We start from the raw sequence: 60,948 nt of genomic DNA on the forward strand, positions 1-60,948 counted from the left end.
TGTTTTCAGATAGTGTTACATTTGAATAACAATCAAAAATAACTCACTACTTTCTTCTTTTCCACCAAGAGGCATCAAACCATGGAGATTCTTAAAGTCATGTGTTTCCTTGCAAAAAAATAAACAATCATACCGTTCTTAAAACAAAATTTAAATACGTTTTTAACAAAACAATAATACTGTTTTAGTTTCGTATTTTAGTTAAATTTGTGTTTGTAATTATGTCGAAACACATAATGGAAATTGAGATTTATTTAGTTTTTTAAAGGCACTGCAGAGTTAAAGCCTTTTCCAGGCTACAGGCTGCTTGGACTAAATATGGAAAAATAAATTAAAAAATCTCGACAAAATCAGTCTTGTGAGATTTAGTCACAAATTAACTTTTCTTTATACAGTAGCAGAGACATATACTATTATTATATGTCTCTGGCAGTAGTTTGATAATACTTCAATCTTGAGTGACTTTAATAAACCAATCTTGATTTACTTTTATAAATTGTTATTTGAATGGAGAGTTGTCTTGTTGACACTCACACCACATCTTCCTATATCTACTTAATAGGGATGTTGATAACACGGAATTCAGAACATTTTTACGTTGATTACTGTAAGCCTTCGACTTATAACATAGTACACTGTGACATGTTTTCATGTTAAGTAAAACAAAAACAAAATTGCGAAGTCTGTAACTAGGTAACTTACATGACCACTCTTATCAACAGTCCAACCACTTGGCAACGGTTCTCCTTTTCTGTCTTTTAATTCTGCCTGTGATAAATCATGTACATTTGTCATTATGCGCAAATCTGTCTATAAGTGATTGACTAATGGGGTATGTGTAATAGATATTAAACAAAAGTTTCTACTCCTGTACAAAACATTTATCAAATTTGCTGGGATTCGGTCTATTACGAATTTATTTTATAATTTATGCATAGAAAAAATAAGCCATATTTAGAAGGGCTTTGCATGTTGAACATTATGTACCTTTCCTAATGCTACCGCAGTTGTCGCCATATCCAAGACAAAACTATCACCATTATTGGCCGGTGCTGCAAGACTTAAAGGATTTGTTCCCAACGTTCTCTGTAAAATATATATAAATAGCTGTATGTATCTGCATATCTTACTTGATGGATCAAAGTCAGTTGTTTTGCTTTCAAAATTTAATCAGTTCAGTTACTGAACACACATAATAGAAGTAAAGGCTTTTAAGTATCAACCTGCTTTTTATAGTTTGGAATCATTTGCATGAAGTATGTTAAAAAGAAGATGCAAGTAAATGTCCATTTGATAGAACCCAAATACAAAAACACACAAGACAGTAGTTATTGGTACATCACCTGCAGTTATTTTCAGTAAAGTTAACTTCATTTGAGTTTTGTCGATTTGATCATTGACTGATGTTTTAAAAACTCCATAAGTGCTTGTGTTCAATACTCACCAATAAGTACATCGATTCGTACGTAATACATGATGCCATCAGGTATCAATTCTTAATTGTATTTCGGCCCCTTATCAATTCTTATAAATAACAAAATATGTTGTGTTAACTTCTACTTACTGTTGTCCCTCGTGGAGGAACCATCATAGGAGAAGTATTACAGAATGCCATACCCTAAAATAAGTTAAAAATAATCTATAAAGAAAAGTATGATTAATAACAATTACAAAAGTGAAATAATAACCTGGTTCAAAAAGTTAAATAATTATAAGAAAAAAAAAACCTGAACCGATGTACATGATAATATAGGTTTATTGCATGAATATTGGGGAATATTGTCCCGAGTAGAATTTTATATTGCACGAGCTTGCGAGTGCAATATATGTTCTACGAGGGACAATATTCCCCAATATTCATGCAATAACCCTTTTATTGTATAGCAATATAATATTTGAAAGTAAAAATTGGTTTAAACTAAGATTTTGTCGTTGATGACGTCATGAATTTTTACGATTTATTGCACTAGTGCAATATTAGAATTTATTGCACGCTAACTTTTGGTTACTTTCTGTGGGAAATATTATATTGCTATACAATAAATATAGTTACGTCATTTGTTTAAGATTAGAATAAAACGATAAAGAACCAAATGCAATACTTTATAAGATGATATTACACATGCTTGCCTAAATAATGGCAAATATTTCATGCATATTGAGGACGAGAACACTTAATCTGATAGGCAAGATTTGCTTCGTTTGTCGAAAGGGGTATTCAATTGAAACCTATTGTTTTCCTGCTGTAAGACTAAATGTCGACCCTTTTCTAACATGTCGTAATTTTTCAGTGTTTGAATTGAATACCCCTTTCAACAAACGAAGCAAATTTTGCCTATCAGATTAAGTGTTCTCGTCCTCAATATGCATGAAATATTTGCCATTATCTAAGCAAGACTGAAATATTACGACATGTTAGAAAAAGGGTCGACATTTAGTCTTACAGCAGGAAAACAATAGACCACAAAAAAGTTATTTCAATGATTTTTGGACGTGCAACTTGACATACTAAATACACGATGCAACGGTTAAACGGCTTCATTCTGACCAGTCGTGGCAGCGTATTTATGCATCCAGCAAAACTAAACAGACGCCGCTGTTCTCTTCGACTGCAAGATGGGAGAAATCCGGTCAAATAAATTTATAGGTCCAAGACAATACTCATGGTTAGTCACAAACATAATTGATTTACTGCAGTACGGAGTCGGTGCCACTTACAGAGCAGGAACTGATTACCATACCGTAGCACTTCGGTGTTTTGAAAAGATCAAGTTGCTCAATCTTTCTTTAAAAAAGCGCTTCAACTGCATTCAAGTCTTTTCGAAAAAATGTTGATTGACTGATCGCTGATTTTATTTTTGTTTTTGCGAGTGACAAATACAGCAAACTACAGGACGAAAGTCAAAATATAATGCAGCTTACTGGTAGGAGCTGCAAAGCAGCTTAACCGGGATAATAGGCGATAATTTCGACTGCCACTGGAAATTGAAGGCACATTAAATAGGGCAGACATTTTGCCTTAAAACAAGCCACATACTAACTCCTCAAAGAGTAGTTGCAAGTGTTATTTAAAGTTTACATAGCATAGCTACCTTGTAGATTAACGGATAAATGTTCCTATTCTGAGCGGACGTGACTGAGTATTTATACACCCAATCAGTCGCTTTTCTTTAGCACAGGTTAAACTGTCGGATGTGATATTATTTATTTAATTCAAACATTTCGGTATTGGCAAAAACAAAAAAGACATGTAATAATATAGATACAATTATTTAGAAGTCAGGCGAATGATACCCCAAGGGTATTCCATTTGACAAGCCGAAACAACTGAATCGGGAGTGATCTCTGGTGAGACAACAATCGTGTTGTCGGGAGTGATCTCTGGTGAGACAACAATCGTGTTGTCGGGAGTGATCTCTGGTGAGACAACAATCGTGTTGCTCGGGAGTGATCTCTGGTGAGACAACAATCGTGTTGTCGGGAGTGATCTCTGGTGAGACAACACTCGTGTTGTCGGGAGTGATCTCTGGTGAGACAACAATCGTGTTGTCGGGAGTGATCTCTGGTGAGACAACAATCGTGTTGTCGGGAGTGATCTCTGGTGAGACAACAAACGTGTTGTCGGGAGTGATCTCTGGTGAGACAACAAGCGTGTTGCTCGGGAGTGATCTCTGGTGAGACAACAATCGTGTTGTCGGGAGTGATCTCTGGTGAGACAACAATCGTGTTGCTTATGTAAGTACGTATCCAGTCTACTTTGTTAGGTCACATTCGAAGAAAATAGGACGGGATTGTGGTTAAATTTCAAACATATCCATCGTCATCTGTAAAAGAGGTATTCCACTACGGTCAATCAAGTCGTGATGGCGTCCGTAAATTTACGAATGAATGATTTCAACTTTACCACCACTTCATATAAAGTAGAGCTGATAATTTATTCGCTAAATCATTTGTCCAGTTACTTACCAGAAAACCTTGCTCCATTGCACGCAAGCTATACCACCCTGCTATTCCGAAATGGTTTGACCCTAGAAGAAAAAGTCTGACAGTGTTTACGTTTAGTCATTTTGGTCGTTTTGCGTGAATCGAGTGGGTGAGTGTTGATAAAATATATTCTTTTTTATTGTTCCATATTAAAATGTAAACATATATGTGAACTTAAAGAGAGTTTTCATATATGTTGATCTTTAGTGGGCACAGTCTATATTACTCACCTCTACATGAAACAAAACCTATACCAGCTGTTTTTGCTTTTTGAATAGCAAGGTCCATACAAAATCTGGCAACATATGGACCTAAAATAAAAAGAAATATAAATCAAAACAAAAAACAAAACAACCTAAAAGACGAAAAGTTCTCAAGTAGAGGAAAACACACTGTTTAATTAGTCTGTAATACATGCATAATTAACACAGTTAGAGTACCATTCAGTGGCGGATCCAGAACTTTTTGTAAAAAAGGGGTGGTGGTGGTGCTGACTGACATGGAAAAAGGGGTGGTGTTCCAGTCATGCTTCAGTGAATTCTATATAATCAACTATTTTTTTTCCGCAAAAAGGGGGGAGCTCCAGGGACGCCTGGATCCGCTTATGCCGTTTATGTAATTGCAATGTTCTAAGTTATGTTTATGCGAGACAATGTTCTAAAATATATAATCGAGGTCATATAAAATATTATCACAGACACTATTTTATAATGAAATACTGTCCAGGACAAATATTTCATTATGAAAAAGTGTCCTTGTCCATGAAATTTTGTAACCTCACTACTGAAAGAGTTGAGTATTATTTAATAGTTATCCCATAAGGACGCGGTGTGTCAGTGTAAGATCATCCCGATGGCCGGAGGCCAGAGGGTTATCTTACACTGACACACCAAGTCCGAATGGGATAACTATTTTACATCCCAGCTGATTAAGAATAGACGAAAAACCATTTACAATTCATAAAATCTAGTTTAGAACGCCACACAACCATTATAATATACTTTATATATTACTATATGATGTATACCCTTTATGACCCCCAAACACGATGAGTAGATATCAAATAACGTCAACTCGCCCCACTGGCCAATCGGCCCACACTATATCGCCACTTTATGAAAAAATCGCCCCACTCTTATAACCGACTCGCCCAACTTTAAAAAAGTGTAAAATCAAATTGAACAATCAGTCTTACAACTCATTTATTTAACGAAAAGGGTTTAAAACCCACTGAGTAAAGGTCTGCCAACTCGCCCCAGTTATAAAAATATCTTGCTTCCTTTAAGTATGTTAAATTTCTGATAGTTCGTATCCAGTCGTCCTGGAGTAGTGGTATGTGTCGTGGCTTGATATGCTAAAGGTCTTGAGTTCGAACCCCAGCATATACACTGGATTTTTTCTACGTGGATTTTGATAGATAGTCTTCTCCGTATAATTAATTATAAGTTTTATACTGGATATGTCATTCCCGCCAAAATGTTACAGAACAAAGGAAAGCATGCATAACAAAGAAACTTAAACTGGGGTGATCCGGCTCAGATCACCCCAGTTAGAACAAAGGAGCTGGGATGTAATCAAAATTATCAGTCAAAAGGTGTCTCTACAAGGTTCACCAGTCCTTTGTAGTTGATTGAGGACAGGATCCTGTTATGAGCCAACAATATTCCCTTTCCTTATTATCATAAATCTCTGATTTTTTAATATATATATATCATTTATTTGTAACATATATATACTAATATACCATATTTTTACTCTAAATATGCAAGTTTACTATATATATACCAACGTGAATCTCGACTTTAGAGCGAAGATTCACGTTTGATAGTAAACATGCACATTCAGAGTAAACATATGGTATATGGTAGTATATATATGGTACCAATAAGTGATATATATTAAACAATCTGAGATTTATGATAATAAGGGGGAGGGACTATGGTGGTTTTTTTTTTTGGGGGGGGGGGGGTTAAATCCTGCATTGATCTTTTAATGTCGTCCCTTATGTCACACAGTTAATAACATAGTTATAATTTAACTGTCTAATTCAAGTCTTACCAATTAAATTATTTCCCTCCACTAGTGCTGTTCCAGCAGATTCTTTTACAATATCCGGTTCTTTATTTTCTTTAGATGCTGTTCCAGATTTTATTTCATTCAAGTACATATCTGTAACATTAAAAAAATGTACGTGATCATAACCCGCTTATTATAAAGTCTCAAATGCTTCTTTCGTATATTCTGCCTTGGAAATCTGTACAACTTTCCGACGATTGTATAATTTCATATCCTTTCATGTGTATCAAGTTGCATTTGGTGCGATCGATGTGTTTTTTTTTTATATTGCGGTTAAGACTTATCAGAAAATTTGAAGTGTGCATGATCATAGAGATGAATACACAACATGTAAATACACAAGACATTAACCCCCCCCCCCCCCAAAAAAAAAAAGACAACCAACAACAAAACAACAAAAAACTATATGATTACACAAATGCACAAGCAACAGCCGTAACGATATGATTTCTATCCACGAATGGCTGTCATGCTTCATTTTTTTTCTTTTTTCATTCATATCAATATTCTAGTGCTTATTAGACTAGAACGATAAGTTTGGAAGAATATTAAATATAGCCCTTGTTTTATATATATTAAAACTGTATTTATTTGCAAATGATCATTCTAATCAAATATGAGCTATGATTGAATATATTCATAAACAGTATGTATACCCTGTATTAAATGTGGACAAAAGCTTGATTAGATTATATTTATCTCTGAAATAGTTAAAGGTAAGCTACAATATTAGTACATGTATACTTCCAATTATTGATACAAAATAAATGTGTATCTACCTAGTCGATTCAATCCATGACTGTAATGTCCCCTATAGTCTGCAGATACTAGCAAATCGGCTAGGACTGAACCCCTGTCTGACTGCAGACCAACAGCCTCCATTGCTCGAACCACAAATGTATGTAGCTCTTGCTTTGGCACCACCTTTTCACTTTCATCCGACATGTTGTAAGTATCTGAAATATAACACAACTGTGTAGTTATATGTGTATTAGGCAGCGTGAAATACAAGTTTATCTCAAGTGACCACGCATTTCCTATAGGTATAAATATTCAACAGATATTCTAAATTACCTATTTATTTGATAGCTCTGTAAGTACAAGTTAATATCTAGGACGTTGAGATTACCGAATCGTATCGACAAATCCTGTATAATATTCAATTTGTTATGTACATAGCATAATTTTCTGTATTTTTTCATAATAAATGTTGAAATAATATTAATGAATTTGTTTAGATACTGCACGAAGAACACACTATTGAACAGTGCTATTGAATCTCTTAAATAATCTTAAGAAATTTCTTTAAAAAGCAATTATCAAACCTTGTAGGAGTCGGATGGCCTAGAAAAGTTCAAATCAAATCAAATAATTTTATTGGTGTGAATTCCTATACAGAAATGATACCAGCCGACATTTACAAAATACAAATACAAAAACAAACAAACAAACAAAAACAAAAAAAAAACAACAACAAAAAAACAAAACAAAAAAACAAAACAAAAAACAAAAAACAAAAAACAACCAAACATATTTTCTCAATGATCATGATAAGAGATATATATTTTATATTTACATTGCGTGGAGGTGTTATTCGTACAATATTATTAATCCAAGCTATTGCAATCAGCTTTAATACTGTAAAAGTTCTTAACAACATTATGTTTGCTTTAAATGAATGTTCAAATCATACATATCGCTTATTCCAGCTACACTTACAGTACTAATGTCCGTATCACTACTTTTCAAAATGTGTTCACACATATTAACAAAAGATGGCACTATATCACTTAAATTACAAAAGAGTACATTTCTATTAAGTTCTAACGCTTTACATTGAATGAGGAAATGGAACTCATCTTCAATTCCATCCTTACAAATTGGACAAATTCTCTGTTCTAAAGGTGTTCTAGTATATCTACCAACTTCTATTAGTAATTTACTATTACTAATTCTGATTTTTACCATTTTAGAAATAACACTTTTGTTAAGGTCCAGTAGAAGATATTTTTCTAATTCAAAATTATTTTTAACTTTGCGATATGTTCTTAGTTTATTACCATGACTATTACCATTATTAGAGTCACAGAAAAGAGCTTATTTCCAGTATTTTATGAATTCCTCTTCTAATTTCTTTTGAAATGAAAAAAAGTAATTTTTTCTTTAACATAGTATTTTGATTTTCCCAGACATGCTGAAAATGATGATACTACACAGGCTGTGAGTAAGCATGTACCAAAGAGCCGACAAAAAAAATCAAAAGGTAATACAACACTTAGGATACTCGACGTAATCATAGACTTTGGGAACGGTACATGAAAAAGAAAAAAGAGTGAAGAGAGCTATATGGAATTTTGTAAGGCCAGAAAAAGAGGGAGCCCCAAACAGAGTCAACAAATTAACAAGAAAAGAGAAAAAGACAAGGAAAGAGAAGTGGCAGAAACAGCGAAAACAAATAGTAAAAACTTTTGGAAATATGTCAACGCTAAAAGAAAATCCAAATCTGGCGTATCAGAACTACATAAAACAGAAAATAACACAGTGAAAGTGGCAAACAGCGACTCGGGCAAATCAGAAGTTCTTGCTGATTTTTATCTAACCTGGCCCGAAGGGCCAAGTGAGCTTTTCTCATCACTTGGGTCTGTCGTCCGTCGTCCGTCGTCGTCGGCGTTAACTTTTTACATTTTGAACTTCTTCTAGAGAAACACTGAATGGAATGAAACCAAACATGGCATGAATGTTCCTTATGAGGTACTGACCAAGTGTTGTTACTTTGTAGCCGATCCATCATCCAAGATGAACGCCACCGGGGGACTTAGTTTAACATAGGACCCAATGGGAAATACATACAAATGTCTTCTTTTAGAGAACCACTAAATGGAATGAAACCAAACATAGTATGAATGTTCCTTATGAGGTGATGACCAAGTGTTGTTACTTTGAAGCCTATCCATCATCCAATATGGCCGCCAGCGGGGGACTTAGTTTAACATAGGACCCTATGGGAAATGCACACAAATGAAATCTTTTAGAGAACCACTGAATGGAATGAAACCAAACATAGCATGAATGTTCCTTATGAGGTGCTTACCAAGTTTTGTTACTTTGTAGCCGATCCATCATTCAAGATGGCTGTAAGCAGGGGACTTAGTTTAACATAGGACCCAATGGGATTAACATACAAAATTCTTCTTTTAGAGAACCACTGAATGGAATGAAACCAAACATATCATAAATGTTCCTTATGAGGTGCTGACTAAGTGTTGTTACCTTGTAGCCGATCCATTATCCAAGATGGCCGCCAGCGGGGGACTTAGTTTAACATAGGACCCAATGTGATTAACATACAAAAGTCTTCTTTTATAGAACCACTGAATGGAATGAAACCAAACATAGCATAAATGTTCCTTATGAGGTGCTGACCAAGTGTTGTTACTTTTTGCCCGATCCAACGTCCAAGATGGCCGCCAGTGGGGTGACTTAGTTTAACATAAGACCCTATGGGAAATGCATACAAAAGTCTTCTTCTAGAGAACCACTGAATTGAATAAAACCAATCATAGCATAAATGTTCCTTTCCTAATGAGGTGCTGGCCAAGTTTTGTTACTTTGTAGCCAAATTATATCTCTTTTATATGATTTCAAAAACCCAAATAGAGTCAGGTGAGCGATACAGGCTCTTGAGAGCCTCTAGTTTTAGTAGTGTGTTCACTCATGAAAAGGATAAAAATATGCCAGTAATTGAACAGGTAGATTATAGCCAACAGTCAAATGATGATTTATTTACTAAAAAAAGAAGTCAGAAAATTGTTGCTAAATTTGAACATAACCAAATCATCAGGTCCAGATAGAGTCCATTCAAAACGACTTTTTGAATTAGCCTATGTTGTAAATAAACCTTTGTGCATGATTTTCAACAGTGATTTGAAAAGGTGAGGTACCCCGGGATTGGAAGATTGCTATAATAACTGATTTATTTAAGAGAGCGATAAGAAATCAACTTCAAACTACCGTCTAGTTAGTCTCACAAGCATACTGTGTAAAATTATGGAGAAACTTATCCAAAAGCAAATTATTGACACATGGATAGACATAATTTGTTCAGCAATCAACAGTTTGGCTGTATGGGTGGTAGATCAAGTTCACTTCAGTTGCTGAAAGTCCTTAACAAGTGGACAAATGTACTTGGTAATGAGGTATATTACACTCGATTCAAATGGACTTCATGAAAACATTTGACAATGTTCCACATATGAGATTGATTCACAAGATTCAACACTATGGCATCAGTGAGCAAACAACAAACTAGATCAGAAGTTTCCTTAGTAGTAGAAAACTATACGTACAGGTCAATGGGTCACAATCAAGTTGGAGGAATGTAACTAGTGGAATTCCACAAGGCTCTGTATTGGGACCAATTTTATTCGTTCTTTTCATCAACGACTTACCAAACAATGTTATATCAGATGTGTTCGTGTTCGCCTACGAAACTAAATTATTCAGAGAAATAGTCAACCAGAGCGATAAGAAACTTATTCAGGAAGACCTTGATATCCTATTTGATTGGAGCAAAACCTGGCTTTTGAAATTTCACCCAGACAAGTGTAAAGTTTTACCTATTAGCGGAAGGAATACTACACGCCAACCTCCAAACTATACGATGGAAAAATATGAAGGCGATCGCACTAACTTTGAAAATGTTGAATCAGAAACATATATTGGAGTAACTATGAACATGAATCTGTCATTTGCAAATCATATTCAAAATCAAGTTAATAAAGCCAGTCAGATCGTAGGCCTCACTCGCCGTTCCTTTGCCCACATAGATAATCGCATACTTGTATTTTCGTTATTGTTTAAGGCACTTGTAAGAACGAATTTGCAGTATTCAAACAGTATATGGTCACCCTACAGGAAGGCTGACATTTCAAGTATTGAGAATGTGCAAAAGAGAGCGACCAAAATGTTGCCTACAATGAGAGACTTGCCATACGAAGACCGCCTACGAAAACTGAAGCTTCCAACCCTCTATTTTCGCCGTTTACGAGGTTACCTGATAGATGTCGATGATTGCGGGAATGTAATGCGTTCCTATATGTGCCGTCGCCACTAACGATATGACATCGCGTTTCTATGTTATATTGTAACTATGATTATATGCTTATGTTTGAATGAATATTGAACTATACACATGTATTTTAAAAATAGATTAGATAAATTTTGGGCTAACGTTCCATTGATGTATAATTTTGAAGCAGAATATGAAATTTTATCATGAAGTGAGAAACGTACAATTAAATACAACGATGATAAAGTAGAGCAGAATATAATGGCAAAACAGTGCCAGAGTTTTGAAGATCAATAGGTATCCATAGGTGAGAAAAAACTTTTTGGGCAGTTCAGGTTTTTCGAAAGGGGAGCGTAATTCCCGACCACGGAAGATATATTTTTGGCGTTCAAAAAGGGGGCGCTGTGGGGTGTTGGTATGCTCTTAAAAACCTTGTGAACGTCATACGCGCGTTTCGTCTACATTAGACGCATCAGGAATGCTGAAATAAAAAGGCCATACAAAAAAACGGAATTGAATTCCCATATGGACGCACAAATTTTAGTCAACATAGCAAATGACTACAGTAAAAGAGAAGCATACATATTAAAACCTACAAAAAGTGTTGTACTGCCTAATCAAACCAATAGCAATACCCACAATGATGTGACACTTCAGAAGGGTGGGAGCGAACAGTTTTATAAAACCACCCATATTGGCACCAACAACACACAATTAATTACTGCAGAAGAAAATGTTAAGAAAGCTAGAGAAGCTCTGTATGAATTAATGGCAAGTGACCTACATGGGGAAAATTAGCAAGTTCACACTGCTGCTTTATCTTTATTTAAAATTATCAATATGCCTATAAATCTTACAATAAGATCGATATAAATAATGACCAGTAGCAGTCTCTGAAAAATGCAATCGTTTTAGAAGAAACGATTCAGCAAATCTTTCATGTTCAATTATAACTGCCAACTCAGCCAAATACATATCATATGGATTGCTACCTTTAAATGCTGATATTGAATTCAGAATAAATTAGATTACTTTGAAATATCGTATGAACTGATAAAACTTCCGTTGAATTGGAAATAGCTAAAAAAAAAAAGAGGGGCGGAAGATACCAGAGGGACAATCAAACTCAAAGATAGAAAATGAACTGACAACACCATGGCTAAAAATGAAAAAGACAAACAGACAAATAATAGTGCACATGACACAACTTAGAAAACTAAAGACTAAGCAACACGAACCCCACAAAAAACTTGGGGTGATCTCAGGTGATCCGGAAGGGTAAGCAGATCTTGCTCCACATGTGGTACCTGTCGTGTTGCTCTAGGTATATAGTCAAATTCGGTAGGTCACATTCATGAAAAGGGAAGGGGATTGTTGTTACGACGTAAGGAACATATCCGATATCATCTGTGAAACGGGTATTCCATAACGGTCCACCAACTAGTGATGGCGTACGTAAAACTTACGAAGGGATGATTTCAACTTCACCATTTGGAATTCTTGGTTTGATAGCTTCCTTGTGAGCAGCAACCGTCTATCAAGGAAATCATTATAGGAAATACAAGCACGGTAATATCGTGTCAATTGGAGACATATACTCCGTATGCAGGCGCTGCTTGAATGTCGTTACTTAGAAATGGAAATTCCCAATTGGGAAGCTGAAATCATCTCTTTTGCTGTAAGTTTTGTTTTTAACCGACCCTCGTTATCAATTTCTAGATGTAAGTCAAGATATGAGGCCGACTTAACTGTATCTATTGTATCCTTTATCTCTAGTTCAATGGGATAGATGCGTTCAACATAGTCACCAATCTATATAGCGGAAAGGAAAGTTAAAGGATATTGCTAACTTCTTATCGTTCTTCCTAAGAAGTTCATGTATGAAGTCATCCTCTTAATATTAAAGAAACAAGTCGACAAGATAAGGCACACTTGGTTCCCATTGGAATGCCGATAATCTGTTGAAAAACACGTCCTCAGAACGTAACAAATATGTTTTCAATCAAGAAATGAAGCATGTTGATAATGTCAGTTTCAGGGAATTTTTTGTTTGAATCAGAGTGATCGTTTACAAATTACAAGACAAGATACTTGTATCTAGGTTGACCATTCTTTAGTTAAATTGTTTTATTGTCTTTATCTCCAAAAGTTCACATAAAAGTGCGGCTGCCATTTTTGAATTATTTTTGAAATCAATGAATGAAAAAAGACATATCTAAGAAATTTGAAAAGACCAAAATGATATGGGATGTACATGATTCTTGTAAAATCATTTTTTGTATCCCTCACCCATTTGTTCAAAATTTTGGCTAAAAATACTGACTTGATTGGTCGTAAAATTTGAAAACTGGATTACGCAAAAACCATTCATTGTAAATACACAATTTTTTCACAGATTTATGTTTGCTTATAATATTTTTAAAATTCATTGATATTTTCCACTTCTATCACATGTTTTGGAAATAATTCAAGAACGAGATTTCAACGAGACTGAAAAGTCAGAAGAATACATCCTTAATATATAATAGATCAAGAATTTTGTATTTTTTAAAATTATTTTTTCTTGTTATATGAAAAATAATTTCGAAAATAAATTGTGACTTTTTGTCCTGTGAATTTTTGTCCGTGACTTTTTTTTGGCTGTGACTTTTTGTCCTGTGACTTTCTGTCCTACATTATTTATGACCTGTCTTTTTGTATTATTAAATGTAATTCAATTACCTGTTAAACGGAAACATTTTTAAGAAATATCTCTTTATTTTTGGTGAAATTAATTATTGATATATTCAGAGACATATAATACAATATTATTGTATTATATGTCTCTGATATATTATATCGGCATTGCTTGAAAGATCGTCAATGTCGGATGACGAATTTATATCTTCTACTTGATCATTTTCAACAAGTAACGGCTCAAACTGATACGGTTGAATATCTAAAGTTTGAGAATTGCCTTGAAAACTGCTGTCAACACCGTCCATTGTTTAATTCTACAGGAATATGATCGACTTCGTCCTTTTTGAGACATTTTCTCAGAGTGTATCCACTGACGTCATCACGATCACGTGACCGGTATCTCATTAAAAATCAAAGATTACGACAAGCGCTGGATTCTTTGACCATTAAAAGGCCGTTAAATGAGGTTTTGACAAGAAAAAATTATTACAATATGTTATTTGACCAATATTTATTAATTAATTAAAAAAAAAAAAAAAAATTGTGTCACGTCTCCTTTAATGACTGGTGATGATAGTAGAACACTTTTTGACTTATACTTTTGGGTATTTAAAAAAACTGCTCCAAATTTTAAAAAGAGGGTTCATTTTACCTATTTGTCAGATCGGAAATACCTGTTTTGGTACATCCGAAGTTCCGGGAACTAGTTCTTTCTTATATGCCATTAATATTAGTATGTTGATTTTTTTTCAGTAAAATACACCATAAGTGTAGCTTTGACATCCAATAAATGTCATTTTATTTGAACTTAAAATGAAAGAGCTGTGCCTGCTTGAAATTGGGGAAATCAACATAGAAAGCAATTGAGCCATGAATAAGTGGTGTACTTCCTTATTGTTACATATTTGTTTGATTTTATAGTGATTATTACACAATGTTGACTGCTGTACCCCTATTTGTGACATTTGTACCTGTTATGTCTGTTTGGGTTGTTCATACATCGTTATCAATATAATGTAATTTGATGCAACTTTCATACAAGTGAGAGGTTTAGCTAGATGTAAATTGTGTGTTCCACCATTTTCTACATTAGAAAATGCCTGTACCAAATCATGAATATGACAGTTGTTATTCATTTATTTGATGTGTTTGAGTTTTAGATTTTTGCCATTTGATTAGGGACTCTCCGTTTTCAATTTTCTTCGGTGTTCAGTATTATTGTGATTTTACTTTTTGCCAAATTTGTTAAATAATCAAGACATTATGTCGTGGCAAGGAATTTTCCAAGTTTTACCGACCAGAACAACACATTCTGTTGCTTACAAAACCACTTATTTTTCTAACGTGGACAGTAGACTTGCTTAAAATCACATGTTATTCTTTTTAACTTTTTAGATGTCAAATTTATTTGTGCCTAGTTAAGGATATGTCTGAATTGACGATTAATTATATGAAATTTACCGCGGTGTCCTACCACATTGGTCTGTATTGACAATCTGTTTTGCGGTTTAAGTTTGTCCTCAGAATTGATCTTAACCTCCTTGTTTTAAATTTTTAAAAAGGAGGGTAATCTTACCGTTCTAGTCTTCACCAAATTATTTATTACATACATTGTTGACCTAATTTGTATTATTTCTAGTTTATGGTTGTCATTTTGTAGGTTAGGTTCCTATACTAAACTTGAATATTCAATTGCCAGTATACTAATGGTGGTTGTCTTTTCCGTGATCTCACTGTTTGTAATATTCAAATTTCTTTTCTAAAGGAATCGTTTTGTCCTATTAGCTTTATGACATATGTTGTTCATATGAGCACCAACTTTGTTATGATGACTCTAAAGAATTTTGGCTCCTGATTTATGTTCTTCGTTGTGACCGTGAAGAATGTACTTTTTTTGTGTATTTGTTCCTTTTTTGTTATTGTAAGAACTACACATTTTCGGGATGAAGCTGCATCATCTGTTTTCTTCCACGTGGCTAGCTTGTTGAGACCGTCTTGAAGATATGCGTTCAGATGGGACAGTGATGTATGTAATGGTTTTATCTGCAAATAGCCTCACTTTTGATGAATGTTGTCTGGCATGTCATTAATGTAGAAAATGAAGAGGCTATTAATTTTTCAACACAGTCTATAACCTATTTTGAGTTCTATGTAATGCAATAGAAGAATGTTAATAGACAAAACATGCCGTAATTGTAAGAATATTATAAGACCACAACTTTGAAGTATAAACAAAGAGGTATATACACTTAGGTGTATACATCTAAGATCTAATTTATGAAACCTATTTGGATAATTTAAAAACTGAAAGATAATATGTCATGATTCAGAACCATTTGAAGACTTTAGAAATGCATGTGATGTGATAGCTTAAATGATTTTTTTCGGAACCAGTTCAATAAATAATACATTTTCCTTTCATGTGCATAGAATGTTACTTGTTAATCAGTCAAATAAATGACTCATCTGAAATAGTACAGAATCAAGATTGGACCATGGCATTGTTCAAATAAATATTATCAGTGCAACATTGAAATTGAACGTTTACCTACTTAAAGGATCAGTTTAATTTTACCGAGTCAATATGTATAATTTAGGTTAATGGAAGTGTAAAAGTTTATTATACTTTGTATTATTGTTTGCAAATTGATATGATAAAACATTTATAAAGCTAATTAGCTGAATACGTTACAAGCATAAGACATACGTTATTAGTCAGTCAGTAACTGACATGCAAAATAATTGCTGTAATTGTTGACGATGCTTTAAAACAGCATTTTTGATTTATTCAAAATTCATTATTAATTATAGAACTGCCCTAGAGTCGTACAGTCGGAAACCCGGTTGAAATAGAACAAAAGAATCGAAGCTCTTTGTTAGAGAAGGCGATAAATGCTTACTGTAATGTTTACTATAGTGACAAAAAATTTAAAAGTTAATAGAAACAAACAAAATTATAATTTTCTTCTCAATTACGAAGTGTTTTATTTTCAAAACACCATTTGCATAAGTTTTCATTTTATTTAATACATAGTTAAGCAGAACAATTAGATATCAAGTCGACGACATGGGTATCTTTCAATTGGATGTAGAAAATGCATAACCTCCGATTTTTTAAAAAAAATTACCACGGACGGAAAACATATCAATCTATTAGTTCAGTAATTTTCGTGTCTGCCCTTCCATTATGTGACCCAAGAAAAAATCCCCAAAAATGGGTAACAATTGTATCGAAAAGAGAAAATCGAGTGCACCTTTTTATGTTAGGGCGTGTTTGAGTTGAATATTTTGTCTTGATATCGTACAAAGCAAATATAATTCGTACATCATCTCGCTTCAGATTCTATCATTTTTATATATCAAAGCTACAGGTTGACTTTATAACATAAAATAATCACAGTACTAAAAGATGAAATATATGGGTCAAGTGAAATACCTATCTAATGAATCACAAAAACAGAGTAGGTGTATTCGAAAAGCTATTTTTTTTACTGAAAGTACTTGACGACAGTCTTTCAAGTTGGATGATGAAAATGCATATCTTCGAAAAATTATATTTTTTGTGTGTGTGAAAAATAGGGTTTGTAGTCTTCAACCACTAAAAAAAAAATTATATATAAAAAAGTTTTTTTTAGCATGATCATAAAAGATGCATATTTATCATTCATACGTTTTTCACAAGAGTGCATATTAGTGGTTATTACTTGTACATGAAGATTTATTCATAAAACAAGTGATTAAATGATTATTTCAAGAACTTCTCTGACGTAATTATAATTACTGTAAATTCGGTTGCATAAATATTCCGCTATATTTCGATATAATCTGAGAAAACTAACGATATGAGCTATTAATAATTAAAGAAAATCACATCTTAAATAATTCAAATCCTAAATTTTGACTTTAATAAAGTCACCATAGATTTAAATTTGGTATATGTATTGTAATTATAGATATTCAAACCAGTTGTATTTAAAAAAGATGAAGTAAATAGTTAATAGTACTATTCCACAAAGTAAAGTTAAAATTTATTAAGACTTTGAAAACGTCAAATCTTTTCTATGCATTAATTATGATTGATTTAATTTCTACACTAAGCTTGCGTTACAGTCTAGAACTGATACCAGGACCGATACGGAAAAGGTTATGTTGAATTTATAATCAACATACCTCCACCTTTATACCGGCGTCACACACCAGCGTATAGCTCCGACGTACGCCGGGCGTGTTAGAAAATCATTTACGATGCCAATACGCTAGTAATTTTGGATGCATTCAACCTGTCAATCATATCTGTAACGTGTGTACACGAGCATTAAACGTGTATTTGGCCTACGAGAAGCGTTTATCGGGCGTTCAAGAAACGTATGGTTGCGTATGTCTGGCGTTTGTCTAACGTAGATGGAATGCACGCTACGAAGGAAAAACGTTTCTGGAAAGTATTTGAGACGCGTTCCGGTCGTATCTTGGACGTTCTATTATGGGGTGTGTGTTAACAAACACACCCGCATACGTTTTATTTAAAGTCGAACGATCTCGAAACGTATACAACGTGGCCTAAAAGTGTCTCAGACTTATCTGTAGCGCGTTGAACGCGCTTGTAGTGTATGTATAACGTGCGTGTAGCGTACAGGTATACGATAGACACACGCTTAAGCTAGATGATAATTTTTATGCTGCATAAACATTTCCTCAAGTTGTAGCGTTCACCAAGCGTATACCTTTTTATCATATGTTTAGTAGTAAATACAGTAGTTTTGCATATTTGATAAATAGCCTGCTGTTTAATCCATATCGCTTAACTTTGATGCGCACCCTTTATCGTATAACCTTTATCACACCCCCCTTTTTTTATTTAGGGAATGACTGTAATATTTTTTCTGTCTATGAAGAAATAACATAAAAAATTTGGTGCACACTGCATAACGCGCGTAGCGGGTTATTTAACAACGTGCACCACATTTTTTATGTTATTTCGAATAGACAGAACAAATATTACACTCATTACTTATAATTTAATTCTAAATTCCATTTTAAACCGTAGAAAACCATGGAAAAACGTTGATGACGTGACGGTCACATGACTAAATTATGTCTATGGGCTCATAACAAAATAACGTCAGCCAATCAGAAGATGCGTTACATCCAAAATTAAATTATTAAGGAATGACTGTAATATTTTTTCTGTCTATGAAGAAATATTATAAAAAATTTGGTGCACACTGAATAACGCGCGTAGCAGGTTATTTAACAGTGTGCACCACATTTTTTATGTTATTTCGAATAGACAGAAAAAATATTACAGTCATTTCTTATAATTTAATTCTAAATTCCATTTTAAACCGTAGAAAACCATGAAAAAACGTTGATGACGTCACGGTCACATGACTAAATTATGTCTATGGGCTCATAACAAAATAACGTCAGCCAATCAGAAGACGCGTTACATCCAAAATTAAATTATTTTTACATAGTCAGTTTTTTTTTTTTGCTTTAAAAAATTTCCTCAAAATAGGTCAGTTTTTTGAATGACGTTATTGTTTGGTATGTGACGTCACGAACGTCCAGTTTTCATATTGTATGTGACGTCACGTACGTCAAGTTTTCATATTTTTTGGCACACTAAATGCAACTATAAAAAATACAAAACACACAAATAAATACAATAATAAACAAAAATATTTTTAAAACAACAGCACGCAAATTGTAAGGTAACCCAGGTGCTTCGGATGAGTAATTGAGCAGTTCTTTTAAGGCCTTTTAAACAAGACAAAAGTAGAACTGAAGGTAACCCAGTGCTATGGATCAGAAAACAGTTCATATAATATAATACTCTTCTGTTGAAATATATGATAAAGCGTATAATACATGGCAAAATCCGTATCACATGCCGTATCACCCTCGACCAATATCATCCCTTGGGCTGATATGATGTCTCGGGATGATACGACATATGATACGGATTTTGCCATGTATTATTCTCTATATATTTCGACATACTTCAAACTTATGCAACGCGCGTTTAACGATTGCTTAGCATTCATCTGGCGTGCAACTAACGTATACCGATTTAGTTAATTTTCTCTGTACGTTTGGGGCACGTCGGTCTATACACCAATGTGTGACGCCGGCATAAGTTTTATACGGGAGATTCAGGGCTGACATTGGTATTGACCCTTTTCAATTCTTGAAGACCTTAATTTGACATCTTTAAAAAAAATCCTTTGTAGATTTGTTTCGTGTTTTGTTTAGTTGCTATGTTGCAAATACATAAATACATATCACAGACATCAAACATCATTCTTTTCGCAGAAACATGCGTTATAGGATCTTATAGGATTGACTATAGCTATTATGGCCAGTGAAATAAGAAATATATTAAGATGAAACGTGAGCGGTACATGCTCGATGAAGCTTTTAATCTTCAGTAATTTCTATTTCCATAACACTTATTGTGCAAGAAATCATAAAAAATCAGATTATGTACCTTGTCTTGTATCTAAAAATGATAAAACATACTTTCCCTTAAATTGTGTTAATATTAAATTTTACTCGGATCGAACTAAAAACCATTTATTAAGCAAGAAGACAAAACATGTTTGTTTAATTATTCCAGGTAATCAATCAGTATTTGCTTTTACGTAATAAACATGAAAGGAAATAATCTAGACTCAAGGGTTCAAAATTTTTACTTAGCACGACATACGGTTATTTGTAATATGAAATCATTAAGCAATAGCTTCAAATACATTTAAGATATTGCAGATGAAAATTAAAACCTGCATGCTCATTGTCAGATACGTCAATAATATGCATAGAACACACGCAAGAAGGTCTTATCGAAAAAAAGGACGCGATGATTTCATGTATCGTCGTGAATATACAACAGACATTTCGGTGACCAACATTCTATGAAATATGAAAACAATACGTTATAAATAGCATGCGTCCATAAACCATTTATTCCTCTCCGTATACTTTTACTTAAACAGATAGGCGAAACTCAAAGACAGATATATTTTCCAACTAGAAAATGTTTTATACTGCAATAACGTCCGCTATGAACATTTATAATTAGATAACTGATGTACTTTTATGGGAACAAAGAAATAATTTTCGAATTGTAATTGTTTATAAATCAATTTTCTCAATTATAAAGTAAATAAACTATTATATTATACGTCCACTGACGGTTTGCTTTTTAGGCATGCGTTCGTCGCTTTTCTCAGAATATGAATTGACGATGTTACAAAGGAATTTAAAACAATATCCAACTACTACAACCTATTATTGTCCTTTTAGTTTTCCCCAATGCATTATATCAATATATAGTTTCTGTTCATTTATGATCAATTCATAAAACACGAATGACCTAATGTAGACTGTATGATGGAACACTTTGTAGCAATGTCTTCCTATTTCCAAAAACAATCTTGATAGCAAAATCCAGGTAGAATGTATTCGTTTACTTGCATTTAATCAATTTCACAACTGCATTTGTGAACTAAACGGCCTTGACTACTTTTTGTCAAAATCAACTATGAATGCTACTTGTTTTTGATCTGAGCGTTACTGATGAGTCTTGTGTAGAAGAAACGCCCGTCTGGCGTAATAAATTATAATCCTGGTACATTTGATAACTATTCATCACTCAAAGCTGCAACTTAAAAATAAATTAAGCTGATTTTTCCCCACATATACAATTCTGCTGCTGTATGTCCTCTTACGTCTTACTATAATTGTCTTTGGCTTAGTTGTACATGATCTTTTAATCATGTTTATATTACTTCATACCAGCATTAGTCTTATTATCCATTTTTGTTTTACTCGGTTAATTTTATGCTTTTAATTCATTTACGGGTGCAATTGGTAGAATATGACTTTGTTGAGCTTTCCTAGATACCTGAAACAAAGACTGGTTTTATATGCGGTTAATGTTGCCCAAATATCTGGTGTTTTGCTTAGCATAATTTGAACATTTGTTTGTCTTATTTACTTTTGATCATTGTGTTGTTCATCTTTATGATTTATTCAGTAAATTTTGTCTATTTAAGAAATTGTATAGCTTTACCAATAACACAAGTTTTTCAACTGTAAAATTTGAACATGTGTGTTTAGTTAATTGCACAAGGCAGAAATTCAGGTAAATATAAACTTTTATTGGTTTTCAACATATTATGTTTTTGCTGCAAAATGGTTTTGTTTAATAATTGTTTAAAATTATCTTACCGCTTAACATTTTCAAAATTTGTTTAAAAGCAAACAAAAAAGGAAGAATGTTAGGTTATTCAGGTAATTCATTATCTGCATATAATTGAGAAAACCAGAGATAATTTGACATTTATCTAGTTTTTCAGCATTAATTTCACGAGCTCAGGTTAAAACTGATCTTTTTTTTTTTAAATAAAGGCAAACGGAATTTCATCAACTGCAAACTTAGTACAACCAGGTGAACATTTGTAAAATATATAAAATGCAAGGGGCCTATGCTTAACGATTTAATCCTTGATAAAAGAATTCGAGCGAGCAGTCTTTATCATGATTGGTCAAATCAAACATACACATATTGGTGCAGATCCCATAAAGTGGTATTGATATCTTCTGCGTTGTGCACGATTTCAAAGTGAACCCAAATGAAATATGCTAGCTCAGAACTGACTAAAATGTTTTAAAATTAAAATATCAGATTGACATTACTGAAATATTTATGATGTAAAAATACCTAAAGAAATTTCGAGAAAAGTATAAAAAGAAGGTAATCAGAAGCGCTCAAATAAAATCGTAATTTCAGTCGTTCGTTTTCATAACCCTGATAGAGCGTGATGAAAAAGCCTCTCTTATTGAAATTGCAATAAAGAAAAGAAGCTGTAGAAGATCTAGTAAAGAAAAGAACATGCTCTCTGTAAGAGCAGATGTATCTTTCTTACTGTCTCTCAAACATCAAGGGCTACAAGGTTCTATACTTAAACGGTTCTTTTTTTCCTATGGTTCTTTACTTTAATACTTACTGTCCTCTGCTAAATACAGCCATTGTCAAATAAATCTTGTGAAGAGACTTTATGAAACCTGTATGGTTACTAAATCTAATTTTGTCTTTTTGCAGGATGTTATTTTGGCTTTGGCTACCTTAGTATCTTCCTGGAGTATAAAGGATATGTTGATCCTACTTTCGAAATAATGCGCTCTCTTCTATTTCCTTATTTAAGTGAAAGGTGATCGTTTTGCTATACTACTTGAGCTAAACTGTGAAGGCTTTTTTGGTGAGATATATTTTAATGACACATTAGCTAGTACACAGGAAGTGTTTTGATTGCATCTGAAAGTGATTTATTGATAACACAAGTTAGAGGGAGGGTCGTCTGATACGGCATATATTTTGTACTGTGTTTTCGAGCGTCACTGATGAGTCTTTTGTAGACGAAACGCGCGTCTGGCGTAAATACAAAATTGAATCCTGGTGTCTATGAAGAGTTTATTACGACTACCGGGTCGATGCCAGTGCTGATGGAGTTTTAAATCCCCGGGGGTATCACCAGTCCATTATTCATCACTTCTGTGCTGATATGAGTTATCATTGATATTGTCATATTTATAAATTAACTGTTTACAAAACTTTTGAATTTTTGAAATACTAAGGCGTTTCTACCTCAGGAATAGATTACCTTAGCCGTATTTGGCAAAACTTTTAGGAAATTTGGTCCTCAATGCTCTTCAACTTCGTGCTTTATTTGGCCTTTTTAATTTTTAGGATTCGAGCACACCGATGAGTCCTTTGTAGACGAAATGCGCGTCTGGCGTGAATACAAAATTGAATCCTGGTATCTATTATGAGTTTATTTATATTTGGTATGTTGTTCTGTTTTTATTTATCCTTTTTATGTTTTAATATTCAAAAATTGGAAGTTAAAAAAAGAAAAAAAGCGAAATCAACGAGTTTGTCACAAATTATTGTTTTCAGTTCCCTATCCGTATTACTTTTCAAGAATTGTTGTAGATATGAACTAAACCTTCTTGTCTTTATGGTATTCTGTAGGTCAAAGAGACATATATACAGGAGAAAAAAGTACTTGTGAAAAGATGATTGAGTGACAGGAATCAATCAAAAAGCGAACAAGTTACAGGCTTCAGAGAAGACGAAATAGTAGGTTAGCAGGTATACACAGCTAATACTCATTTAAATACCGACTCTCACGACTGTTACCGACTACACGGAGAGTGATTACCAACAGACATGTTCAATCAGTAACCTCGACTTAATGATAGCAAAACAAATCATGATACCAACGCACCACATGCGTATTTAGGAAATTAATTTATAGTCACTGTTACTTGTAACTAAAAATTATAAATTAGTAAGGAATACGAAAAGGGCAATATTGAACAGCGGTATACTACTATTTCCTTTATCTAACGTTCTTTGTCAAGCAATTAATGCATATTCAGGACGAGATGAATAAAAAAAAAACCATAATACTATTGATGGGCTTTGCAAGATTAATTGTCCGATGTGGAAGGCAGGATATACATGGAATTTAATTAATAAAATCAAAAGGCGGAAGATATCTCGGGGACATTCAAAACTCGCCAGTCGAAGTAAACTGACAACGCTATCATTTGACAAAATTCGAAAGACGACAAACATTCAGTCCATAAACACTACAAGAAAACTGAAAACTAAGCTAAATGAACCCCACCAAAACAGATGATATACATGTACATATGGGGATGTTTGATATGGATAGAATTTTCGCCTGACAACATACCACCTGCCATCTGTTGCATGTTCTTTTTTTCACATGCAAAAAGCTTGACACTTTACTCTCAAATGACAGCGATTTCAACTTCCCTACTCTTAACAACAGTGGCTTAGTATTAACACACCAATAACGCCGAAACAGACACCCCTCTTTAGCATTGATATTGCTACCCAATTTGGGGATGTCCAAGTGGCCATATATCTATATCCTTTTAAATCAACATACAAAAAGACAATCAGGTTTTTGAAAGTTCAACAATTTCTATCTTTCGCAAACGTTCAATAAAGCTTAATCTATAATGCAGTGTTTAACTTTTGAAACTTCATTTTTAATCAATTATATTTAAATTGAATATGAAAAGAAGAAATTTAAGATGAAATGTTTTAGCTAGCTATAAAATCATTTGCTTCTGGAAATGCCGATACCAAATCAGAAATATGAGTTGGTTCCACTCGTTCTGTTGATTGATAACGTTTGATTCTGTCCGTTAATATACATTTTTCCATTTTGAAATAACCTCAGAGTTCGTTTTTTTTTATCATATTGTTTCCCTAACAGTTGAAAAATATGTATCTGAGAGACGAAAGATAACAAAGGGACTTTCAAACTCATAAGTCATAAAAAATGACAACACTATGGCTAAAAATGATACAGACCAACAGACAACAAGGCAAACACACAAACACAAGTACACAAACCACAACATAAAAACACTAAATACTGAATGGTCAATATCCATGTAATTATTTTGATAGTATTGTAAAACGAAGTCGTATGTACTTTTATGATTTGAATACAGTATCCACTACATCTAGAATAGTTAATAACTTTGAAGCCCGGCTTTGATTGCTGATAACATTGATGTTAATGATTTATAAAGGTTTTGTTGAGCACGTAGAGGACCCAGCAATGAATGTTTTTATCACGTTGATATACATGGTAACTAATTGTTTTAAACAATAGAATGAGATCTATATAATGGTTGGTCTACACATTGTTACACGAAACCTGTTTTTAATTAATTAACACTTGGTATAAGCAATGATATTTGCAACCTTGCTTCGGTAATACTGTAAAAAAAAAAATGAAAACAACATTTTATAAATTTCAGGCGTTTGGAGCTCTTTTCTGGGTTAAACTCCAGCTGGAGACACAAAGTCGAATATTTGAAATCCAAGGACGTATTAGAACCGAGAAAAAATGTAGTTTAAAATTTGGTTAGTCGTATGTTCATTCTTATCAATCTGCTAGATAACGTACACTCAACATCGCTTGCCTCAAGCATTGTAAAATGACAGATTTAAAGAGAAATATCTCTGTGGTCAGAATATGGACATTACATCTAATGGTGGGAGTATATACGGTCTCTGTAACTTAACCTTTTGGTATACATATAGGAAACTCTTTTGCTATAGAAATCTAGACTGTCCAAACTCCACCCTGGTCATAACACTTTACTGAATCAATCAATCTAAATAATACTTAATCTGATGTCTTACAGACTAAAATCTTGTAAACCTCTAAAAAACATAATTGTACATAAATACCTTCATATTTTATTCTTTATTCAAAGGTCAAAATATTGATTTCATGAGATACATTATGGTAACAATGAATTTACATAATAATAAAATCTTGTAAGATTCTCATTTAGATTTTTTTTGGGCATAATATTAACATACAGTTTGCTATAAACTTTTTATGTTTATTACAGGAATTCGTTGATTCTGACAAATAGATTTGATTTTTCGATTTACTTTATGCCAAAATTTTTACTTAGGTAAAATGTTATTGTGACATTTACTCTTTTCTTGCCACTATTTTAAAAGCTTTCAGTGATATGAAACAGTACAAAGGAGATTAAAACGTCGTATCAGCATGTGTTCTACATGCTAGATGTGTTTCAATCATAATATACAGTTTCCGAATTTCTCTTTCATTTTATCAAATGATTTTACGAAAAAAACACTCATTTGGATTAAATCAGTAGTAGCTGACTCCCTTTTCGTCATACCTTTTAAGAAATCTATCAAAGAGGAACAAAAGATATCAGAGGGACAGTCAAACTCATAAATCGAAAATAAACTGTCAACGCCATGGCTAAACATGATAAAAGTGAAACAGACAAACAATAGTACACATGACACAACATAAAAAACTAAAGAACATGCAACACGAACCCCACCAAAAACTGATTGAGATCTCAGGTGCTCTAGAAGGGTAGGCAGATCCTGCTCCACATGTGTCCCGTCGTGTAACTCATGTTATAACAAATACGGTAAATAATCTAATTCGGAAGGTCACATATCCGATACCATCTGTGAAACGGCTATTCCATAACGGTCAACCAACTCGTAATGGCGTCCGTAAAATTTACGAAGGGATGATTTCAACTGCACTATTTAAAACTCTTGGTTTAATAGCTTCCTTGTGAGCAGTAACCCTCTATCAAGAAAAGCACGGGAATATCGTAGCAATTGGGAGATATATACCACGTATGCAGGTGGTGCTGGAATGTTACTACTTAGAAATTGAAAGTTCACAATTGGAAAGCCGAAACCATCTATTTTGTCATAAAGTTTTGTTTTCAACCGACCCTCATTGTCAATTTCTAGATGTAAGTCAAGATATGAGACCGACTTAACTGTATCTGTTGTATCCTTTATATCTAGTTCGATTTGATAGATGCGTTCAACATAGTCACCAAATTTTGAATTATTTAGTGAGAGAACATCATCTATATAGCGGAAAGTAAGGTTAGAGGATATTGCTAACTTTTTATCTTTCTTCCTTAAAAGTTCCTGTATGAAGTCAGCTTCATTATAATAGAGAAACAAGTCGACAAGAAGAGGATCACACTTGGTTTCACATTGGAATACCGACAGTCTATTGAAAAACACGTCCTCCGAACGTTACAAATATGTCGTCAATCAAGAAATAAGCATCTTGATAATGTCAGATTCAGAGAATTTTTTGTTTGAAGCAGAGTGATCCTTTACAGAGTAGGATTTATCCAATCCTAAGACAAGATACTTGTATCAACGTTGGCCATTCTTTTTTTTTATGAAACAGAGCAATACCAACTCTTTCAATATTTCTTTTAGTTTGGAATTTGGAATACTTGTGTAAAGTGTAGAAAAGTCAAATGTTCTAATACTATTGCAAGATGAAAGAGAGTTAGATTGTATGTACTCTAAAAGACCTGTGGAATTTTTTAGTATCCACATCTGATTCATGCCACCTTTAAAATAGGCAGTTTTACAATAACTTTGAAGCCCGGCTTTGATTGCTGATAAAACAGATATAGGAAGATGTGGTGTGAGTGCCAATGAGACAACTCATCATCCAAATAACAAATTTATAAAAGTAAACCATTATAGGTCAATGTACGGTCTTCAACACGGAGCCTTGGCTCACACCGAACAAAAAGCTATAAAGGGCTCCAAAATTACTAGTGTAAAACCATTCAAACTGGAAAACCAACGGTCTAATCTATATATAAAAAAAAATTGTAATTGTTCCGCGGAACCCAGTGTCTAGCCTACTTTTGCTGTAAATTGCAGGATCAACAAAAATGAGGGTAAAAATCAATAAAAATATTCCGCTTTATACCATGTTTGGATTGTAGGAAGCTTCTGTCCAAGTTTGGTAAAAAATCCTGGATAGTTTATGAATCTAATAAATGTTTTAAAATCTTTAACTGCAGACTGGATGTAATGTTAACTGGAAGAAAAACTAAGTCCATTTATAAGTAAAATACAGATACACAGGTACAAAATATTAAAAAAATTTCCTTCTAGATACTAGCTTTTGATCATAAACAAGCTTCTGTCTTAGTTTGGTACAAATAAAAAATAGTATAAGAAAGTTATCAAATTTTTTAAAAATTTAACCACAGAGTGAATGTGTTGTTTCCTGGCAGAGTGATGTAATGTATTCCCGCAGAAAAACTAAGTGCATTTATAAGTAAAATATGGAAAAAATGGAATTTTATTTTCACAAAATTTACTTCTGGATACTATCTTATGATCATAAATAAGCTTCTGTCCAAGTTTGGTAGAAATCCAGGATAGTTTAAGAAAGTTATTTAAATTTTAAAAACTTTAACCACAGAGTGTATGTAACCTTTTCCCGCAGAAAAACTAAGTCCATTTATAAGTAAAATACGGAAAAAATGGAATTTTATTTTCACAAAATTTACTTCTGGATACTATCTTATGATCATAAACAAGCTTCTGTCCAAGTTTGGTAGAAATCCAGTATGGTTTAAGAAAGTTATTAAAATTTCAAAAACTTTAACCACAGAGTGAATATTTGTGGACGCCGCCGCCGACGACGACGACACCGACGACGACGGAATGTAGGATTGCTTAGTCTCGCTTTTTCGACTAAAGTCGAAGGCTCGACAACGAGAAACGAGAAACACGTATAAATTACATAAACAAACGACAACTACTGTAAATCAGATTCCTGACTTGGGACAGGTGCAAATTAAATGTTTTAAATGATTTAGAAAGAAGTTTCGTGGAGCACTTGGAAGACCCATCAATATACCGTTGTCTGTAAGGATATTTATGTAGTTTAGGTAGCCAATACAGTGATAGAAGATCCAGTTCTTCACCTTTGGTTGAAATTCCAAAGAAACTATAAAACTATATAAAAAAATAAGACCAGCTAAATGAAAAAACCTATAATTATTATATTAAATGACATTTATGTATAATATAAAAACGTTAAATATCCATTTTTTCTTTGTTTGTTTAAAATTAAAGTAAGAAATGTCGTAAGACTGCAAATGAAACAGCAAAGACAAAAAGGCAAGGGTATGAAAACGTCCTTATTTATTCTAAAAACAATAAACGAAAACAAATGTTGTAGACAGTTACTAACAATAACAATCGAGTTACAGCATTCTGACAGGCAATTGAAGAGTGTTACTGGGTTTTATTATTTTTTTTGTGAGCATTCAACCAATCCCTAAACTATGATAGTCGGGTAACAGTACATTTCCTAGTAAAATAAATGGATATGAGACAACATTCCTAATGCGCCTCGAAATGAGGGGAACTCAAAAGTCACGTGTAAATAAAAAAAATCTCTCTGTGTAGTGATATTGGACATGTTTCTATGTTTTACAAATGACTGAGGTTAACGATTTGCGGTGATTTGGAAAGTAGAGGAACATAGAATAAATGTGTAAAAACTATGGAGCTATTAAACGTGTTCAAAGTATTAAATTTTCAAAGAACTTATTGTGTTAAAAGGGGAATATTTTACCACAAGGAGCCGCATCACGAAAGAATGTTCGGGGTATGCTGATTGAAGAAGTAATCTCACTTCGTACCCCGAAAATTTAACAACACATGTGAAAATGTCACAGCATCGAAACGATCTATCATACATATCCAAGTTTACGATATGGACTGAGCTACAGGAAAAAACGTTACCATTACCGCCTATGTAAAAACAATTAAAGATATTGACCCATATGGCAGAATCATAAAATTTTAATGAAGAAAAAAAAGAAAAGAAAAGACAAATGTGCTGATCTTAAGAGTACTGTTAGTTCAAAACCAATTTCAGCTTATAAATAAACAATGCATGCATGTTTTCCTATATTAAAATAACAATTAGTACAATTCCAATATATTACGTGTAGAGATCCAATCAACGTTGTAAGAAAAGCTCGACTTTGTGCAAAATAAACGTACCAAATAGAAAGTACTGTTGTAATTTGGTGTTGCAAAATGATGGTCTCGCGCACAGTACACCTATAACTTATAGGTACATTTGATAGATAACACCGTTTGCATAATATAGTGATACATATATCGTTTACAAATCTCATACGGACTTATTTAACAGGGATGTGATGCCTAAAGCAAAACTTCTCCATCTGACTTATGAGGACGGACGACTGAAATCAACACTATGTATACTTAATTTCTGTGTCATTTGGTCTCTTATGGAGAGTTGTCTCATTGGCAATCACACCACATCTTCTTTTGTTTTTAAATAAGCCAGATTTACTTCAACTTTGTATTTGTTTGGCTTTTTAACTGTTTTGATCTGAGCGTCACTGATGAGTCTTATGTAGACGAAACGCGCGTCTGGCGTATTAAATTATAAACCTGGTACCTTTGATAACTATTTACAGTCACCGTTCAGAATGTGTTGATTGATACGATTTGCTTGTGTCTTTACTCACTATTTAATATGTTTTCGGTCCAACACATTTTGATACCCTACTATTCTTCTCATCTGTAATTTAATTGATTGTGTTTGTCTTCTTCATGGATTTATCATATTTGAATATCGGTTAACTACTGCTGCCTTAATTTGTTAAATAGTCAACGCTCACTTACAATTTAATGTTTTGTTACACAGCTTTACAATACCGGTGATGCAATACAGCTTTACATCAAAACGATAATTAAGTTTTAATGTGTCTATGGGTAGCATACTGAGAGTTCCACAAGGATCTAAATGCCATCAACAAAATAATAAAGAAAGTGATGTACTTTCCGTAACATAAGCTTCGTTTTTAAACTGAGTTGACGAATGTCAGTCAGATAGAGGTACTGTAATGAATACTTTTAAGGGTCATTATATTGATAATAAATAAATGAGGTTTAGAGTACATTTAACAATGCCTGTGCCAAGTCAGGAATATGACAGTTCTTGTCCTTTCATCTTTGATGTGTTTTGTCATTTGATTTTGCCATGTGATTATGGACTTTCCTATTGGATTTTCCTCTGAGTTCAGTATTTTTGTGATTTTATTTTTTGCAAATCGATGAAAATTATCCTTGAGGATACTTGTTATTGCCGAGTACATCAATCGTCTTAACCCGATAAGGAACAGACGGACGGACCGAAACGAAAATATAATACTGCGTAGCTTCTGTCGTAACCATGATAACGTGGCCTTGCAGTATTTATGTGAAAGATGATCTAGTTTTATTTCTTACACTAATGTAAAACTTTGCAATACCTGAGTTATTCTATCTTAGTAATTTAAACCTATGAAATCATATCGCTCTCTGTATGTTTATTCCTAATTAAATACACTGCATTTTATTTAATTCTGTGTTTTTGTTTTGATAATCTAGCCAAAAGATAACACTTCATTTTTAAATCATCTTCATAATAGATTCATGTTACCTCATCCATATCGATTGAAATAGAGGACAATTTTTAGCATATAAACAATAACTCTATGCCAGTGGTAAATCACTCCTCACATATTGGTATACAAAAGTGTCAGAAAAACTCGGCAAAATTAATTGTTGATGAAAACATAAAGAAGGCAAGAGGATCATTATACAGCCTAATGGGCGCAGGCTTACATGGGAAGAATGGATTAGATTCTGAAATAGCTATAACTCTTTTGAATACATATGTTATGCCTATAATAACTTATGGTTTGGAAATACTTCTTCCGACAGGCAGCATTTTTGACATAATCCACCAATTCCACAAGAACATTATTAAACAAATACTCTCTTTATCTCAACAAAAAGCTGCCCTTGCTATATACATACTAAGTGGAATGATACCAATTGAAGCTGAAATCCACCTTAAAGCTTGAACACTTTTTGGAAATATCACCAGATCTAACAAAACATCAGTTGAAAGGAGATTAGAAGAAAGACAGCTGCAATTAAAAACACATACAAGTAAAAGCTGGTTCATATAAATAAAGAAAATATGCCTTAAATATGATCTGCCAGACTGTCAGAACTTCCTAACTTACCCTCTTGGAAAATTCCAATGGAAAAAATTGATTATAAGGAAAATTTATACTTACTGGAGAGAAAAGATAAACGAAAATTCAGAGGGTTATTCAAGCTTGCAACACCTGGCATGTGCCTATAAGATCAAAACAATCCATCAAATCCATACAACAAACACTTCAAACTGCAGGGACATCAACCTATTAGAACAAAAGTGGCAACAGGAAATTACATATTGCAATCAAATAGAGCCAAATTCAACAAATGTGAGGTATCAGCCACCAGCAAAATTCGAAATAAAGAGTACTAAACGATTGAACATTTTCCTATATCTTGTATTCATCTTGAACCGGACAGAGAAAAGCTTTTAAAAGTGATACGTGAGCGATGTCTTAGATTGGTAGCACTATTTAACATTAGTTTGGATACAAACTTAATCCATGTGATAATTAACCCATACTATCTTGTGAAATTCTGTGCTTGCACCAAAACTAGTGATTTATGTAGCTTTATTAGCTTGCACGTTGAACCTGCTTGTAGGACACTTATATATAACCTGCATATGCAAATACAAGCTCCTTAACACTGGACAGAAAAAGAAAGTCAAATTTAGCTAAGTAGTAGTTGTGTGTGGACTGTAAATTATTATTAATTCAAAGTAAATATTTTCTAAATTCCGTGAATAAGACTTGATATGTGATATTGGTGAAGGAATATATTGACATACTTTTATTGTGTACAGACAGTATTATAATTCTATTGGTGATTGGATTTATATTGGATTTATTACTTCGTACTGAAGGTGTGCCTATATTGGCAGAATATATGAAGATACAGAATACAGAATACAGAATACAGTTACCATTTATAAATACAGCTATTTATATCGTGTGACATTAAATACTTGAGTGTCGCCTTAATTGATATACAACTCAACTTTCTCTAACACTTTTCAATTGTTTCTAAAACAGGGTCGTATTACAAATGTTTAAATGAATATATATAAAAATCTTAACTTTGAGGAAGTGAAAATTTATTTCGCAATTCAATCTACATTTCCGATCGTACAAAATTCTTTGCATACAGTTTTAAATGCATTAAATTAGAACAAAGTACAATAATTATAGTTCCAATGTTTAGCATTGCTGAATGGATGATAGTTTATTGACCAAAATCGCTGAACACGGTGACCACGTGGGATCGAAAGGATGTACCGAAGATCACGTGTAGTTTTGGAATCACATATTCTATAAAACTGATTAACTTTTCCATCTTCTCATTATATTGTACATTTTGAAGAATAACATTAGATAGGAATACATGGTGTTGAAAAAACAGTATTGTACAATGCATTTCTTCAATGTTACGTGAATACATTTATTAGAAAAAAAAAACTATCTTTATATGTACGGACCATGGTTAATATTCTGAACATGTCTAAACTAAGTGTTTTCCTTTCTATAATTCTATTAGAGAAATCTGCTGCTAGTTGGTGCTCGGCAGACAGTAAGGTGAGTGTTTAAACTTTATATTGTGTCAAATAAAAAAATAGTTTTAAAATATTTTACTTGTTTTAAATATTAACAAACAAAATTTTTTAGAATCACATATTTATAAATCTGAATTACCATTCCCTCTTCTGTACCAGTTTGAATAGTAACAGTGTTGACCAGTTTAGAAACAATAGGTCGTATTTCAATTAACTTGTAAAATGCATTTCATGTTCATATTTTAACCCAAGTTATTTCATGTTCCATTAACCTCGTATTATTTTTTTATGTGCTTAGTTGAAAGTTAGTTCTTCATTTGTTTATATCAGTGGCGGATCCAGAAATTTTCATAAGAGGGGACCCACTGACTGACCTAAAGGGGGGGGGGGGCGCTCCAGTTACGCATCAGTGATTCCCTATATAAGCAACCAATTTTTTTCCAAAAAAGGGGAGCCCGGGCCCCCTGCCCCCCCCCTTAATCCGCCTCTGTATATTTAGTTTGTTTTTTTGGACTTTTAAAAGTATCATTGTATATTGTTATATACACATACTCATCACTTTTGCCATTTTTTTAGATAACAAGTACAGTCATGATTATGTTCGCTTGGTTGTGCTTAATCGTGTAAACAAGGCCTAATGACTACGAAACCTTAAAGCAAGCTGTGTTTGATTTACCGTACCATTACACGAGCTCACTTTTTTTTATTCACCGGTGAAATTAAAACGTCTTTTGCATATTTTAGGATCATTCACTCTATTTATGATACACTGGCTTTAAATAGTCGTGAGTGCCAACTTGAGATTTAAGGTTAGGATATCTTGAACTAAATCAGTTGATTTTATAACCTTTAGAGTTCGAAACAGGAAGTACTCAAAGCTTACTTGTAGTAGAAATACACCGTTAAATGTTCGCGATTAAGACACATTACGATTAGTTGCACTTTTTACAAGTTATATAGCTACAGAACAATGATTAATTAAACGATCGAGCTTCGTCATTTAAAGTAAAAATTTATAGAAAAAAACCCGAATTTGTTTTTATTACCTACCCTCAATCAAAATCCAAACTACTGTAATATCAGTGAAATACGAAATTCCCAGGTGTTAAGAAACCGAAAAGAAATATTAATATGCTTATCTAAATTCCCTAGGACTGCTTTTTTTGTTCCAAATTTGTACCGCGTTAGACATAGATCAATGAGAGAGTAACTTATAAAATACAAAATAGCCATTTAGACATAGAGGCCACCAAATGCTCCTGAACAACAGACAAATATGCTACGATACCTTTACCTTGGATATTTCTGTTGTTTTTATTTATGTCAGTACTGCAATATTGAAAACTTTTTTTGGATTCGAGCGTCACTGCTGAGTTTTTTGTAGACGAAAAGCGCGTCTGGTGTATATACAAAATTTAGTCCTGGTATCTATGATGAGTTTATTTACTCTCTAATTCTAGCAACTGCTCCGTCGCTAGCCGTTATTAGTTGTGATGGCATGCTGGTTGAAAACTTGGCAAGTCAAACAGTATATCAAAACAATGCTCTCGCTAAAAAGGAAACGTATAACATAACGAAGGACCTTATTGTAGATTAATAGTTTGACAATAAATCAACTGAAGGTCCATAATTATTAATTGCTAGGCAAATACCCAATATAATCCAAATACTAGAAACAGCTGTATTAATTGCCCCGTAAAATATGGAAAGAGCTTGTCAATCAAGGTAATTACCTGAAATATTCATTTTAAATATTTACATTATCCTAATATTTGTTATTTTAGATGTGATACTTCTCTTTTCGAAATATGTAGAACATCTCAGTCAAGTACATCTAACATGGTTACAACACATATTTTGTAGTTAAATTTGTGGAATGTTGTTAAAAATTATTTGTATTTTTTATTTACTCCTGTCTGAATCGATTTCCTTTATATACAAACGAGTGTCATCTTGAAGGAATGTTAGAACCCCGATCAAATATTGTAAAATAACGAGTTTTATTAACAAAAATTGTTTGAAGAACATCAGTACTAACTTGTTACATTTAAAAACAATGGAAAGACAAAAATGTCTTATTAACTGTTTATGTATTATATGCAGTACCTTCATTCAACAATGCACATGTTCGAAACGCGTATTCCGTTTTAAAAATATATATACTATCCAAAACATCCTGATTTACACAATTAAAATCATGACGTTTTTCATAAAAAAAACTTCTATTTAACCGCCCATTTTATCAATTAAAAGGCCTAAGTTCTGGTACTATGTATGTTGCAGCAGCCCTTGTTTTTTATCGTGTTTTTTTTCTATATCAATTGAATAGATGATAAAATGATTATCTTGGAATTTGTAATTACTAATGTTTTGAGAATTAAAAACTACAACTAATCATTGACGTAAAATAATTCTCACCTAATTACAGCAGTTATAGCGTAGACGTTAATACAATATGACTTTAGTTAAAAATTATTTGCGAAGTTTATATAAAATGCGATTAATGTGAGAAATATGAACTCCCATTATTCTGATATCTTTAACGAAAACCGAAATAATTATATTCGCTTTACTGTTAATTATTCCAAAATCGCAATGAATGCATGCAATAATACCTGTTTAACAGTATTGTAAAATAGAGGCGGCGAAAACAAACTGACAGTGCTTTGGCACATAAAAATAGAAAAAGACAAAAAAGACAAACAACTATATACAAAACACAGCATAAACAGCTTAACCCCATTTCTGCACATGAACAGAAGAAGCACCATGCTAAACATAGCGAAATGCCGTTGTTTGAAAAGAAAAGTATGTCATGTTGTACGAAGAGATGTTTGGCCGATCTTATGTAAAGTCATTACTGGAAATGAGGCACTTTCAGTCACTATAAAGTGTTACAGTTTTAATTTAGACGCAACACATAAATAGTAATTGGAAAGGTACTGCCTTTGCATGTATTTATATGCAGAAAAAAATTGAATATATTTAAAAATATATACGGATCCAGTTATTTTTAAAAAGGGGGAGGGGGGTTCCAACTATATGTCCCCATTCAAATGCATTGATCGGCCAAAAAAGGGGGGGTTCCAACCCTGGATTCGCCAATGATGCAGGAGTTGATATTGATACCACTATCCATAAGCCAAATTACCAAAGAACAGAGATTTTCATAATTACAGAATGCCTGGTTCAGGATTAGAAATAAATGACAGTTTACAAAAAAAAAAAAAATAGAGCGAAAGTAAACAGGTCCGAGGTCGTCAAGAAATGAACTTTGTGATAATCTACTCGTTTCCCAAACATGAAATAGTTCTATCGTCTGCTTTCAAAATACTTTTTTAAATGAATGTGATCTTCAGTCTGAAATGTATGCCATACTGACATTTTCAGCATGTTTAAGATGACTAAATGACAACTGCGTCTTCAAAACAACTGTTTACTTTCAGTTTCTGTTTCTTTTATGACTTTCGATGTAAAAACTAGAGACGTTCCGAAATTCTGCACTTGTGTCAACTCGGCCAATATAGAAAAACTCGGCCAATACAGAAAAAAATCTGTATTGGGCGAGTTATTCTGTATTGGCCGAGTTTACACAATATATTGCATAGGTAGTTTTCATCATATTAAGTCCAATAACAGTGTAGTTAATTAATAATATTCAATATAATTATTGATCAAACAAGAAAGCTTATTAAGAGTCTAGTCATATAAATGTAATATTAGCTAAATATTAAGGTTAGTCTAGTTTACAGTAGAATGTACTATAAATAAATAAAGACAACAGCATACCCGTGTTCAAAGTCATAAATCGATAAGGAGAAAACAAAATCAGGGTTAAAAACTAAAATCGAGGGAAACACATCAACTATAAGAGGGAAAAAAAGGAACAACAGTTACACTGAAATGCAGCAAAATAAACTAATCCTAGATATTAACTTTTTTGGATTCGAGCGTCATTGATGAATCTTTTGTAGACGAAACGCGCGTCTGGCGTATATATAAAATTTAGTCACGGTATCTATGATGAAGTTATTTACTGGTAACATTTTGTATGTCAAACGTGCGGTGCGTCTACCAAAGACTCATTAGTGACGCTCTTATAAATAATGTAAAACAGGTCTATTACAGAACGAAGTTGAAAATCATTGAGGTCACAAAATTTTGAAAGGTTTTGCCAAATTACAGCAGAATTACACCTTCGATAGACAATCCTTAGTAATTCGAAAATTACGTTTTGTGATCTGTTAATTTATAATTATGACCATATCAATGATAATGAAAGCCAACATAGACGTGTACGCCTTAGAATTTTAAATAGACATACGATATGAGGTTCGTAACTTATATATTGTATTTAGCCAAAAAACGATTTATGAAAACAGTTGCCGAATCAATTTTTGTGATTAAATTAAGTATTCAACAGATTTACAGTACAATTTTAGTTTTTTCTTGAAAAGAATACTAAAATAATTGTTTGTAGCAATCTTACGAGGTATTACTTTATTCATATGAGGTAGACTTCATACAGGCATTTCGAAGAATGAAAAGATACAAGCCTAAATCTTTCACTTCAATTTCAGCTATAATTCAAAGTTTGGTGACTTTGTTCACCGTGACTATCAAATCGAACTTGAAATAAAGGATTCAATATCAAGATAGTGTTAGGTCTGCTTAATATTTGGAATAACTTCTTGTAAGAGTTGACAATAAGGGTCGGGTTGAGAACAAACAAAACATATACGACACATGCGATGATCTCAGGTTCCAAATTGTGAACTTTCTATTTCTATATAGCAACATTCTTGCAGGTCCTGATTATGGAGTATATTTCTCCCAGTTGATATGATGGGGCCAGGTGCTTGCATTTCCTACCAAGGTTTCCTAAAACAAAGTTTTAATGGTGACAAGGATGCTATTAAACCAAGAGTTCCAAGTGGTGAATTTGTAATCATCACATCGAAAATATTACTAACTCCATAACGAGTTGGTTGACCGTTATTGAATATCTGTCTCACAATTGACGAAGAATATGTTCCAGTGGTCGTCACCACAATCCTGTACTCTTGTCCCCGAATATAACCTACATAATTGGATTTCATTGGTCATCACTGGGTTTGTACTTATATGAGCAAAAGGAAGGGTGCAAATGTGAAGTTAGGTCTGTTTACCCTTCTGGAGCACAAGCGATCGTTCTTAGGTTTTTGTTGGGTTTATGTTGCTCAGTCTTTGGTTTTTCTATGTTTTGTATTGTATACTGTTGTTTGTATCTTGGTGTTTCGTATTTTGCCATGACGTTGTAATTTTGTATGTAACTTTGATATATTTTGCTCTCTTCTTCAATGTTGAATTTTATTTCGTTTCTTTATTACTCACTCTGTTCCTAGTTATAATTTGGTTTATTTACGTTATTGTTTCAGCTCATTTTTATGTCAAAACAATTAATTCATTATATAATTAGGTACATGTCAAATTAAGACCTTTTTTTCACTAATTCTTATCGGAATGGTGACTAAAGGACCAAGTTTAAAGTCTTTTTTCTGTAATGGATAAAAATACAATCAATAATTTAACCTCTTAAAAACGGCTACAAGAGCTAAGTTACTTTCATTCTGATTGACTCTGTAAAAAGTTAATTAATATTTAGAAAAAAATAGTGATATCTTTCTTCCATTGTCTTGAATGTTAGATATATTGTTCTAGCAGTTGTCTACTTTGTCAAGAAAAAAAATACGTTAGATACGTTTTTTTTTATTCAGGACGGAAATGAGGAGAACAGCTCTTCAAAAAAATTGTATACTAATTTAAAATAAATATTAGTGTAAATAGTTTCACCTTCACCTGTTCTGTCAGAAATTATAAATATAAAAAAGTATGACACATATAAATATATATTTGATAACTTATCATAATCGTATCAACGGATGGGCGTAATAGATTTTCACTTAATTTTGATATTTATGAATACAGTTTGAGATATTTTAACTGATATGTGCACTTTGTGAGTTAACAAGGTTACCAACTGTGCAAGCTATCTTGTTAGCGTACTATTGTTTATGTATATCATACATAGTTAAAATTGCAAACCCATTTAAAATGTTCATGTGCCCCTTGTTGCATTTATTTAAGTGATCTATTGTGAAATGTTACGATTTCTCATATCACAGATACTAACAATGGTATGTACAAGAGATACGCCTGTCGTTCTTTTGTACTTATTTCAGGTTTTAAAAAACTTATCATTTCTATCAACCTCAAAAGGAAGATAGCAAAAATTTGTTAAATCGCATAATTATGCGCCTTCTAGCAGCCTATATATTATCGAGGTTAATGTTACAATCGAAGATTAGCCTGAAATCGGCGGAACATACTAATGAAAATTATTCGAGTTAAAGGTTTGTTTAACGTCAGGTGAACTAAAAAGGAAAAAGAATGTGTTTGCGATAAGCTAACAATTCAAGTCCCTAGTAAATATTGTGTGCTTGCGCTAAGTTATACAGTCCAGCCCTTCGTAAAATGTATGTGTTTTTGCCAAGCTATACATCGCAACTCCTAGTTAATTTTGCGCTAATCTATAAATCCCAAATATATTAAAATGACTGCTCTTCCTAGTGTACTTATAGTTTTACATTTCATTACAATTTGGTTTCGGAGAGATCTTCCAAGTAACAATTTTATCTCTGGCATGTTTAACCTGAAGGTACCAAGGTAGGATAAAGGCACTTCATTAAACAAACAAGTATTCCATATTTTCCTTTGATTTGAGCGCAAATGATATTGTTTTTTTTTAAAGGCAAGGCTGAAAAGAAAGTATGGTTAAAGGATTTTTATTTACTTTTTTAAAACCTTTCTATTCTTTTATCAATCCCCATAATTTGATTTCCCTTTTTACATTTCTGAAGTATTAAGTATCTTAATATACATCCTTTAAACAATTCATATTATGAAAGCGCATCTATTCGATTGTACAATAAACAAGGAATTAGTTGCTGCATGGTGATATGCTAAATGTAGTAGCAAAAACCAATTTAATAGATAAGGTAAATAAGATATCAGCAGTCAGTATGATTTTTAGATTTCAGTTTTGTTGATACAAAACTTATGTCTTTGTCCAAATTACAAAATCGGTAACTAAAAATGACAATCCTTTGACCTGCACACAATTATCGCATGAGCTTGCGTTTTTAATAGGTTTATACAATATATTGTTGGACATATTGTTATAAGGTATATTGTCTAATTTGGTCTAATTTTCTTACAAAGTGGACCATGTATAGATGACGTTCTGTGTAATTTTCTTTCACGACTGGTGGATTGCCGATGCAATGGTTTATTACCTAAAGATTATAGCCCAAATAGAAAAGAAATTGCTTAATGTAAATTGACTGTCCCTCTGGTATCATTCGTCCCTCTTTTAGATTAAAGCAATAAAGTTATAGTAATCATCGTATTATACGCACGAATTGTCAATTAAATGCAAATATAAGATGGAAAAAGTATATTTGAAATTTGAAATACCAAATATTGGAACTTAAAGGTAAACTCAAGAAAGACGAGTCCATAACATTTTAGATAAGACATGTATATGGCTTCCGTAAAATCTATTCGATCTTAATGCGACCATTCATTTAAATTTTACCTAAACATACTTATTGCTAACTTCAAACGAATGTCTATAGTCCATTTGTATATGACACTACTTGTTTTTATTAACACATTTATATAACAAATCAGTGTTTGTTTGTATTGTTTTTTGTTTTGGTAACTATCTTGAAGAGACTTTAAACATACAAATAATCATAATCTATTTTATTATTATCATGATATCAGGATGGGCGTGACTGATTTTCACCTAATTCTGTATGCATGAAATACATTGAGAAATACTTGGGCGATACTTTCAATTTTCATGATAATGCAGATATACTTACGGAGAAAGTAATCTTTTATATTTGAACTATTTACGTTTGCCAATCATGCAAAAATGTCATTTTGTACTCTGAGCGTTTATTTAGATACGAAAATTTATATCTGTAGGGTAAAAGTGAAATTAATGAATTTTCTAGGATACTTTTCCGGTTTTCAGAAGGTTTTGTATGAATTTTGTTTCAAATGAGTACAAAACAATTCAGTCAGAAAGGATTCACATTAAGTACCAATTTAAAAACCAAATATTCGACTACATATCAATCGTTCAAATACAATAGATATGTTGCTTCTAAAAAAAAATTCAGTATTTTAATGTTATTGTTTCCAATGTAGTTCGCTAGTAAACGACTTCTGAAACCATCAGAGGGATCTTAAATAAAGGCAACAGTAGTATACCGCTGTTCGAAATTCATAAACCGATAGAGAAAAAACAATTCCGAGTTACAAACAAAAACTGAGGGAAACGTATCAAATATAAGGGAACTACGACACAACAGAAACACAACATTAAAATGTAACACACACAGAAAAGAACTATAATATAACAATGACCATTTGTCTGACTTGGTACAGGGCATGTTAAGAAAAAAAATAGTGAACCTGGTTTTGTAGCATGCAAAACCTCCCGCTTTAACGGTAATGTTAATCATAACATTCAAATGACAACATTACATGACAGGACTACAATACAAATAAATGGGAGAAAATATAGGACAGAGAAACAACAAATAATAGCCAACAAAAGGTACCAGGATAAAAAGTTCGCCGCGTCGCTAGGTAAACTCAATTTGCGACAGTAAAATATACGTTTTACGAAAGCCAAGCTTAAAATACAATACCGTTATCTCCTAGTTTGACGTCGTGAAAATAGCATTGTAACGTATGTCCTTAAGACTTTGTACTGCTGTAAATTCAGTACTGTTTATACAATGTGTTGCAACCAATTCATTGTGTTGTAAATACGACCTACACCGTCTGATCATGTATTGATCAGATCTATATTGAATGTAATGCGAGTGGTAAGAACTGTACTGAATTTACTGCAGTGAGTCAGTCTGAAAAATAAACATATAAAATTACTTGGTAATGTATTGTTTATAGTCTTTTAAGAACAGTTCTGATAAAATCACCATTTCAGAATATATTTCGTTTTCTATTTTTTATTGTTAGCTTCAATGTGATTCTTCACAAATTATAACATTTTCTTTTTATGAACAAAAAAAAGGATTTTTATCTATAATTCCTATTTTTATAGACCAAATCTTGAAATGTAGATGTTCGTCTTTGAATTCAGAATACGGAATAATAGTGATGGTAGTAGAAAGGACAAGTTTGTTACTATTGTAAAACTGTAATAATTGTGATTGGAGAATTAAAAGTAGTTCTTTAGATATTTAAAATATCGACATCTAATTGACACTGTAGGTTGAAGATACATAATGACAATACATTTTAAACCGTCTTTAACGGTAGAAATGACGACAGTAAGATCTTGAGAAACACATCGACATACCCGTTATATACCGTTCTGTACAATGATTTTGGTTAAGTTTTGACATTCATTAGGTAGAAGGAACCCTTTTTTACGTTTCTTATTTGCATCAAAGGAGAGAAAGACGAGTTTTATTATTTTCTAAAATCACATCTGTGTGCGTGATATTAGTGTTTACTAAGATTTGCCATTTTTCCAAGTACTTTTGCCAGCTATCCAAATAATACTTTTTGGGTATACACTGTATAGTTACAGGCCTTGTCTTCTGAATAACACAATATCCTCTGTTCTGAATAACACAATATCCTTTGTTAGGAGAGGAAAAATCATCCACAACATTTAGAATAAAGTGTCCTGTAAGCTTTATCTGGCACGCCTATTACTAATATTCTTGCATAATCATCAACTGCATCCTACAATATATTTTCTTCTTTCTTGCAGGTGATTAACTTAAGAGTTCGGTATTTCGGGCCTTTGCCTAATAAAGTTTATAGTTGTTTGTTGTTTACGATACCAGGATGTCTTGTAATAACATGAATGTGCGGATTATGTTTGTATGGAGACGATTGGTAGACAAGTTAAAGTTTTGAAATTTACATCAATGACGGTATAGGTCTCTTATACTCTCCTGTGAATTGAAATTTTGGAATCAATGGAATTGAAATTACATACATGTCGAGTTTCTTTGACGTATTCAAAAAATGCTGTATGTACAGATTTTCATTAAAAATAATGTTGATATTGACCGCAAACCGTTATAAGGGAATTCAACTCAAAATAAAATGTCCGTTTTAACAGTTTTAGAAGAAATGTTTATGGGTTTGGAAAGCCTGTAAATATCAATATCAATTAATAATGTAAAATGTGTTTATACGTTTTAGCTGAATTTGTTTTATCAAGTAAATTGAGCCTTGAAAACTGTAAGTGAAATTGTTATGTACGAATGTCAAGAATTTCGAATTGGTATGATGAGAGGATAACTGGTCGTGTAAAGAAATGATATGACGCTCTGCTTCCTGAATATTATGTTTTCTAGATTTTAAAGCAGTGTTCGCTTTTGCTGCCGTAAATTATTACTAATTTTCGATTAATCGGTTTTAAGGGGGCTCCTGGGTATAAATTAAATTTTTTTTTTATATAGGATTTCGCTATATTTTTTTATAAATGAACTTTATCATATACTTAAAAGAAAAATGAAATAAAAAAATGGGGTCACCATTCATTTAAGCTCACAATCTGCCTCCGGAAGAAGCATACTTTTTGTTAATGTCCTTTTTTCTGTTGAACTAATAGGAGAAATAGAGGTAATATCGAAATAAAAAAATAACCTAATTACAGAAATCGCTTAAATTTTACAATTATTTAGTTTATGTACAGTTTATATGAAAACAATATAAAAAAAATTGGTCACCGATGAGTTAAAAAAGATATTTCAAATTTAATGCCAAAAAATAGCATTTTTTGCACCAAAGGGAGATAATTTGGAGCTTTTTCAATGATATAAACATTTTGAAAGTCATCTGGGGCCAAACCGAATCGATTTTTTGAGTTGATTTTTTTACCATATCATAAAGTAATAACTAATAGTGTAATAAATAAAATTTGTAATGAAAAAACAAAAGTTCAATTTTTTGCTGAAATTTTTGTACCCACGAGCCACCTTAATGCTATTCCCACATTGTTGTTCTCTTTCTTTTTTTTTGAGAGTGTTATCGATTTGTATGCAAATATGTTTACTTACATAAAAACAGTTCATTCATGCATATGATGGATTACACTTAAAAATAAAGTATCATACCACTTCTTATATTTGCTAGTTCTACACTCATTGTATGAAATTGGTGTATCAAGAATCTTTTTTGTTAAGTTGAAACGTTTATTAATCGTCAATGATTTTATATTCTGCTTGGATTGAAAGTGCATGCTCCATAAATACGTTGCATAATAACCACAGTGTTATCTCTTACGAGAGAGAAACACCTACTGATTTGCACCTAATTTAAAGCGCTATTTTTATTTACGTTTTGACATGCAACTGCAGCAGTTACTGTTTCATACATTCCTGATTAGATTGTACAATTATTGGTATAAAACAGATTTATGTGACATTATGAATTAGAAAAAAATACCAAAGATAATGGGTGATATCTGGATTATTTACACGTGTAACTGGATAAAAAGATTAAAGCTTAAACATATGGAAGGTTGCATCTATTCTACTGTTGGAATAATTTCAAATGTTTGCTGATCATTCGTGATAATTTTTTTCAAAGATTTTGAAGCTTATAAAACAGATTTTCCACCTTTTTTTTTTTTTTTTTATATAAAACTAGTTATTTAGATGGACGATAAGGATTTAAAAATTGCGATTGATTAAATCCATATCATAACATTAAAACACAAACACACATTCGCAAAGTTTTTTTTATAGTTAAATATTTTCGAAAGTTTTGTATAAATTGTCATCTGAAAAATTATAACGTCTACTTTTCTGTTGCAAATATTTACGATCGTAGGGCCTAAAACAGTTCATCCAGTTTTAAACCTTTGTGCAATCTTTAATGTCAGTGTAACTTGGTCTTTTCGTCATTTTGGTTTATCGTGGTGCAGGTCCAATTGATTGTCTGTTTTCATCGACTAACGTTTTTATTGCCCTTTGATATACTCTCCCGTTTTTAGACTTGAATAAGGAATAACTTTTTCAAAAATTTTCAATGAAATAGTACAAAACAACAACAATATGTTATTTCATTCATTCTTTCACAGAATTTTTCAAAGAATTTAGCATGTTTTTTTAGAATTGTTTCTAAATTTAACATTTAAGTATAGAAAAATGAGGAAAGTCAAACTGTAAATAAAATATCAGCAATATCATATATTGGTTTTAGAGAATACATTTCTCCTTATGTCTACTCTTTGAACAGGAAAATTGCAAAGTTATATTAGACATATTTTACTAAAACTTTTTTTCCTGTACCAAATACGTTCGATTTAAAATGGGAGAAATGTTTCAAAAATGTTAATGTGTCACCTTAAAAATTTAATCTTGTATAAATTCTGAAAGCACAATTTACTGTTTTCCATATATATTTGTTCTATGAAGAAATGAATCTACCAGCAACACTCAATGTCGACGCTTTTAGACGGCGTGTATTTCTTATATCAGTAGCAATCGATACTTGAAGTTTAAATTGACGTTAATTGGGTAACAATAAGTTCCGAATGTTAAGTGCTTCTTGACTTGTGTTTCTATTTACAAGTTCTATCATAGTCGTTTGTCTGTGGGAATATTTAAAGAAAACTTTACATTGGAATGTATATCTCGGTTAAGTGATAATGGTCGGTATGGTCATTTGGGACTCTTAAAGTTTCATTCAACAAATATCACTTAGGTTAAATAGGTCAAGATTAAATTGATCATAATCTTACAGCTAACAAGTATTTTGTTTCAAACGCAAGCAATTTCTTGGCTGATTATTCACGATATTAAAATAATTGTTGACGACATTATACACGACAAATAAATCATTACTTCCGATAGTCTTCATGTGACGAATTCAATAAGTGCTGTCTACAGTCGAGGAAAAGGTGAAATCAAAAATAAAATGTCTGTCTTTTATTATTGAATAACATGAGATATCGGTTTATGTCAATAGGAAACTTTGAGATTAACATACGCCACGGTCTTCAGCAACAAGCAGGATGAAGTTTTATGATAAGACAGTTATTGTTTAGTCTTTAAAACAAACTATTCACAAAAATTTACTCGCCAAATCAAAGAAATAAACCCTCAAATTAATACAAGATGCAATGTTTTCTTTCATGTATCCTCGGGTCGAGGGGGCGTTAAAAATATGCTCACACATTGCAATAAAATATAGACACTAGTAATCATACTTATACTATTGAGATATTTATTTTTTTGGGGGGGTGGTTTGTTATGTGTTTTACATGTGCGGTTATTGTAAGTGAATGATTTCTGAGTGCATGCATATCAAGGTTATGGTTTGGTTCATGATGCTATTTTTTTATTTATTTTGTGTGATGTAATTGACCTATTTGTTTTCCGACATTTTTCGTTAGTCCATCGTCGGATTGTTCTCTTTCTAGGACTTATACTTTTAAATTGCCTTTTGGTATTTCTTTGGTGTATTATTTCAAAAAACTATAATGTTTAACGTATTACAGGAAGTTACTCAGCTTGACCAACTTAAAGCACTCAACAAAGCTCTGGCCGATTGTAACGCAAGTCTCTCGGAACCTTTAAACAATGACACAGGTAAATCATCGTCGTCATCATCATTAATATCATCAATATGTCATGTGTTTGCCGTGAGACAAATTCATATTCTATCTTCATTCAAGAAGTAGGTGCTACGTCACCCTTTCCATATCTCTGTTCTTACTTTAAAAACATTGTTATCGGGTCTACTGAACAGAATGACTTTTTATCTTTTGCAACTAAGTAAACAGTAACAAGTATTACCATGTGGGCATTTAAGGATCTGGCAGACACATTATGATGTTTGCTGATACTTTGAATATTTTGAATGGACTATATGTTTTTTTTCGTCACAGTTTTGTCTATGAAGGATAAATTATGACTTTATATTTGGTCAGCAACTTAACAGTGACAGTTTTTTTTTATACACGAGGACGTTTCGAATATGTCAGTCAAATATTTTCTGTGTTACGTAATATTCTAATTTTTCAATAAGTACCAATGTTAAATGTTCCATCCCACTATTTTTAAGTACTTCTGAACAGAATGACTTCATATTTTGTCAGCAACTTAACAAAGAATAATTTGAATCTATAGATATGTTTCGGTTCTATGAGATTCCTAGCATTTTGTTTGCCGATATCTTAATTGGTCAATGTGTTGAAAACATCTTAAAATTTTGAGTCACACATTTCTACTTTTAAAATGTACATGTATCTATAATTCATTAAACTTTTACAGAATGCAGTGGACACTTTGACGGAATTATGTGTTGGCCTTCCACAAAAGCTGGAGAGATTTCAAAACGTTTATGCCCGGATTATATACATGGTTTCAATACTTCAGGTATAAATTTTTTAAGAAAACTTTTTCATACAAGTGTTCGATAATTCTTTTACACTGGAACGAGTTTTGATTTTGATTTGTTTCAATAATAAGCACACAATCGATGATATTAGATTATGGGTTGCAACGATAGTCACTGTACTGTTTTGAAATCACTACAAGCAAAAGGTCTATGAATGCAAATAAACATCTCAAATATAGCGTCAAACCTTTAAAAAGGTGTTTGTATCTTTATGTTAGTTACAGAACATGGGTAATGTGTATTTTGTGTACGATTTCGCATACAATTTTGCAAATCTTTATTTGTGATTGATTAAATATTATAAAGTCTATCATGCTGCCATTTGTTGACTTTGAATGAATTCATTTAATTTTATATGCAAGCATATTTACATTGTTTAAAACATAGAAAAGGGAACACTTTGATTAGATTTCCATGAATGTTCTACATTGTTGCATTTCTATTATTCAATTATGTATATATAGGTATATAAGTAAACTAGCGGCAGAGTAAAAGAACGTTTGTTTACCTAAATTCAAACTGCCAAGTCTACCATCGACAGAACTGAGTATTCATTAAAATTCAGCAACTTAGGATTAGTTCATGTATGCTATAACCGTCATGGAAATCTAGACCCGTTAAAACATGTCACGAAAGGGAAGAAAACATAATTAATATGTATTAAACTTTCTATTTACGTAAACATCTTTTATTCTAGTTCGGATTAAGTACCATGCATTGCTGGTTTAAGAATCTTATCATACATTACAGGTTATGCTACCAAGGAATGTCTTCCGACAGGAACATGGTACTTCCATCCAATATTCAATAAATCATTTGCAGATTTTGCAGGATGTATTCCAAATGTTCCTTTTCCATCTGCACCTAAACCAACTAGAATAGAATTAATAAAGGTATAATTTTCTTTTTTTATTTATACTTCGAACAAAAAGTGTACAACGTAAAGATTGTGTTATGACTAATTAATTTTTAATTATGACTGATTAATAAAGCTGTGAAGATAAATGTGCAATATATTTGTTATGAATAAAACCATTTTTAATGACTTTATTCATATGAAAAAGTTAGATAGGCACTTGTATTCGTTAGTTCTTACGTTTTCCAAAAGGCAGTTAACTTCACCGCGTAGAAAACGTACAAGTGATCTGTAGGATAGCATCCGTTTGAACTTTAAGGAACAATAAATTAATCGTGTTAGTGTAAACATTCCATACAGTTTTAATCATTCGGCTCGAAATAGTAAGAGGAATAGATTTTACAAAATAGTATCATAATTCGAGATACAGAAGCCAAACGCATATAGCTGTCCAGCTTCTTTAAATCTAAAGGCCGCTGAGTAAAACATTTTGGTATATATAAAAAATGAATATTAGTAATTTTGTTATTTGTAGTTTCAACTTTTTCATTCGGTCATGGTGTCTACAGTCCCTCTTCGACTTATGGTTTTTGATTGCCCTATTGGTGTTTTCTTATGTTTTATTATAGGTGTTTTCAACCTACATATTTAGGCTTATTGTGTTGGAAATAAGTTCGATATCTCATGTGATTCAAACGTGTGACCTTCATAGAAATGACTTTATTTTAACACAAAGACATAAGAACAGGTTGTGAGAAATTTCTATATAAATAAAAAAGAATATGACATTTACCAAAATTTACATGGATTCTATACGTTCAAAGATCCATTTATATCCCATCGTGTCGAACAAAGTATAACTATAAAGTATTTTCATTTTCGAAATTTAGATGCAGTTCACAGAATCCTAAATACAATAGTTTGCTTTTATTTTACATGTACTTCACCTGAAACGCCGTTTTACTTTTTAGCCATAGTGTTGCATATTATCATTAAATTAACTCACCAGAGAAACAATGATTAGAGACATGGGCTTCGTTTACAAAAGACTCATCAGTGACGCTTGAATCAAGTTAAAAAAGCCAAATAAAGTACAAAGTTAAAGAGCATTAAAGAACAAAAATCTGAAATCGGTTACGATTGATTTATATTTTTCCTTGGTATCGTCATCTTCTTATCAGTTTATTTTCCAACATAGCGATGATCGAGATATTATACACAACATTTTTGTCTGTTAGAAATGCAAAACAACCATAATCATGCAATTAAACCTATCATGGGAAATATCTAAGACGAAACACAAGGAACCAATGCACAATATAATAAAATTTAGGGATATTTTTAGATTACGATCAATTTAGTTACGGACATGTAAATTATCGAATCAGTGTATATTGTCTGTCTGAAATTCGCATGTTGTCTAAAACATTGATTCTGTTTACTAGTTGCTGATGAAAGCGTCAGCGCTCCTGCAGGCATAGGCTAAAGTAAATATATGATTATTACTCTATCGGTTTTACTTTTCCCCATTACATGGTCTGCCAAAATTTCTACCACACAAAGACTTAAGAAAAACAAAAAAAATACTGCAAGGATTTGTATAATAGTGTAACTATTGAAATCCGTGGTAACTGTGAGTGCTCTTCGATCGGTGCTTTGTGTCGTTTTTTGTTTTAAGTTGTTTTTGTTTTTTACTGCTCCAGTAAGTTAAGTCATACACAACTGGTTTTTAGAGTTTGTTTTTATGTTGTGATGTAACACCACATTCCCAGGTTAGGGGAGCATGAAACGCCAGCAATTTGTTTAATCCCGTGTGTGTCTGTCCTAAGTCAGGAGCCTATAATACAGTGTTTGTAGTTGGTTCATTCGGGTATTTTGGTTTTCATAAATTGTATTGGTTTAAATTAGTCCTTAAGTTTTTCTTGTCTGAATTGTTTCTCATTTCTCGGGCTTTAAAAAACTGACGATATGGTTTGTATCTTTCTCAATTTTGAAGGCCGCGCAGAGACAAATCATTGATTATAACTTCGTTATTTAAACATAATTTTATCTTATGGCCAATATCATTCCACATCTTTTTATGTTGATATACACCAATAAGCAAGATCAAATAAAAGGTCTGATTTAATCTTAAATGCATCGTTTACATGATTCACTATTTTTTGTTCAGTTATGTTGAGTAAAGATACCATTTTTTATTTCTTTTGATTTTGTTTTCTTAACATATCAATTATGTAACATATCTTATCTATTTTAAGTCTCACATGGCATCCATACAGATCATCTACAGAACTGGATACGCTGTGTCTTTGATATTCCTCGTCATAGCTGTTGTGGTCATGACAATATTTAGGTATAAAGCTAATGTTTTACAGTTGCATGACAATTGCATTTTCAAAATCTACTTAAATATAGTGTGAATCTTAGCCTACAAAAAGAGGATGTGGTATGATTGCCAATGAGACAACTGTCCACAAGAGACCAAAATAACACAGACATTAACAACTTTAGGTCACCGTACGGCCTTCAACAATGAGCAAAGCCCATACCACATAGTCAGCTATAAAAGGCTGACAATTTCTAATTTAGAAAAATCCACGTATAAACCGTAGATGTAATACATGTATGGTGGAGTGATAAAGTATTTCTGATTCTTCTTTAAATATAGTGCTGGACCCATTAGTAATCATTTTTTTTTTGTTATGCCGAAAAAAAAACCAGAGTGTACAACGAATTAATGGTCGTAGGAAGGCAAATATTATATCACTTTCAAAGATATCTCCATTGGATCTGCATATCCTTCAAGAGCACCTGCGATCACCCCCTGTTTTAGTGGGGTTCGTGTTGCTACGCACTTTTTTCTTGGGCAAGGCACTGTCAGTTTTTTTTTCGACTTATGAGTTTTAATGTTTCTATGGTATATTTCGCCTTTTTTTAATAGAATGACATAGTCGGGTCATTTTATTGCATAATATCATTTGTAATGACTATGTGTTAAGATTTTTCCACAAAATTAATATCAAGTGTTCAGCGTGATAAAAGTTAAAAAGAAAGAAACCCCTTACAAAAATGGCTATATATCTCTCACCGTATACACCTATCAAACGAATTCCTGCTGCAATGTAACATTATGTTAGTGTTTATTTAAAAGTTTTCGGAGAAATATTTCAAAGTCGGATAACTTTCCAATTAGTTGGCTCTTCCTGAAGTTTTAAATGTTTTTAGACAATGCCAATACGTTACATAACACTGAGACATGTTTCTCAATATAACAGATAGTTAAATGTATATTGTGAGACACTTGAAATCAATATTTGACAGTTTTCACATATCTTTCTATTACTGATTGTCTCTGAAAACTTTTTTCTCATTTTATTCTAGTAAACTACATTGTCAGAGGAATACAATCCACATGAATTTGTTTCTATCATTTATCTTTCGAAGTATAATTTGCTTCATCAAAGACGAACATGGAATTCCTGAAGAAGAAACGAATATCATGGATGAAGTCCTTAGACAACTAAACTCATCAGACGCTGTAAGCTCTTTATTAGTAAACAACAGAGTTTTAGTAATTCACTGGTATATTCATCGACAAACAATTTGCCAAAAAAGTAAAATCACATAAAATACTGATCTCCCGAGTAGAATTCCATCGGAAAATCCCTAATCACATGGCAAAATCAAATGAAAAAACACATCAAACGACTGGACAACAACTGCCATATTCCTGACTTGGTACAGGCATTTTCAAATGTAGAAAATGGTGGATTGAACCTGATTTTGTAGCGCGAAACCTCTCACTTGTACAACAGTCTCATCAAATGCCGTGAGAGCAAGTGAGATCTTATTGTGATGAGAATGCTTAACACTCAATTGATTTAAAATCGGGGGACAGGTGGAGGAAAAAACAATTGTTGAATCTGCACTTCAGAGAGAACAATCAATTTATCGAATAACTACTTATCCTTGTTTCTAAATTCCTTTCAATTTTTTAATTAAGGTTGATTCTTAACTATAAAGATGAACGAATTAAAGCAAAAGTTAATACATCCGCTAAAGAATGTTTTTTATGAAATATTTCGTAAATAAAAATACTTCACCTATTACTTTTCAGTCTTGGTGGTGTAAACTTGTCCATGCCTTGTTCTTCTATATTTTGGTAGCAAACTACATGTGGATCTTTGTCGAGGGAATATATCTGCATACACTGATATTTGTTACAACTTTTCACAATATATCCCATAAAATGTTCAGAGTACTAATTGTTTTGGGATGGGGTAAGTAATTATAAACAAACTGTTGAACATTTGACTAAAAAGAACACAAAAAATATCGAATGCATAGATTGAAGTGTGTATTCAGTCGTTTCTATAGACCATATTAACATATATTCTCTAATAACAATGAATTACAATAAAGCCTTGTTTCCTCTCCCCAAATCTATGTTATTGAATTCTATCAGCTCCAAAGCAATGACTGCTTGGCCTTTATTTTTTTATTATTTTAATCCAGAGGTTGTACATTCCAGTGGTAGTTAAACATATTAATTAAACAGTAAAAAAAAGAGAGGCAGACGATACAAAAAGGGAAATTCAAACGTGTACGAAGAAATACAGCCTACAAAACACTACATTAAATTGATGACTGAGCAAAATGAACTAACCTTGATTGAAATCAAGTGCCCCAAAAGTATACTCTGTCCTATTGCACGTGGTAAATGAAAATGGACCACAGCTAACCTCGATTGAAATCAAGTGCCCCTAAAAGTGTAATCTGCCCTATTGCACGTGGTAAATGAAAATGAACCACAACTAACCTCGATTGAAATCAAGTGCCCCAAATGTGTACGTATATGCACGTGGTAAATGAAAATGAACCACAACTAACCTCGATTAAAATCAAGTGCCCAAAAGTGTACGTATACTCTGCCCTATTGCATGTGGTAAATGCATAAATTTGGTGTAATATCATATGAAAGGATCTTCTTGTGATATTTACGTGTGATCACAGGTTTTCCTCGCGCTTATGCTATGTAGTTGTCATTTACTTACTAGTGTGGTCATCGCTAAGGTTATTGCATACGAAAATGCTGTCGGATAATGAGATAACGGGAGGACTGTTCAATAGCAGTAATTTTTTTATTTCTATTTCTTACAGAATATAAAGGATTTTCGTTTAAAAAAGTCCATGAAATGTTTTATTGTAAAACTTAGCCATTGAACATGAAACGTATTATAACCCTTTTTAATTCAAAGTTTCGTATGACTTTAATAAAAGCATCAGTTGCATGCCGCTTGTAAATAGCTATAACTCAATTAAGCGAACACAAATCCGGGGAACAAACTAAAACAGAGAGAAACACGTTAACTATAAGAGGGAAACAACGAAACAACAGGAACACTGAACTACAACAAAAGCAAACGATAACATACATAGAAATAGATTCTAGATAACAACTGCCATATTCCTCACTTGATGGTCATACGATCGTTTCGCTCTCTCAAGAAGAAAAAGCTAACATTTTGAACAAATAATTCATTACAGTCAATTTACTCATAGAATTAAAGTTCCGAAGGAATGACTTTTACTTTACCACTGGGAATGTTTTGGCTCAAATGCACCCTTGGAAGCAAGAACAAGACAAACAATCATAATTTAGTATTTGGGTTAATAGTGATAGTGTCTATGACTTTCATTATATCTTTACAATATATTTCAGTATCTCCTATTATCTGTGTTATGCCATGGGTAATTGTAAGAGTTATACATGAGGACACATTGTAAGTTATACTAATTGTTATTCAAATGAATTCTAAAAAAATGCGCATAAGTTAATTAATTATAATATTTTTAAATTCATTCTTTTTAATGTACTTCGACAAAAAGTAAAACAGAATATAGAAATTAATTTAAAACATTATTTTCAATCTGGTTGTTTGTTCGTTGAAGATTTTTTTAGCTGGTACACAGTATTTTGCAATAATCTCAATGATGAGTAATTCATTACAAAAACCTTTGCCAATCACATTTTCTTCTTAGAAAAATAGTTTGTTGTGATCTGAAAAATGCAATGAAACAATTACAGGATGCACGTCAATGAAGTAAAATGTATGACTGTGATAAATTACTTGTTGAATCGGTTAATTAAATAACTGAAACAACAACTATTGTTTTGTTAATAGATGTTGGAATTTGCATAATCAAGATAATGGTTTCCATTGGATTTTACAGGGACCGATCATAGCAACTTTATCCGTGAGTGTCTAATAAATCATTTATTGTCATAATATACCATATGCACATGTTTCAAGATTCTTTCCATCAGCTCAGTGCTGTAGTTAAATACATTTAGTATTTTTGAAGACCTTCATGCATTCGTTATTATAAAAAATGGAACATTGAATGATTGATTGATGGATGATTGGTGTCCTGTGGCAAAAATAGCATTCATTACGAAGGATGATTATATCTGTACGAAACATGAATATTTCTTGTCTTGTACTAAACCGACATGCCAAGTAATTTATATCGTGCTATCTCACAGGCAAAACAAAAGTTAGACACATATATTACATAAGAATGATTCAGTTCTTTATAAAAGAGGGACGAAAGATACCAGAGGGACAGTCACGCTCATAAATCGAAAATTAACTGATAATGCCATGGTTAAAAATGAATAGGACAAACAGACAAACAGACAAACAATAGCACACATGACACAACATAGAAAACTAAAGAATAGACAACACCAACCCTACCAAAAACTAGGGGTGATCTCAGGTGCTCCGGAAGGGTAAGCAGATCCTGTTCCAAATGTGGCATACGTCGTGTTGCTGATAAGATAACAAATCCGGTAAATAGTCTAATTCGGTAGGTCACATTTATGAAAGGGAAGAGGGTTGTAGTTACGATGAAAGGAACATATCCGATATCATTTCTGAAACGGTTATTCCATAAGTTGGCCTTCAAAACAAGATACATTGTATATATGTTCCCAGTAAAGGTAAATTCAGATGCTTCGGGCGCACTGCAATTGTAAAAAAGGGACGAAAGATACCAGAGGGACAGTCAAACTCATAAATCGAAAATAAACTGACAATGCCATGGCTAAAAATGAAAAAGACAAACAGACAAACAATAGTACACATGACACTACACAGAAGACTAAAGAATAAGCAACACGAACCCCACCAAAAACTAGGTGTGTAAAGTAATACTCGGATACACACATTTCTTTAGTAGCAACATATCGTTTATCTTATTCCTAATTGTCACCTGCTTGGAAGGGAATCAGCATATACTTATTTAATGCCAACTCTGTAACTCAGCCAGTTAATCGAACATTGAAAATGTTTATTTGAGTCTATTTATAATTAATGCTTCAATGAATCAAAGCTTATTTTTTTCAGGTCAATTTTTTCTTCTTCTTAAATATCATTCGGGTGTTATTTACCAAACTATCGGCGACTAATTCAAGAGACCCAAAATGTTACAGGTATAAGACAGTTCTTTTTATCTATAATGTTTTCTAGATATTTATTATTTCAAATATGTCATCTGCGTTTTTTTGGTAATTTTATATATATAAGAAGATTTATTACTGTTTAATTATTATTTTTTATCTATAAAACAAAACATGTTATGTTTGGAACATTAACAACTTTAAAAAGAATTTCATCTAATAAAAATTTCGCCAATTAATATGGATAAGCCAAACTCCATATTATATAAAAAAAAAATTTAAAAAAATTGTTTTAATAAAAAAAAAAAATCATACGCATATTGAAGATACTGTGAAATTCAGTCAGTAGTACATATATAATTTCTTAGAGTTAATGCAATGTCCATTTTTGCAATCGGATATCCAATAATATCTGATCCAACATTTAGAATAAGAGGTGCATTTTACCCTCTGTAAATAAAAACAACTGTAACTACTGATGTTCAAATCGCAGTAAACAATTACGAAGAGACAAATCATGTTAACAAGTAAATGTTGAGAGAATCCCAAGAATAAACTATAACAAAAGATTGCAAATTATTTTTACAGGAAATTAGCAAAATCCACTCTTGTACTTATACCTCTATTTGGAGTACACTACATAATGTTCATGGCAATACCAATATGTCTTGATCCTGAGATGGAAGTTGCATGGCTGTATATAGAACTATTTTTCAGCTCATTTCAGGTAAATAAACTTTAATTATATTTCTTAAAAGTATTACTTCATAGAAGTTCTGTTAGTATATTGTTTTACAAATTCAGTTTTAGAGGTTATATTAATACATGAAACAGTTAAAACTTGTTTGATGAATTAAAGGCAATGTGACGTACGGAACAATGAGATAGTAATTATCATTACATCAAGATATGAACATAAGGTCTTCAAAAGTATCTTATGTTTTAATTACAAAAACTGTATCTATGCCAGCAGTCATGTTTACATATAAAATCGTGCAAATCTTACTTTTTGTTACAGGGTTTTGCTGTGTCTATGTTATTCTGCTTTACACTAGATGAGGTGAGTGAATAAAATAACCATTATATTCAAGGCGATTTGCGTCAGTCTTTTTTAAAGTGAGACCAAATCGATTTTAGTAACTGTAATCATTCATTATTTCATCTCTAGAATGTATGTCTGATTTTGCGATCTGACTTAGATGATGTTTTATAGGTGGTAGGATATCGAGTTAGTTATCAAAGGTACCAGGCTGATAGTTTGATACGACAGACTCGCGTTTCGTCTACATAAGACTCATCGGTGACGCCCATATCGAAATAGTTAGAAAGCCAAAAAAGTACAAAGTTGAAGAGCATTGATGGCCCAAAATTCCAAAAAGGTTTTGCCAAATACGGCCAAGGTTATCTATGCCTGGGATAAGAAAATCCTTAGTTTTTCGAATAATTTATATTTTGCAAACTGTAAATTTATAAAAATGACCATGTAATTGATATTCATGTTCGAAGTGTTGACAACTGGGCTGGTGATACCCTCGGGTTTGAAACGTCCACCAGCAGTGAGATGATAACTATGTATATATGTTGCCACACTGACATGACCCTGATTATAACTACATGCAAACGATTGTCAGTTTTCCTACCGACAAACTAGACTGGCCTCTGAGCATCGCCAATAAAAAACTAATCGCCACGTAATTTTATTTGTTATGTTTTACTTTCAATGTTTTACGTTTATTTCCAAATTAAACGTTGAAACATGTCGCAATCAGTATCTTTACACAGTTTATTGAAATCACCAGCCATAACATACTAGTAGTCCATTTCGAAATAACCGACCATACGGTGACTTATAATTGTTAATTACTGTGTCATTTTGGTCTCTTGTGGAGAGTTGTCTCATTGGCAATTATACCACATATTCTTTTTTATATTCGTAGCAATTTGTTTTATAAAGAGGGACGATTTCTAAGTAGGACATGCTGTATATCTTGCTAAACATACTCCATGTGTACTATATAATGGCATTGTGCATATTAATTGATTTTGCAATTTCTGATTGTGCCGTAGAGGTGTTATGATAATTAAAAGTAAAAGTAGTTGTCAGATACCATACAATGTAGGCTTTTCTACAACATGAATAAAGTTGTTTTCTTTTGCAAACAAAAAGAAAGAATCAAATTAAAAACTAAATAATTGGTCTACTGGTTTAAAAACTATAGTTAAAATCATTCTTGCCTTCTAGGTAAAATCTGAAATAAAGAAACACTGGCAAAGACACATGTTACGAAGACAAAGTATGACATCAACGCGTTCAACACGGACATTTTCTGTGCAGTCTTCTGGGTCAGGACATGAGCAAGAGTCACCAACTTACAAACGGCAGAACGGGTTATCACTCATTACTTGTAATAGTTTAGAAAAAGCCATTACAAATTACGATACAGAGACAGAACTTTATCATAATAATAGTGAAGAAAACGATGGTCTTTATTTTGATTCATCTGTAAAATTAAAGGATGACAATGAAAATATGCCACTATTTTCCAGCGAAATAGCAACAGTTTTATGAGGATCAAAATCAACTTGAACATTATTATTTCCAATCAACAACTTTGTTTATTTACACTGCTATGAATAGTTGGCAGATTGTGAAATCACTCAGCGTACCATTTGAATTGTATTTTTCAGTGTAATTTTAAAATGCTTTGACTGTAATGTAATTTTATAAGTATCCAATGCTTATCTTAGACGACTTTGAAATCATCGAGGAAATACAAAAGTGTTTATGTCTAATCTGTACTTAAAGTTTCATGTATTCATTTAGTCATTTGTTTGACTATAGTTGTATAGACACATGTATTTGGATGTATATTTATCATTTTATGCATATATACATACATATTCTTTATGTATATGAATTTGTTTGTTTTGATACAAAATATAAATACAATTTTAAAATGATAATGAAACTGCTAGTTAGGTGATATTTCCAGTATTTATTCATTGTCGCATGTTTTTTTTTGGCGCCACATCACAAAAAAATATGAAGATACAAAGTATGTCTTTCTTGTCAGATTGTGGCGTTCAAACTGAATTGTTATCTCAAGCACTTAATCAGTAAGTGGCGAGTTAATCAGAGTCTAATCGAAATGTCGTTGTCTCTATTAGACATCTAGTAAATACATTAGAAAAATAGCATTTTTGTTTGTACACACCGTTTCTTCACAAGAAGTAACAGTTTTACAGTATCCATAATCTTTAACATATCACACTTCAATCAATTTAACACAGATACACCCTCAACTTCTAAGATCAACTCCGGTTTTTCAGTTCTCACTGACTTATAGTGTAATAATTTTTATTCATAACATATGATTTCGAACCCTTCTACTATCTTTCTCTATAGGGTGTTTGCTAGTTTGATTTACAATAACAACATCTTTAGAAAACAAGATATTATAGAAAGTATCTAAGAAATAATATAAAGGGAACCCACGGAACCCCGCAACTCGCTTGCGATTGCTGTTGTCAGTGTAAAAGTGTTGCCAATAGCGTAAAAAGGGACTCGGTTTAATACGTAAAATATTTTTAAAAAATCAGTTGTTTTCTTCAATTGCTATCTCTAAATATTAGATTCAGATTAATTAACAATCCATGAAGGTTTACAAATTGATACATACTGTATGTAAATATCAACTGCAAAACACTTTGTCAACCCATAAGTAAATACTGAAAAAGGACCACGATATATATTTTAAAATGTTTTATCTCGTTATAAAATCATCAAAAAATCTGTCCTTCATTTCAGAATATTCCATAACGGTTCCTTCTATCAGAAAAAAACATAAAAATGGCTAAACAAATATTTTTATGAAAAGTATATCAGAATTACCAAAATCCAATGTTAATTTTTAAAGTTCATAAAAAAACTGACATAAACTTGTATTGAAACTTTCCTTTGATCATAATAAGTTTCTCTCCAATTAACGTGCGATTAAAAAAAATGTGATACATGAAAACATTATACTGCATCTAAATTTTTAAGTCCATACATATATCATATAAATAAAGGCAACAGTAGTATACCGCTGTTCAAAACTCGTAAATTGATGGACAAAAACAAAATCGGGGTAACAAACTAAAACTGAGGGAAACGCATTAAATATAAGAGGAAAACAACGACACAACATTAAATTGTAACACAAACGGACTAAGCATAAGACAAAATCCGATGAGAATAACAAATATAACATTAAAACCAAATACATGAATTTGGGATAGAAAAGTACCGTGACACGTCTTATAGTAATGTGAATTCACACTCAAATAT

At 32.4% G+C, this 60,948-nt stretch overlaps 2 protein-coding genes across 4 annotated transcripts in view; one reads left to right on the forward strand and one right to left on the reverse strand.

Moving 5' to 3' along the window:
• The window catches only part of LOC143064870 (putative oxidoreductase YjmC), an 11,980-nt gene extending 4,824 nt beyond the window's left edge, over nucleotides 1-7,156 (reverse strand). The window contains exons 1-9 of one of the 2 annotated variants that reach the window (XM_076238036.1): nucleotides 7,135-7,156; nucleotides 6,840-7,016; nucleotides 6,043-6,153; nucleotides 4,215-4,295; nucleotides 3,967-4,028; nucleotides 1,565-1,618; nucleotides 988-1,086; nucleotides 703-768; nucleotides 48-108 (exon numbers count right to left, since the gene is read on the reverse strand). In XM_076238036.1, coding sequence (XP_076094151.1) covers nucleotides 48-108; nucleotides 703-768; nucleotides 988-1,086; nucleotides 1,565-1,618; nucleotides 3,967-4,028; nucleotides 4,215-4,295; nucleotides 6,043-6,153; nucleotides 6,840-7,005 — 700 coding nt within the window. In that variant the 5' untranslated portion in view covers nucleotides 7,006-7,016; nucleotides 7,135-7,156. Of the gene's footprint in view, nucleotides 1-47; nucleotides 109-702; nucleotides 769-987; nucleotides 1,087-1,564; nucleotides 1,619-3,966; nucleotides 4,029-4,214; nucleotides 4,296-6,042; nucleotides 6,154-6,839; nucleotides 7,088-7,134 lie in introns of those variants that run through there. The other variant, XM_076238035.1, reaches the window with a different exon arrangement.
• Nucleotides 7,157-33,311: 26,155 nt separating this feature from the next.
• LOC143064874 (secretin receptor-like) lies at nucleotides 33,312-59,586 on the forward strand. Of its 2 annotated transcripts, none has more exons than XM_076238048.1 (13): nucleotides 33,312-33,811; nucleotides 47,396-47,486; nucleotides 48,171-48,275; nucleotides 49,048-49,190; nucleotides 51,412-51,506; nucleotides 52,598-52,691; nucleotides 53,271-53,433; nucleotides 54,876-54,936; nucleotides 55,339-55,411; nucleotides 56,566-56,651; nucleotides 57,207-57,345; nucleotides 57,637-57,678; nucleotides 58,861-59,586. In XM_076238048.1, the coding sequence occupies exons 1-13, from the start codon at nucleotides 33,716-33,718 to the stop codon at nucleotides 59,185-59,187; spliced, it is 1,515 nt and encodes a 504-aa protein (XP_076094163.1). In that variant the 5' UTR covers nucleotides 33,312-33,715; the 3' UTR covers nucleotides 59,188-59,586. The 2 variants fall into 2 exon arrangements, with proteins under 2 accessions (XP_076094163.1, XP_076094162.1); XM_076238047.1 differs by having other exon boundaries at nucleotides 33,313-33,811; nucleotides 52,535-52,691.
• The last annotated feature ends 1,362 nt before the right edge of the window (nucleotides 59,587-60,948 follow it).

Source organism: Mytilus galloprovincialis, chromosome 2 (assembly GCF_965363235.1).
Source record: "Mytilus galloprovincialis chromosome 2, xbMytGall1.hap1.1, whole genome shotgun sequence".
Taxonomy (NCBI): Eukaryota; Metazoa; Mollusca; class Bivalvia; order Mytilida; family Mytilidae; genus Mytilus; species Mytilus galloprovincialis.

What these genes read in the sequence shown, in the direction of transcription:
- LOC143064874 (XM_076238047.1), top strand. Translation starts at nt 33,716, where the DNA reads ATGGTTAATATTCTGAACATGTCTAAACTAAGTGTTTTCCTTTCTATA. An exon ending in GGTGCTCGGCAGACAGTAAG is followed by an intron (nt 33,812 to 47,395) that starts GTGAGTGTTTAA and finishes AACGTATTACAG; the next exon opens with GAAGTTACTCAGCTTGACCA. An exon ending in ACTAATTGTTTTGGGATGGG is followed by an intron (nt 53,434 to 54,875) that starts GTAAGTAATTAT and finishes AATATATTTCAG; the next exon opens with TATCTCCTATTATCTGTGTT.